The sequence below is a fragment of the Argopecten irradians genome, chromosome 2, assembly GCF_041381155.1.
Source record: "Argopecten irradians isolate NY chromosome 2, Ai_NY, whole genome shotgun sequence".
NCBI lineage: Eukaryota > Metazoa > Mollusca > Bivalvia > Pectinida > Pectinidae > Argopecten > Argopecten irradians.
Window position 1 is genome coordinate 34,688,955 of NC_091135.1, and position 58,615 is coordinate 34,747,569.

Consider the following 58,615-nt stretch of genomic DNA (forward strand, 5'->3'; position numbering starts at 1 on the left):
AGATGGTTGTCACCCCACGAGCAAACGTTGGTTCATGGAATAGCGGAAATAGATTTTAACTATTTCGATACAGTAATCATATGTCTACAGTGTGTTTTAAAGCCATCAGATGCCCGAAATTAAAGCATCAGTTGAAGCAAAGATGATAGTTAGGAATGTTTTCACTTTTTTTCGATAAATCGAGAACAAATGCTCTTTCTAATCATGAAAAGTTTGTGGTTTTAGTTGAAGTTTCTTCTGTACGATTTAGACATTCTCCTGACAACTCTCATGTCGACCCAACATGATGGATAGCAGATTATGAGGGGTTTTGGGGCGTGAGGGTAAAACTTTAAGTGAGGGATAAGGTATACGTACCACCTACATGTATTTCAGAGAGGGAACGCTTATTGGGAGGAAGCCAGTGTAAAATATTTAAGTAGTTTTTAAATTTTAAACGTTCCACATATCTTTATTCTATAAGACATTGTTTGGTAACTTTAATGGAATAGCGACATAGAATGAATAAATGACACATATTTAATGTAAGATAGTAAGCAAAGTCCGTATTTTATAGAATCTGAAATGAACTATATATGGTTTGTGCCTTTTTTGTCTCCAATTAAGATTAAACTTTTGCTCGTGAATTTCAAACATCGAATGCATCATTGATTCAATTTGCATTATAGTTTTGTATCATTGCAGCTATACATTTTAGTTGTTTAATGAAAACCGTCCTAAACCAGCATGATTAAGCAAATGTGATCATCTTTTCATATTGGTAATTTTCGCTACACCTCCTTGAACAAACTTTGTATTTTTCTAAAGTTTGTTCAATATTGCGCGCAATTGCTTTTGAACAAAATTAATTACAAAGAATAGGTTAATTAAGACCGAAGTTTTTGGTCGGTTACCATAGCCGCTGAGGCTGCAAAACTAGGAAAATACTGTTAAAATTTGTACTAAAATGTACTAAATATTTCAAATACAACAACTTACTTTCTTTACACTTCATTAAAAACGGTGGATTTGAGAAGGAAAAAGGCCCAAAACAATACATAGTCATTTAAGAAACTTCTTTAGTCAATATCTAGCGGACATTAGACCAATTAACGTCGTTGTCGATTATGATATGGCATCCAATATGCAACTTTTGCTAATCAACTGGATAACACACGGGTGATGTGATACCAATAAGATGCTGAATTGTCACAATAAAAAAAATTGTCTTTCTAACATCTTGTCTCCGTTTTTTTTGTTTTTGTTTTTTCTATCTTTACTTTTTTTTTTACTCATGCTTTCATTTGTTTATTCATTATTTTTCATATAAGAATATATCTACATTTAATTCTTATTCTTCACAAACTCTCCTTTCTAGTTCATCCTATTATCCCTTCTTTCCTTCCCAATTCTTTGTTCTTTATTTTATCTTTTCTCTCCCTCCTCCCTCTTTATCAAAAAACCCAAACAATTTAATCATACTGATAAATGAAAGAATGGCAGAGTGAAAGATGTGCATGGAAGATAACTATATTCATATTTCATGATTATTTGATTATTGTAAAATTGATATATTGTTTGGCAAAAAAAAATAAAAATTATTTAAAAAAAAGATGCTGAATTAGCGGACAACTAAAACAAAAACCATAATTCCAAAACAAAATCGTACAGTTATGGCAAAATGTGACACGAATGTTCATTTGCACGTGGATTTCTAAGGATAAGCGTCTGTTGCTTTGGTTGGTGACATTTTAAATCTGATTTTGGGTAAGAATTAAAGTTAAACAATAAATGAATCTTGATATATATATATATCTCCTGCTTAGTTTGGAAGAGTTTACCCGTGTTTCGCAGTACTACAGAATGTAGTTCAATACTGTATTATTATTATGTTTAACCCCGAAACAAAGCATGATGAAAAGCCGACCTCGATTAGACAACAGAGACAATGACAAACATACTGTATACTCATACTATGGTTCGTGAAGGGTTGGGTACAATAATAAGGAGGGTTTCATCAGCGATACTCGCCACGAAAGTCGATTGATAGAGGGTCACATAGCCGACCCCATATCACAAAGGAAAGGAGGATATGTTCTATTGCATGGAATCATGGATTCGACCGTAGTACTTCTCCGTAGTATTCAGCGAAATCCACTTAGCAACAAAATTATATCAAATGATACAATTTTATCATTGACTATGATAAAATGAAAGCCTTTTTGGTTAATTGATATATAAAAGCAAATTCTTTAGGATAGGAATCTTGATTGTACATTAGACCATTTCTTTTTAACAAGTACCTGATAAGCTTCCATAAAAATACCTGATTGAATTTTCACTCTTCCAGTATATCCCTTCCATATCAGCCTTATCAAAATTTATATTGAGAATGGGAGTACTATGAACGACGCTTTCCCGATTGACTTCCCTGAAAATGACAACAGTATTCATCTTTTTAAAAAGCTCGTCGTAATTATCAAGTTTGTGACGTAATACATGATGAACGCGCTGTTCTCGTTGCGAAATGAAACTTTGCTCTGGCTGTTAGCTCGTCTGTTTATCAAGGGTAACGTAAAATAGGAATTACGTCGCTGTATTGTACAATAAATATATCATCCGCACTCCTCAAGAGATAGAAAATGGTTTTATTGATAAGGGTTAGTATTTCAGTTACACACATATAAGTCAAAGCATATGGATTAGAGGAGCATGGACATTTTGTTCTAAACGTGGGGAAACGACTAATTGATATGCATGGCCGCGGCAGAGTGTCATAAATAGCACTTTCAAAATATCACAATTATGAATTAAAGACATATACATGTACGTACGCAAAAACGGATTGCTGTCTAAAAAGCTGTTTGGGGCGATATCGGTGGAATAACTTCGGTGGGCAAATCGCTGAAATAAGCTACCGCTAAAATCTCTAGTTTAACAGTTCACTAATCTAAGCGTTGTCTTTATATTGGTAGTGAGTGTAATACAACGTAAAAGGTAAACGACATTTTATGTTAATGAGAAAGAATTTTAATTAGCAAGCTCACACACAGTGACAAAGTATAGCTAAGTATAATATTTTGAATTTCTTTTACTTTTTATAACAATTAAGGGACAATTCACTCAGGCTAATTCTTTTACATAACCACGAAGTGAGATATGGCATAAATGAATTGTTCTATATTTTCTTAAGAAACAAATAACGTTAAACATTGACAAATTCCACGTCATTGTTACGTATTTTAATTAATATCGTTGAAATATCAAATCGTTGATCAATACGATTAAGCAGGTAGAATATGGACGCTGTACCTATACCCGAGCCAAAGTCACGCACGTTAAACAAATGAACTACATAACCACTGCGAAGGTGGTAAAATGATTTTGAGGCAAGATAATTCACCTAATAAGGTAAACAAACTATTGTCATAGCGATTTGAGCAGTTATAGACAAAAGTTGCATTACTCTACGAGCAAGGGACAGGGTTCGGCATACAAGAAGTTTGACCACAATGTGTAATGGCGGACAGCGAGCGAGTTTGAAAATTTCACACACATGTCACCACCATGGGTTTTTGAGGTACATCACAGTAAAACCGACTGATCTAAATTCCATTAGAACTGGGTTTTTTCCGATATATGTACAAATTTTAATGTTCTCTTAGAATGAATTGTCCCTTTAATGTAAGATGGATGCAGTAATTTCTGTAATCGTCAAAAGATGGGATTAACACACTTTGTTGCAATATTTTATATACCATGGGATTGGACACAAGTTTTACATCATATATGAAGCCTTCTTTCTAAAAGATAGAGGGAAAGTTAAACACGTGTGTTGGCACTTCAAATAATAGAAAGAAAAGAATACTTGTACTCAATTCGCTTTTTTTTTGTTTTTTTTGCTGAATAGTCTAGTTTGTAGTTGACATCATGATTTTGATGTGGAGTGTGTTCGTGTTGGTAGATGTTAACTAGGTACTCTGTTCTACGGATAACGTTTTACCTCATTTTCACCACAAACGTGTTAAAACATGGATGGTGTCAAGAAGCATTAATAATGGCAATCTTAAAATATTTAATTTTCATAACTTTCATGATGCAGACAATATGGCCGAATATTTCACAAAAGTGTCATTGTAATAGGTTGTCCAATTTAAATGGGGAATTATTTAACTTTAATTTATTATTCATGGCTAATTCTGTGAGCTCATTTATTTTATTTCATTCGTTTTTTTACCGAAGTACGAAAAAAATACGAATATTTCGTTTTGCATAAATCAACCGAAAATAGTTAAATAATATTATCAAGCAAGACGTGAAGTTATGCAAAGGTAATGTTTTATTGGTCGATAAAAACAGATAACAAACAGTGCATTATTCACTCTTTATGGCGACTGTCCAGTATCAATTTAATGATGAAAATCTATCGCCCCCATTTTACATCGACCTGTCCAGTTTGGGTAAATATCTTCATCATCTAGTTATTTATTCAATTGTTGTATATAATTTACATGCATAATTTTTTGCTATCTTTACACATTTGAAGGCCTATATTATCCACTTAATGATAAATTAAATTCATTGCCGTTTTTTAATTTTCCTCTAGCGTTTAAAAAAAGTTGACATGGTGTTATCATGAAATTATGGTTGTCTTCTGCTAATCAAATCCATATGTTACCACGGTGTAAGCCCCATGATGCACATAGCCTAATTATTAAGTTAATCTTATTTTCAACAATATCAAAATACAATAAAACATAATTTTAAAGTAGGAATAAAAACATATCAAGCAAATTTTACGTGTTTCAAAACAGCCCAAACATTTTTAGTTCATTAATCGAAAAGTTTAGCCTAGATCCATTCCAATCTGCTTTTTGTATTCAGTTTAGTTTATCAGAGCAACTACGGTAGGCACCCGTTGTTAGAGTGGCGTCCCTTGTTTCGAGTCTGTGCGCATGTCCATCAGACTGTTTACAAATGAAAGGTGCTGCATGCCGGCGAATGATTGAATAGGAACCCCACTGGGATCTGTTCATCGACGATCAGCATGGAACAACTCCCACAGGAAGTCGATTTATACAGATGTGTTATCGAGAAACACACCCTGATTTTGCAGCTAAAAATACCTGCAAATATTGCTTTGTCTCGCGAAAGAGGAGACTGTCACAGTCTCAAAGGCATACATAACCCCCAAGTTTTGACCAAAACATTTCTAACACAGCAAAGGTTGGGTCCCATGGGAGGGGTTCCCTGGGGATGGCTTTGTTACAAAGCAATTCAATATTCATTTCCGTGACGTAGCTGAATCCCACATGCTGTGCCTTCAGCTTTCAGAGAAATATTATCACGACTGGTTCGCTGTGTAGTGCCGGAGAGTCGAGGGAGACCCTGGGAAGTGGGTTTGCTCGACACGCCGCTGTGTGCCCGCCAGCCCGCCAGTTCAGCTTGAGGATACCGGGCCTAGGTTCACATATAAAATGTACAGTAGATTATCCGGCAAGTGTCACAACTTATACGGCGCTAAGCGCAGTTGTAAAACATATCAGACGATGTCTCTCGAGCGCACACAGGTGAACAACGAAATATCACAATCTTAAAACTTTCACGTGATAACATTAATTAAGTTAAAATTAATGAGTAACAACTCTGAACTCTGACATTGTCATTCACACTCTAAACTATCCTTAGTATGGATTTGTTTTTGCCGGCTGATTAGCGACACGGCACGACCCCCGGAGTGGCCGGACCAGGTAACAAGACAGCTTTAGCCAGGTGCGACATCCCGGGGTTTGACACATTTGTGTAACAGAGCGATCAAGTTCATGTCCAGTTTACATTGACCAGCCTCATGTCTAGGAGAAAGCAGGCCAGACCTCGCTCTTGTAAACGTGAGTAGATAATGTTTACACAAAATATTTATACTGTTTGATTAAATATGCACCTGTATTAAATGTTTCCGGTCACTTTTGTATTGATTTTTTTGTTTGACATGGAATTAATTTAAAAACAAACTTATTTATTAACAATGAAAATTCCTTGACTGAATATTTCAACCAAATTAATGTTGCTTTTACTTACATTTTAAATTGTGTATTACTTTTGTCAACAAATAAAGTTAAATGCATGTTTGTTTTTGTATTTAGTAGAGAAATTCCACAATTAGTCTGCTTGCCCATTTCTTTTCAATGATTTACGCAAAACAAGTATTTAAGTCAAACGTAGAATATCCAAAAGCCTTGTTAGGTTATGACATTGAATGGTAGGCAACATACATGTGCTTTATAGTACATGTATATTAGCTAGTTGCACATACAGGTGAGATCTTCTAATTAAATAGTTTGTATGGAAATATATGTTACATTTATCTACCTGTTCCTTATCATTTTATTAAGATGTAATTTGGAAGAAGAAAAAAAAACATTTGCAGGCTAATATAACCAGAGAATGTCACCACTGGCCACACAATTCAAAAAGTTTTTGTTTTATTTTAATTAATGCTAGATAATCTCCCTTTAGTTTAGATGATGAGACAGTACTGGATTATCTCCCCTTTGTTAAGATTGTAAAACTAGATTAGATTGTCTCCCCCTAGTATGTAACTTTATGTTGGGTTTTTTTAAAAAAAAATCTCCGCTGAATGATGATATGATAATATCTTTAAAATTTATACATGTGTACATCAGCTATTGCAAATTCATTGTGCTATTTGATTCCCCCAGCCCTCTTAATTTGTTACTGAACTTTTTCAGAAGAATATATCTTTATAAAATTTTGCTAAGTACTAATTAGCCTGGCAAATACACTGTAGAAGTTATCCATCATGTCTGTTCCCATGTCCTGTCTGTCTGATCATGTCCTGTCCGATTGGATGATGCTGTTTATTGTATAGAGGTAGGGGTATTTTTATCTTACAGACATTTACACTTCACAATGATTTTTTGTTTAAATAGTTGCCCTCAAGAGCTTATTTATATGTTGTCTACATATATACAGAAATAGAAAATTAACTAAGATATTGAAATAAGGGGCTGCGGTGGCTGAGTGGCTAAGATATCCCGACATTACCACAATCCCTCTTTCTCTGGGATGCAAGTTTAAATTCCATGTGGGGCAGTTGCCAGGTACTCAACGCTGGTCTGTAGTTTTTCTCCAGGAACTCTGGCTTTCCTCCACAAACAAGCTTGGCACATCCTTACATGACCCTGACTGTTAATAGGAATTTAACTAAGAGAATCCAAACATGTATTGAAATAAATGAGTCATTTTAAAAGTTTATGAATGTATGACCTAATGTATGTATGATCAAAACCCTTAGATTCATTGTTATGCATAAGAAAAGACATTTTAACTTTTAAGTCATTTTTGAAGTTGTTTCCCAACTCATATGATAATATACCTTTAAGTTTTCCCATTGTTGTTTTAAGTTCTTGATGTAAGTTTTCTACACTGTTGTCACAGTGTTGTGAGAGACCTTGACATTGTCCATGTTGTTTCCCATTTCATTGTTGTCCTTCAAGGAATCCTTCAAGGTCAGGCCAAAGAAAGGTAACCTTTAGTGTCAAAGCACAGAAAAAGGGGGTACCTTTCATGTCAGACCATGAAAAGGGAGGAGTCCTTCAAGGTCTAGACCACAAAAAGGGAAGTAACATTCCAAATCAGATTTCAGAAGGATTTAAGGTTAAGCCACAGAAACGGAAGCAGTCTTCAAGGCAAGACCATGCAAATTGAGGTTATATTTTGAAGGTCAAACATGAACAGGAGAACAGGAAGTAAACTTCAAGGTCAGACAAAAAAGAGAGGTAATTTTCAATGTCGGACCACACAAAGGGAGAAATCCTTAAAAGGTGACTGACAACCTGGACCACCAAAAGGAAAATAGCTTTCAAGGTCAGACCACAGAAAGGGAAGTAATCTTCAACTTCATACCACAAAAAGAACAAGGTAACTTTCAATGTCAAACTTGGAGAAAGGGATAAACACTTCAAGGTCATACTAATGAAATGGAAGTAAACTTCAAGGTCAGATCACAGAAAGGGAGATAACCATCAATATAGAACTACAGAAAGGGATGAATACTTCAAACTGACTAATAACTTAGACTACTAAAATTGAGGTAACCTTCAAAGTCAGACCACCAAAAATAGAAATGCCCTTTAGGGCCAGGACACAGTAAGAAAGGGAGATAATCTTTAGGGTTTGACCACAGAAATTGAAGTAATCTTCAAGGTGAGACCACTGAAAGGGAAGTAACTTTCATTATCATAGCACAGAAAGGAAGGTAATCTTCAAAGTCAGACCACAGAAAGGGAAGTCACCATCAAGGTCACACCACAGAAAGGGTAGTAACCATCAAGGTCACACCACAGAAAAGGAAGTAACCATCAAGGTCACACCACAGAAAGGGAAGTAACCATCAAGGTCACACCACAAAAAGGGAAGTAACCACCAAGGTCACTCCACAGAAAGGGAAGTAAGCATCAAGGTCACTCCACAGAAAGGGAAGTAACCATCAAGGTCACACCACAGAAAGGGAAGTAACCATCAAGGTCATTTCACAGAAAGGGAAGTAACTATCAAGGTAACTCCACAGAAAGGAAAGTAACCATCAAGGTCACACCACAGAAAGGGAAGTAACCATCAAGGTAACTCCACAGAAAGGGAAGTAACCAACAAAGTAACACCACAGAAAGGGAAGTAACCATCAAGGTCACTCCACAGAAAGGGGAGTAACTATCAAGGTAACTCCACAGAAAGGGAAGTAACCATCAAGGTCACACCACAGAAAGGGAAGTAACCATCAAGGTAACTCCACAGAAAGGGAAGTAACCAACAAGGTCTCTCCACAGAAAAGGAAGTAACTATCACAGTCACACCACAGAAAGGAAAGTAACCATCAAGGTAACTCCACAGAAAGGGAAGTAACCATCAAGGTCACACCACAGAAAGGGAAGTAACCATCAAGGTAACTCCACAGAAAGGGAAGTAACCATCAAGGTCACACCACAGAAAGGGAAGTAACCATCAAGGTAACTCCATAGAAAGGGAAGACCAACAAGGTCTCTCCACAGAAAGGGAAGTAACTATCACAGTCACACCACAGAAAGGAAAGTAACCATCAAGGTCACTCCACAGAAAGGGAAGTAACTGTCATGGTCACACCACAAAAGGGAAGTAACCATCAAGGTCATTCCACAGAAAGGGAAGTAACCATCAAGGTTTCTGCACCGAAAGGTAAGTAACCATCAAGGTCACTCTACAGAAAAGGAAGTAATCTTCAAGGTCACTCCACAGAAAAGGAAGTAAACATCATGGTGACACTACAGAAAGGGAAGTAACCATTGGGGATTAACTTTCAAGTAAACCTAAATAATGAAAGATTTAAATTTAAGTCCAATAACCATGTCAGAATAAAGTCGCCAAGCTGATTAAAAATCCACTTTTCATGTTAATTAAGTATTGCTGTAACATGGATATGTTTATAATTCTAAACAAAAGCAATAATTTGTTGGTTTAAATTGAAATAATTAAAAACCGGATTATAAAGAAACAAGACAGAACTGTACATGTAAGAACTTTTACATTGTAATGTGCACAACAATTAAAACAGACGTCTTAACATCACATTGAAGTATTCTAAAAGAAACTCTAATCTAATTGATATTTCTTGAGGAGGATTTTGCCAGATTAATAATAGTGCAATGAACTTTTGTGACAGGTTGAAATTGTTTTGAAAAGATAGGCTACAATAAAACTTCATTTTAAAGAAATTTACCGAGAAGAGCATCCTTTTTGTAGCTATAAAATGAGAATGCTTAGGTGATTGAGCAGAAGAAACAAACACCCTTTAGGTTTTCTCTAGAGGTGAACGCGATATCAATTTGCTAACTTTTACTCATTTGCGACATAAATGTATGTGTCGTAAGGCAACTTTATGTGGGCCATTCTGTTGATAAATTAGGCTAGCAAGTTTTTCATTTGAAAATTCAGCTAGAAAACGCTCCCTTAGTTCTGAAAATGGTATAGTACCCAGGGGAGTCAAGTACATTTGCAGACGGCACAATTTCCATATTGAGAAGTCTTCATCTTGGTGAGATCACCTCGGAAAGATTGTGTGTATTCCCTTGGTAACAATGATATTTACTTGTTGTCTACTTGTGCATGTTTCGTGCCCGAGGGGATCGTTTTCTCTGGCTGCAGTAGTAGATTAGAAATGATTGTTTGCAGTATCGTGTCCCCACGGTATAGCTTGTGTATCTTTTGATTACGCTCGGATACTAGAATTACTCTTTACGTTGTTTTTTTTCTTTTCTTCCGTTTTTCCATTTTGGGACATTGAGGATTCATATTGATGTTTTTGTTAGTTTCCTAGCTATTTGCAATGCAAATTGATACCCGTAGAAGGGTAATGTGCTGTCCTTTCAAATATACAAGTTTTGTAAAAACAGGTGCATGCGAGGAAACAAAACTGAAATATTTTTAGACAACTTGGTAGTTTTGGTATGAAACAGAATTGACAAGATAAACAAGACAGTGTATTACATCAATGAGGAAATTATCTCCACTTCAAAGGATTGCAAGTCTCGTTAGGGAAAATAGAGTACCGATTTATTTGATCTAGAGGAATATGTAATTGTTTCAGTTCATTATTGATTCTGTATAAGAAATTAAGAGTATAGTTGACATCACAGATTGATCAACACCAAAATACTGTAAATATTGGACCAATCAACACCTCTTTAATTAATTTGATTACTCTCAGAGGATGCAAGCTAAGTCCTTTGAGACCATGCAGGCATGCAGCTAGGCTATTTTAACTAATACCAATTTTTGGATAAATAGCTGCAGTATATAAAGATTCTAATGCAGATAATGAATCGGTCTTATAACAAAAAAAAAAAAATAAAAAAAGTAAAAGAGAATGCTTTTGTGGATCTTGTTGTCATTCCTATACATGTATAGACAACTTTTAAATGATCACACAATATAAAACTGACCATATTCTTATGAACTTAATTCCCCTAATTACACGGAAGAAAGTGGTCAATGTGACATATTTTAAGTAGTTGACTTGTCGTGGTAACATTATTGGTGACAACTGCTGTCAGATTAAAATAGTTGTCATAATGTATAGCTGGGCTTTATGATGAAAAGAGAAACACATGTAGTTGACATGGCAACATGTTGATTGAGTTTGATTAACCTGATTATAATTAACTCTAATTGGTGCATCATGATGCAAGATTTTTAGTTCTTTGTTGAACTTACACAAATAATTGTCATAGTGATAAATATGTATTTCTTGTAGTTATAGCCAAAAAAAAATTATGGCAACATACTTGCAGTTCTTAGTCATACTTATACAATTGGTTGTCTTAACGATATATTCATAGTTCTAAGTCATAATAATAAATCTACATACTTAAAAAAAATGGGGCTGCGGTGTCTAAGTGGTTATATGATATCCCGACATATACCAAAAGCCCTCCACATCTGAGTCACGAGTTCAAATCTCATGTTGGACTGTATAGCCAGGTATTGACTGGTGGTTTTTCTCTGGTTACTCTGGTTTTTCTTCACCCACAAACTTGGCACGTCCATACATGAGCTTAGCTGTTAATAGGACGTAAAACTAACCAAACCAACATAAATGGTAGTCATGGCATTAAATTGGTATTCCTTTTTCATTAAATTGGTATTCCTTTGTCATTAAATTGGTATTCCTTTGTCATTAAATTGGTATTCCTTTGTCATTAAATTGGTATTCCTTTGTCATTAAATTGGTATTCCTTTGTCATTAAATTGGTATTCCTTTGTCATAGTTTCACAAATGATTGCTCTGGTGACATAGATACCGTAGTCATGATGCAAAATCATAGTTATAGTAACAGAAATGGTTGCCATGGTACCATATTCATTAATCTTCTTGTTAATATTTATAGTCCTGAGTATCGATGTTCTATTTAACATAATCATTAATGCATGTTTGAAATACCACGACAACTCTTGACTGTCAGATATATGCATCTTTGAAAATTGTTGAGTAGATGATCAGTGTTAAAAACTATCAAAATGACTTTCCCAGTAGCGAGTCAGTAATTATTATGTTTTCAATAACACAATATTCAGTTAATGCCCTGAGCTTTTTGTATCAGAAATTTACTAAAATCATCTCGTATCAAAGATACATTCAGCACTGGAGGTGTTTGGAGCATCCCCATGGGTGCTGCCTAATTTTTATTGAAACGAAAAGCCCTTATCTCACAAACCAAATTCTAGAATATTTCAATCTGCATGGGAAAGGCATATTGCAGCACTTATCAAATGACAATTCTATGGAGACTTTTAGCTGTACAAAGGCACGGGTACTGGTGGCTTGTGTACAGTTTTCTGTCATACTCAAATACATTATGATTTCCATGGTGGCTTTGTTAGATTTGTGAAAAGCAATTTTCTTGAAAATGATAAAACGATAAAAGTATTTCTTAAAAAAGAGTTAATTCTGAAATGTTTACACATTTTCAAGGGCGAAGTAACATTTAAATAATTGCTCTTTGATTACGCTTCAATCTTTGATGGGAAAGTTTGTAAAAATGAATATTTTAATAGCAGATTTATTTGTCAAAAGGATTCATATAAAATTTTCTTTTTCCTCTTGTAGTACATGTAGTTCTGTTGAAACTGAATATTGTTGCAAGGATGACAGCATTCTGTGATATTTGGTTAAAGCTCAGAAGCAGTCAAAATATTTTGCCTCATTTGATGAATCAAGGTATAATATTGAATATCTGTTTCTGTTTAAGATGTAGTGGTTAAGGTTTTCTTATATGCTACCATACACTAATCCTCTAGTGGTTGGTTGTGAGTTTGAAACCTGCATGCTGCAGTCCATGGTCATTTAGCTTTATAGAGGACCGGTCATTAAGCTTTGTTATAGAGAACTGGTCAGTAAGTTAAAGTGATATTGACCAATATTGATACCGAAGCTGACCTTTTGGTGTTAAGGTGAATTTCATCACTTAGTGATGTTTGTTGGTAAGTGGTTTAGCTATAGGGGCTGTCATTTGAACTATGGATGTATCGGTACAGTTTGGGTGTGGGGAAGAGCATGGAGCTTGAAGAAACTCAAGTCACTAAACCAAACTACAGTAGCTGCATGATCAATGGTATGATGTTGTCACTGACCTGATTAGGACATGGTATCCACTTGACCCCTAGAGGTCACAGTGTCCTAAAATATTACCATAGATCTTCCACTTCTTGATCTGAAATCCCATTGCAACAATTGTTAGGTACTAACTGTAGCTCAATGGTTTTTCTCCTGGTATTCAGACTTTCATCCATTTCTAAATCCGGAATTAATCTTAAAGAGCACTGACTGGTAAATCAAGCAAACAAATGCCCTTTATAACCTAGAGATAAAAGGCACTGGTAGTAGAAAGCGTAATTACCACCTGTACTCATACCAAAGTTGGTAAAATTGAATTACTGGTAACTGTTGTTGTAGCTTGTGGACAGGTAAACAGGTTTCTGATGAGGATACAAGGTGCTTTAGATAGAAGGCAGACTGCGGTATATTCATGTTGTGTATATCTTCTTGTGTAGTGGAACTCTTGCCCTTTTTATAGTGCTATATCACTGAAGCATGCCGCCGAAGACACCAAGCAACACATTCCATCTACAGGACGTTGGAAACCTCCGCCTGCTATTTAATTTTATTCGGAACAAAGATGGTGAAATTTTATTTTAAAAAAAAGTTGTGATTTTTCTCCAGTAATTAGTCATTCTCTGAGAAGGGTATGCTGTCTGTACCGATACATTCCATTGCTTGTTCTGAAAATGGATTATCCATACCACAGATCACACCTGCAAGTGTCTTGACATCTAATAAGTAGAAAAGCTGATAATGTGTTGTCTTGTCGTCGGAGTTTTTATCTTCAGTTTTTAAATTGATATACATGTTCCTATGATTCAGCTACTGCCTTTCCCTTAAGGTAATGCTAATTACTACTAGGTATTTCTAATGAGCCTGATAGATGAATAAAGCATATAATTGCCTTTGTTATGTCTTCACACTAAATTTTCTTGTCTAAGATTTTCTTCGTTGAAAGATGCTACCAAAGACCCATTATACTGCAAATGGGGAAACCAGTCGTCCCATTCACTTAATGCTGTGTGCTAAGCAAGAGCAGAAATATCGTTTATATTGACTATGGTTGAATCTCCAATGACACCAATATGTCGCATGAATAAAGAACAATCAGTAAATAGTGTAATCTTAAGAAATGATGCAACATAAATTTGAAAGTTTGATTCCCAAAGTGATCAAGGAAAATAATCATCACATGCTCTTATGATATGAAAAGTTGCATTGCTTATCTACACAATAGGTAGTGTAAGCTTTTTTTTTTATTTCAGTTAGGAAAGCAATGCACAGAGAATAACTTTTTGGTAATGAGTATGCCTTCAAAGCAGGAACAACTATTGCCTGAACAATGACCTATTTTAATAAAACAATGTATTAAAAATTAAAAGCTAATTTGAATTATAGTAAAAATTAAAAGCTTATATGAATTAGCTTAATTATTAACATATCATCAATGAATTCTGATACTCCTGTAATTAGCAAACTGAGGGTGGCGGCCATATTGGAAAATGGCCGCCATGACGTCATAGGTTATTTTTGGAAATTTCCCAGGTCCTAAAAAGTTTTCTTTGTTTGTATTCTTGATGTCAAATCATTTTAATTATTATTAAATCTTTAAATAAATTTTGTTAACTATAACTTGATGCTGTTGGAATGTACAGTAATAAGTAATAAGTGTGGCGGCAATATTAGATAAGCAAAATGAGTGTTGCGGCCATATTGGAAAATGGCCGATATGACGTCATATGCTATTTTTGGAAATGGCTTAGATTCTAAGAAGTTTTGTTTGATTGTATTCTTGATGTCAAATCAAAATAAAATAATTAAATCTTAAATGAATTTTGATAACTATGATTTGATGCTGTTGGAATGTGCAGAAATAAGTTATATGTGTGGCGGCCATATTGGAAAATGGCCGCCATGACGTCAAAAGTTTCCTTTGGTTGTGTTCTTGATGTCAAATCAAATTAATTATTTTTCAATCTGAAATAAATTTTGATAACTATGACATGATGTTTTTGGAATATAATAAGTAATATGTGTGGTGGCCATATTGGAAAATAGCCGCCATGACGTCATAGGCTATTTTTGGAAATGGCTCGGGTCCTAAAAAGTTTCCTTTGATTGTGTTCTTGATATGTGCCAAGTTTCATGCTTTTATCAAAAAGTACACAATTTGACCAAATTTCTGCACGAGTCCGCTGGACTAAATAGGACTGTTATGTCACTCGGTAAACACTAATCAAACTTAAGATGACGCAAATGGTAATATGTTTATGTTGTGTATGTAAAAAATAGAATGTGTTAGACACTGTTAATGAGGATTATAAGAGCAACATTTTGTTGACAGGATCAGGAGAGGAGGATGAAGATGTGGAAGGAGAAATGGAACCAGTTTTGGAGGAGGAGAAATTGGAGGAAGAACCTGGTAAGTTATAATTATACATGCCGTATTAGACAATATCACTGCCACATATCTTGACAATACTGTAGTACATTGTTATCCTCTTTCAACAGTTTGATTAAGGGCTGTTCCAGCAAAACATATATGGTAGGGGGGGAAGGCACTTTGAAATTGGGAGACCCACCGATAGAAGCAAATTTCAATTTTGTTGACCCCTCCACGTATCTATTTTTTTGTGAATGACACCATGGCATAGAAGCAATTTAATTTCATATTTTGCTCCAACATCTTTAAGGGTTTACATAATTTGATTTCTAGCATCACTGAAGAGTCCTAAGACAAAATTGTACTGTATGTGGTGCAGTGAACTATTGTTTGATGTACAGCATCTATTACTTAATTTGTACAAATGTACAATCTTCCTAGAACCAGCGGAAAATCTACTAAAGATACTGAAGTGTTGCACAAGCATAATACAAACGTAGACATCTGGACATTCACACTAAAGCTTATGAACTGCCACTCTTTCCTCGACTTAATACCCGTGAATTTAAGTAAAGATCTGTTGATCATTATGACAACATTATTTTGCTAAAACTAATCCATTGTTTCTCTGTACCATTGCCAAGTTTGATTGAATATTATATGTTTTAGAAAAATATTTTGTCATTATTACATCAAAACACCCAGAAATTAGAATAATATTTTTTTTTATTGAAGATGAACAACACATTGATATTGTCATTTATTTTTGTAGTCAGGATGACTGACAGCAACATTATAAAACACAAATTTTGCATTTTATTTCAAAACGTTACAAATGCTTCCGATAGACCCATCCACAGAAGTGATTTTATTGAAACGCCACCCTGGCACAGCAGTGATTTTATTTTGAACCCACTATGGCACATACTATTTTTTAAAGTGCCTTCCCTGGGTGCCATATATGTTTTGCTGGAACAGCCCTAATTATACATTCAAAAAAGGTACAATTTGTTTCTTTAATGCCAATGGAGTTTGTTTCAGTATACATGTTCAATCATGGTTACAACTAGGGATCAACACATAAATTAGGCAGTGGTAAAAGCAAGTTGCATTTCCAAATGCCAAATAATGTGTGAGATTAAACTTTGCAGGTTTTACAAGGTAAATAAAATGTGTCTATATGACACTAACTGTTACTGCTCCTGCTTTACTCAGTATACCACATAGAATATTCAACCATCAGCCAATGTAACTTGCATACCAAATATACCAGAAGCAAAATGGCAGAAACATTCTGGAGGAAAAAACTAAGTGTTGAAGAGTTTTTATTGTTTCTTTCAAACAGCGTGCCTATCTTTCTTTTGTAGTGTCCAAAAGATTGTGTGTGGCAGAAAACGGGGAGCAAGATGACATCGACATCAAATTGAGCCACAACTCTGATGTGGAGGGCGTTGTCAATGGTAACCGTTCCGATTCCGGAGACACGGGAGAGTTCCACTGTGACACATGCGGGAGTCTATTTAGAAACCTTGAGCAGTTTATGGACCATAGGAACTTTGAGTGTGTACCAGGTAGGTCCTAAGTGACTGAAAATAAAATTTTTCATTTCTGTTATGTCACCCAATTGAGACACAAAATGTCGCAACATAAAAAAAAATTTCAATTAATTTTTTTTAACAGCAAGTATGTACTAAATCAAGGATACAATCCCAAATGGTTCTCTGTAGGGCAGTTCGACTTACCTATTCTGGGCCTTAGGTGGCCCTAACTTGTTAAGATTGACACTAGCTCGGAACAAAATTGAGACAACTGCTCACTTAAACAAGTCTTGATCTGGACGATGTGACATTTTTATTGGCTTATATTCCTTTCTGCCTACAATCACTTCAGTCAGTGAGGATAATAAGGAATGGCAAGGAAAATATCACCACAAAAGTAATTAAATATTTTGATATTAATTTTTGCCAATACTTTTGTGATATGTATATATGAGAGAGAAAAGAAGAGAATTGAATATGAAATAATTCATGTAATCATTATTTTATATTTTTGTTGTATGTCTGCTACAAGTTATATTTGTAATTTCTATTTTCATAAAAAAAACTGTGTTTATTTTTATTTCCATTATGACATTTACGGGGTGGACGAGTTCAGTTGAATCAAGCCTTGGTCACAGAGGTCACAAATTGATATAAGTTTTGTCTTGGATCTATATATAGGATATTTTACTTATTCAATAACATTTATTCTTGATTTAATCAGTTATTGAAAGAATATTGTTTAAAGAAATCAAGTACATGTATATCAATAAGTTAAAACCCAGAAAATTATGAAACTTTATATGCAAACTTTAATTACCATATTCAACCCAATATGCGGTCTGTCCTTCTCCTTGTTTTAGGCCTAAATTTCAATTAAGTTGACATAAATACAGACGGATACTAATATATTTATAATTAAACCAGTGAATATTAATTAATGGCCTTCTCGGTGCAATAACTGTGAAACCCAGTAGCCCAAATGTGGTACTATTAAGCTCCCCTTCTGTTTTCATTTTTTTACTGCCCTTGGCGCTTATGGGGACAAATACAGTATAATAGAAATAAAGTTGATATGTATGAATGCCAATCAAGTGCTAGAAAATTTAATATATGATGTCCTGTGTTCTGTTATATTTTTGATTGAAAAAAAAAGTTTCTTGTAAAGCAAGGAATGTATGTGAGGAAGAATCAAATTGCACAGAAATAACAATACAGTTGAACACATGAGCTGAAATCCTTAAAATTTAAGGCCCATTCACAGTGTCTCATTGGTCATGGCCAAATTTGTATTATACATTGTACTAAGTTGATATTGATGCAAGCTCACATAATTATAACTTGGGAATCTCATTGTCTAATAGTAATTAAGGATTTGTAAAGAGAATTCACTAATTAAGCATCATGCTAATGTATTCCCAGCAAAAAGTGGTGTGACACAGGGAGAAGTAGACAACATACATTAAGTCAACAAACTAATTGGGAAAGTAGAAGTAGAAATGTAGTTTTGGAAAAGATGAGCAAACTCTCAAGAGTATGTGTGAACACCTTCGGCTTTATGGATGTCAGTTTGTGTCTACTGGCACCTCACGTCAAGCTCATCATCGGTAATTCACCTCAGAAGTGTGAAAATTCTCAGAGCAAAGCAGTGGAAAATCATGTTTAAATGTGGAGAGACTTTTGAAGGATCTCTTTTGACGGCACTCCTGAACCTGGTCTCTGGGGGCAATCTTCATTTGAGGGTTGTGTGTTTCGGGGAACAGCACCCCCGAGGACCTGACACCAGCACCATTTGGAAAGGGTTTATTTGGAGTTTGACAACCTTCAGTAAAAATTTGCAAGCTGTGTTCTACCTTGGGACTCAGCTTTCTGCTATAAAATGGAGTCGGAAGGAAATAAAATCTGAAGTGAGCGGCGACAGATTTTTGAGTTGGTAATGACAAGTAAAGTTTAATATGCATTTTGTTTCTAGAATTTGATCTTTGTGCGATATACTGTTAAAATGGAAACGGGAGAAGGGGAATTATCAAATGGATTATGGAATGTTTTCAGTCTAGGTTGTGGCAATGGGTCACTGATATTGAATTAAAGCTCAATTTGGGGCCAGATTTGAAATCCTAGTACTCACACAGCGATACAGATTGACATTCTGAATTTGATTGCTTATATTGTTTGATGGCTTGTGAGGGGAATCAGTACCATTTTAATTGGCTCAAAAGGGCTGATTGTCCTGATATATTTATGTGCTAAGTACCACTTGGCATAAGTATCTTCTGCCTTCGAAGTTAAAATTTAAGCCCATATCTACCTGGTGGTGATAGAATTGTTTGAAGCAAATTTTACTTGATTATCTTAAGTTGGCCTACAAGTCCATTTACCATTATATTGTTAAAAACTCTTCTGACATCCAAGGTCATTTTAGGACAATCTGTCTTTATGCATCTTGTATGTGTGATGAGTACATGATGTATTTTGGGAGACTGCAGTATATTTGTGTTGTGTCTTATTGTGACAGCAGGTTTCTTTTTTACATTTTACATGCCATGAACTAAAATGTAGATGACAAAGATACTGAGCAGGACACCTGATAGAGAAATCAGTCATCATCTAAGTCCTATTATGCTAATCACTTGTAGCAGTAGAAACTACCATTGTTGACTTAGCTTTCTGTGATCTTGTGATCTTGGACAGAGTCTGTAGCCTTTTCCACTGGAGCAAATGCTCAACTTTAAAAGCTGAAAGTGAGATGGTGGTAATGAAGACTGTAAGAAAGACAGGAAGAGATATATGATGTACGAAAAAAATTTAATCACATCTTGAAACCATGCAATGGGGAGGACAGCAGGCTAGTTTAAACAACCAATTCTGTCTTAAAGTTATGTACAATCATTTCTGTTTGACTTAAACTTATTAAAGTTGTTGCTAGGTAACCAATCTCTATAGGTATCTTATCCACTCTCCATAGTTACCTTAACTATTTCTGTTTGATTGTGTATGTTGTTGCTTGGCAGCTACTTTCTATAATTACCTTTAGCATTTCTATTTGACTGTGTATTGTTGTTGCTAGGCAACCAGTTCTGTCTATATTTGCCTTATAAATTTCTATTTGACTGTGTATGTTGTTGCTTGGCAACAACATTCAATGTTGTTGCTTGGCAACAACAGTCACCTTACCTAATACTTTTTGAACATGCTTCCAGTTCTACAGTTTGTGTATATTCTTGCAAAACTGCAGAGATGATTTCTCAGTGGACGGTTTAATGTCTACCCAGGATTGAAAGCTTCAATTAAGGGACGTCTTGTAGCTAGTAGGGATGTAGCAAGAGAAAAATAACCTGAGCTCATCTTCAATCAAAATATTTTATAACTGCAAGTACATTAGACTGCATGAAACATGCTTATCAGTCTTGATGTGCATGGAGCTGGTCATCGGGGAGTCGGGAATATGTAGGACTGGGTTAGCGAGGATTCATGATTACATTATTACACTATGACAGCTATAAACATACAATGATACCATGTGAGTTCACCCAATACTTATAGGTCAAAGTATAATATCTAATACTACTGTGTAATACCGATATATTACTGTGTAATACCTATAATAATATTTCAATGGTGTGTGAAATTTTTCTCTTCTGTTTGTCTTCCATCTATTGGTTATGAATTCAAGGCGTGTATCCAACAGTTGTCGGGTACTGGTGGTTGGTTGTTGTTTTCTGGATCCCTTTGGGCATTAATATATTAATTATGTTGTGTTGCCTGAAGAAAGCTAAAAATACATATAGATATGATCTGTGTAGGTGTGGCCAGTGTTGGTGTCTTCAGCAACCACAGTGGCATCAGTGGCATCCAGTTTGAACTTCCTTTAGCTTGTTTAATATGTACTTCATTTTAATCTTCTTTCCCTATAGAATTTGCACATTGGGTTTGCTTTTCATGTTCGAAGATCAAAGGTCAAGGTGACTGTTGTTTAAAATTTAATGGTGTTTGACAATTAAAACTTTTTTGCCAGAGTACTTGTTTGAGTTGCACTTCAGGTGTGAAGATAAAAGGTCAGGGCCACTGTTAATAAAATTCCAAGTTCAACTGTACCATTTAAGTTCTAATTATAACTTATTATGAATTATTCACACAAAAAGTGCTTGCTTGTTTTTAAGTTGGAAGGTCAAAGACCAAGGCCACTGTTGCTCAGAAGATCAAATGCCAAGGTCACTATCACTAAAAATAGAAAGTTTGCTTCCATCCAAAGTTGAAGGGAATACCTCCACTATAGAATTAAGTACACTACAGTTTTATAACAGTCTGGGCTCAATTTCAGGAACATTCCTTAAATTTAGGAATCCCTTAACATAAAATTTTCCATAGGAAAGCATTATAGATTTTAGGGAAGGCTCCTTAACTTAAGATTTTTCCTTAATTTTTGTAATGATTTTCTATGGGGAAATTTAAGTTAAGAAATTCCTTAAAGTTAAGGAATGTTCATGAAACTGGGCCCGAAACTGGGCCCAGACTGTATAGATATACAATGAATAGCCTGGATGTATATTGGTGCAATAATCATATAGTGATAGTTTATTAAGTATGTTATATTAAGTCATTACATTATATGTGTACATTTAACGTCTTGAGTATATTGTGATAGTTTATTAAGTATGTTATATTAAGTCATTACATTATATGTGTACATTTAACGTCTTGAGTATATTACACACTCCACAATCTACATAATTATTGAACACATTATCATATTCATATTTCAGAGTTAAATATATCAATGTTAATACACCACAAAGCAATCACAGTTCAGCTTATAACATATAGATCTCTGATAATTGAATTTTGACAAGAATTTATTTTTCCCTTTGATTAAAATTTTAAAGGTGTTTACTTGTGCTGGTTTTTGATTGAACCAACTGACATTGACCAGGTATTATCTAGTTTCTGTACAGACAGCACACTCCCTCAGAACACTAGCGTTTTGAAGGTCTCCCCAGGGGATTCATTTCATATCTGGCTTTGGTGATAGACAGCCAGGGAGGCCCCGCTGTGCCAAGGCAAGTTAATAATTACAGACTGCCAGAGGAGCCGCCAGCCAGGGGTCCCTGCTATAGCTGGTGTTTAGAGATGGCTTTGAGTGGCTCTGTGGCAGTCCCTAGTTGCTAGGCGGCCATCGACTAACAATAGGTAAAGGTGGGGTAAATGCTGGCAGGGGGTCCACATAACCATATCTATAGAGGCAGCTCAGCCTGTTAACGGGAGAGAGACTATATTGGGGAAGGTAGAGTTGTTTACTTTTGAAATGTTGAAGCATAAAAGAAATTTCACAATTGAATTTCTGTCAATTTCTAAGCGTTATCTTTGCAATTGTTAATATATTATTGATCTCATGAATCAACCATTTTTTATTGATTTTTTTCTTTTTCTAATTTCATTTGACACTTTTCATAATATATTTGCCTATAGCACTATACGATATGGATGGTTGTGTGTTTATATATATTTTACATGATATCTTTGCTAAGGATAATCATTAAAAAGCCATAAAAATATGAAAATAAATAGCTTTGTTGTTTTGTCCAATGTCTGGTACAGGTATGTTCCCAATGTCTGGTACAGTTGTGTGTCCAATGTCGGGTACAGTTGTGTGTCCAATGTCGGGTACAGGTATGTGTCCAATGTCTGGTACAGGTATGTTCCCAATGTCTGGTACAGTTGTGTGTCCAATGTCTGGTACAGTTGTGTGTCCAATGTCTGGTACAGTTGTGTGTCCAATGTCTGGTACAGTTGTGTGTCCAATGTCTGGTACAGGTATGTGTGCAATGTCTGGTACAGTTGAGTGTACAATGTCTTGTACAACTATGTGTCCAATGTCTGGTACAGTTATGTGCCAAATATCTGGTACAGTTGTGTGTCCAATGTCTGGTACAGGTACGTGCCCAATGTCTGGTACAGTTGTGTGTACAATGTCTGGTATAGCTGTGTGTCCAATGTCTGGTACAGGTATGTGTCCAATGTCTGGTACAGTTGTGTGTACAATGTCTGGTACAGCTGTGTGTCCAATGCCTGGTACAGTTGTGTGTCCAATGTCTGGTACAGGTATGTGTCCAATGTCTGATACAGGTATGTGTCCAATATCTGATACAGTTGTGTGCCCAATGTCTGATACAGGTTTGTGTCCAATGTCTGGTACAGCTGTGTGTCCAATGTCTGGTACAGTGTGCCCAATGTCTGGTACAGTTTTGTGTCCAATGTCTGGTACAGGTATGTGTCCAATGTCTGGTACAGGTATGTGTGCAATGTCTAGTACAGTTGTGTGTCAAATGTCTGGTACAGGTATGTGTCCAATGTCTTGTACAGTTGTGTGTCAAATGTATGGTACAGGTATGTGTGCCCAATGTTATTTTGTATGGCACAGTTGTGTGGCCAATATCAAGTTGTTTTAGTTCAATTGTATAGATTGTCATCAATTACCTTATGCCTTTGAAAATCAATCTACTGGTATATCAGATATTTAGAGAATTGATTCACTGAAAAAAGAATTTCCAGCATTCACATTTAGAGAACATATTGGGATTTAGCCTGTGTTGGAGCTGTATGATTTTGTAGTCAACAATTGACATTGCTGCAGGAACACATTTCTGTAAGTTGAGGAAGTCTCTGTAGATTAAATCTAGACACAGTCTGCCTTAGTGGAAATAGGACCTGTCAAATTTCACTTTCACAATTCACCATGGGCCTACAGGCTTCCTACATAAGCCCGGGCTGAAGTCCCTGTATAATTTCTAGCAAGATTAATTTTACAATAGAAGATGGCGTTGGTATAATAAAGCTCCCCTGGGGTTCAGCCGACTCATCGTGAGTGAACACTACATAAACCCCATCAGGGACACCAAATAGCTGGAGATAGAATTTTTCAAATTAGACTGTATTATACTGATGGATTAGACAAGGGGACTGAATACAGGTCCCATATCCCTGCAGTGTAAAAACTGTTGTAAGGCAAATCTCAGCGGACGACTAGGTTTTCCTGAACATTATTGGCAAAACTGAAATTAAACCTCCTCCCTGGCTCATCATTACAAGAACAGCAGGTAGCACGCAATTACTGTGGAACATGGCAGACCAGGTCTCTGGTAGACAATTCTGCCAACTTCCTCCACATTTTTAAAAATTTCTATGCAACATTTCATGCTTTTAAAAAAATATAAAAGATTTTTAATTTTCTTTTTTTTTTCAAATTTAATAATCAATTTTGGTAAAATTGTAGTAATTTAATATACAGAGCAAGACATGCTGAACACTTAAGTGTGCCGAGGTGATTTAAATAATTTCAAGATCACTTTAAAATATTTTACTTTAATACCTGTGACCTGCTAGTGTTGCCATGGTAATTCAGCGATCCTGTGGGAATCACAGCAGGCCATGTGTGTAGAGCTGTGGGGCTTGACCAAGAGTGTGTAGTGGCTAAATTCTGGACAAGTATAGGAAATACACAGTTGATAGTAGGGATAAAGACCAAACAGAGGGAAATATGGATAATACAAGTAGGTGGGCAGAGTATGTGTGTATGGGGGGGATAAAGACAGGTGGGAAGGACAATGGGGGAAATATACACAGAGAGGGAGAGAGAGAACATTGACAGGTAGGGAAAGTAAGGTGTTGGCGAAGGAGGATTGGGGGAAAATATGGTCTAGTTTTAATGGTTTGTGAGGGAGGGGAAATATAGACTGGTTTTAATGGTTTGTAAGGGAGGGGAAATATAGACTGGTTTTAATAGTTTGTAAGGGAGGGGAAATATAGACTGGTTTTAATGGTTTGTGAGGGAGGGGAAATATAGACTGGTTTTAATGGTTTGTAAGGGAGGGGAAATATAGACTGGTTTTAATGGTTTGTAAGGGAGGGGAAATATAAACTGGTTTTAATAGTTTGTAAGGGAGGGGAAATATAGACTGGTTTTAATGGTTTGTGAGGGAGGGGAAATATAGACTGGTTTTAATGGTTTGTAAGGGAGGGGAAATATAGACTGGTTTTAATGGTTTGTAAGGGAGGGGAAATATAAACTGGTTTTAATGGTTTGTGAGGGAAGGGAAATATAAACTGGTTAACAATGGTTTGGAAGGGAGGGGAAATTTAGACTGGTTTTAATGGTTTGTGAGGGAGGGGAAGTATAGACTAGTTTTAATAGTTTGTGAGGGAGGGGAAATATAAACTTTAGTCTAGTTTTAATAGTTTGTGACGGTGAGGAAATATGGGCTAGTTTTAATGGTTTGTAAGGAGGGGAAATATGGACTGGTTTTAATGGTTTTTGAGATAGACTGGTTTTTAATAGTTTATGAGGGAGAGGAAATATATACTGGTTTTAATGGTTTGTAAGGGAGGCGAAATATGAACTGGTTTTAATGGTTTGTGAGGGAGGGGAAATATATACTGGTTTTAATGGTTTGTGAGGGAGGGGAAATATGGACCTGTTTTAATGGTTTGTGAGGGAGGGGAAATATGGACTGGTTTTAATGGTTTGTGAGGGAGGCGAAATATAAACTGGTTTTAATGGTTAGTGAGGGAGGGGAAATATGGTCTAGTTTTAATGGTTTGTGAGGGAGCGGAAATATATACTGGTTTTAATGGTTTGTGAGGGAGGGGAAATATGGACTGGTTTTAATGATTTGTGAGGGAGGGGAAATATATACTGGTTTTAATGGTTTGTGAGGAAGGGGAAATATGGACTGGTTTTAACGGTTTGTGAGGGAGGGGAAATGTTTGTGAGGTAGGAAATATGAACAGGTTTTAATGGTTGGTGATGATTGATAAATATGAACAGGTTTTAATGATTTGTGAGGGGGGATGGGACTGGTTTTAATGATTTGTGAGGGGGTATGGGACTGGTTTTAATGATTTGTGAGGGGGTATGGGACTGGTTTTAATGATTTGTGAGGGAGTATGGGACTGGTTTTAATGTGTTGTTAGAGAGAGGAGATAAGGAAACAAAGAGGAAGGTATTGATAGATGTGAGAAGAGATTTGTTTATTGATGTGGAAAGAGCGAAAATAGTGATCAGATGGGAAGAGAGGAAATATTTCAGCTTGAAATTTAATTTAATGAGGGGTTATAATAGAAAATATTGAAAGGAAAAAAAAGAGGGCAAAAATATTGTGATGTTGGTTTTGCACGAGGTAATATATTGAGGTGTGTATTACTACATACATGTATAATTGAGACTACTAAAACAAATAAGACTACTGAACTGACAATAAGGCAAACATAATCTTAATTTAAAAGACAACAATGGCATATGGAAGAAACTTAATGGAATTATTTCCTGCTTGATGCAGTTGGATATTATAAGTAACTTATGAGAGAGGAAAGGTCACCTTAGAATAGTTATAAAAAGATATTTCTACATTTGTATTTCCAATATGGGAATACATAGCCAGGAAGGTAGAAGGCTAGAAGGTTTGTGACCACATGCTAATTGTCACATAACAATGGTGCTAATGACGTTATGTATGGTGTAGAGGGAGCCGTTATCAGCTTCCTGCAGGTCTAGACAGTGAAGGCTGGGTTTGTTTTCTGTAACAGTAGTACCAGTACATTACATTGGTCCCAGTCTCACAAACACTGCTACAGTGAGTGCTCCACCACCCCAGGGAATCCCTGTAATTTAAGTGCCCCATCCCTAGGGGACACTGAACTGGCTGGATCAATACTGCGCCTTGTCAGGGCTCCTGAGGGACCTAGCCTGTATGCAGGCAGCTTAAGGTCCCACGGGGAGCCATTAACAGGAAAGGGGAGACTTGGGCCGTGGATGATGACGATGATGCTGGGAAAAAACCTACAGCCTGGGTTGTATCCATTATGAAATTGTTAAGTTGTGGCAGTGACAATTTGAATAGAGGTAGAAAAGGAGTGTGACTGTTATCTAAACAAACTGCCTCTCCATTGCTTTATTTTCTCTGCAACCTTTAATGCAATGATTGCAGAAAAAAACGGCTTTAATTAGGGTCGTAAATCTGTCTCTTTAACCAGATAGCAGTTCTAACCAAGGTATTACGTGGTCCTGTTGTGTCTGAAAGAATGTTCTAAACATTTGGGCCTGATGGTAAAATTTTATGTAAAATAATTACATGTACAGTTAAACCTGCCTATAAAGATCAGCCAATGGACCAACAAAAATGTTATTTATAGACAGGTGGTATTTATACATATCTCAAATTGTTCTGATACTGACCATTTAGGATCCTGAGAAATTAATGTAATCATACCCTCAATAATTTAGGATCTTGGTGGATTAACTAATTGATTTGTGATACTGCTGACTATATCCTATCACAACATCAAGTTTTAACCACGGTTTTACTGTAATGGTCAAGGGACCTTGGAGATCAAGCAGTTGATGTAATCTACATAGCCCACAACTAAGGTGTCTAGGGTTCGAGTCCAAAAGATTGAGGCAGCGACCGGACGCTTTACGTCAAACATCTACCAATATTAAATTATTTTTCTATGACTATTTTGATGTAAAATGCAATTGAACACATTTGTAGTGTTATAAACTTATCAAAGTAAAAAAAAAAAAAATGAAGAAGAAAAATAAGCAAACTTATATTTCACAAATGAATATACGGTGATCAATTGAAACCTGTCTATGAACACCACCCATGGACTAAATAAAAAATACTATTCTTTTAGCTAAGTGGTCTCTTTATAAAATACAGGCCAAATTGAATTGAAGTTGGTCGTTTTGGAACCCAAGAAACAGATCTTATTAAGCTAGTTTTTATACATTGTATAGAGGTGGCCACTCAGGCAGGTTTTACTATTCTGAGTGATTTAAAAGCAAAACATATGTTACTAAAAGTTAAAGTGAATGCAGAGAAAGGATGAAGCTATATTTGTAAGGTGTTTAAGTCCCGGGAGAAATAAGCACCTGACAGCAAGTGGATCAGCGGCAGAATATCACTGTTTGAAGGAAACATCAAATACAGTATAACTTGTGGGAAGGTTCTACATGAAATACTGTGTACATCCCCAGGCATAAACAGTACATGGCTTTCAGTTCAATACACACGGGCGATGTGGATATCTCTGGTCACATTGGCGAAGGGATTTTAATTACTGGGGGCAGGAAGTGTGTCCCGCTGTGTGGAAATGGCTGACAGAGGGGAGGTAGTCAGAGCCGGGACATTAATGGACCAAACTGTGTGTCACCATCAGACTCCTGCTGGGCTACCTGAATTGTACTGTGATTGCACACGAACCTACCACAAAGGACCAGTCTATCGACATAGCCCCAGTCTACACAGGCTTTGAGTCACACCAGGGCGATCAAAAACAGCTGAGAAGGAACATAATTCAATCTTTATATTGTAAAACAGAATTTTGTCTCCTGTACTGTTGGAATCATTTCTGATTGATACAATTTGTTTGCAATAAAGTTAAAATCCTGTTATAAGCAGTTTCTTTTTTAACTTTATTTACTTTTTTTTTTACTTTTGATGTTGCATAGGTGTGTGATGTAAATTAATTCCCAAGATAATTATTTTACCACCTGCTAAGAAGATTGAGTGTCATTCTTTGTGTTACTACCTTTAGATGATTAGCCTTTCGACCAACAGTGCTATTCTGCCATAAAATTATTGTCATGTCTGTTCGGCTTGGATATAGTAAGTCATCTATTAAATTAATTAAAAGTTTAATTAAAAGTAATGACATCCCTTCATCTACATGCTATATAAGTATCTGGTAGTTTGTGTTATACTTAATGTACAACTGCAGTTTGTCTATGTTGTGTAAATTTTAGCAGATTTTGGATAAAATTTTATGAAAAAGTTTATTGCCATTTATTTTAAATAATTTTATAAGGAAAACGATGACATTGAATAGTTATCAGGAAATTCCATCAAAATATTTTTTTGACAATTGTATCATGTCCAAAAAGTCTAATTTGGCGTTGAATCTAATAGATACCCAAGTAACTTTTGATTATTTACAATAATCGGCGTTGACTCTTTGACCAATTTTTATGTGCTAGTTCAGTGACTCTGGCAGCATGCTTCAGCTGGATAGCACTATAACAAGGACAACAGGTCAACTATTACAAAGTCACAACACCGCTATACAACTTATAACATGCATGCAACTCACACTCGCAACATTTCACGAAAGTGAAGGCTGTTCTTAAATGACCTTGGCTTTTAATAGGACAATCTAATCAACCAACCAACGCTTTAAATTTGTGGGGTCAATATTCCATGGTTTCCTATATGGGACACATTTGTGAAGTTTGTTGAGCCTGAAAATTCCTTGAACTATTGTTCATAGGTACTGGATTTGACCCAATACGCGGCCATATCCCTATAAGCGCCCCTCGCCTTTTTGAGGCCTCATTTCAATTGCCCGGGTATAAGACCCAAACTATCAAATAAGTTTGCAATAATTTCATCTTATTAGCACCTTTTTTTATTTTTTCAAATTTTGAAATGCCCTTGGCGCTTATTGTGTTGAATACGGTATGTCAATGGACTTTTAAATATTAGGCTGCTGTTTAGAATTCGCCAATTTCAGTGAAAATGTGAATATAGCAAACAAATAATCAACAAGGAATTGGTGTATTTTTGAAATATTTTGATAAACACACTGTTAGGGAATCTCATTTGACCTTGAAATTAATAGCCCACAAAAATAGCAATATATGCAGTAAAGGGGCTCTGTGAAAAGGGTGTTAGATGTATTGTAGTGTAAAATGCCTTTGTTACATGTATTGTTAATGGTCTTTGATATTCCGAAATTATGTATATTAACGGCTGCCTGTATAGTATGGAAAAGGACTTATGTATGAGAAAGGGTCTTAAATTTTTGGTCAAGGGCTATATATTTAAGATGTATGGAAATTAAAGGACTCAGAAATATGGAAAATGGTTTGAAATTTATGAAAAATGACGATATATTTTGAATTTTGGAAAAGTACTTGGATATATTATCTAATATATATATATAGTTAAGGGCTATATAGGAAAGAGGTATGGAAAAAGGCTTCAGAAATATGGAAAATCGTCTTAAATGTATAAGGGCTATACAATGAAGCTGTATGGTAAAAGACTAGAGATGTATGGAATAACGATTTTAAATGTATGATCGAAAGTCTTATAGACATAAGGTAATAAGTGCAAGGGAAAGTGTGTAGAACTATGTGTATATATGATATTTCCAGGTTGTTACAATATATAATCACTGGAATGAACTGAAACATACAACATAATTAAAGCATCATAAAATACAAGCTGGGATTCCCTGTGGACACGGGCTTGCAGGATGCTATAATTTCAGCCAACTATTTCATATTTCCCTGAGGATTCTGGCAAATGATGTGGGCACAGAGCTTTATATTTCCCTGAGAAATCAATCATACAGCGATATCCCTGGAAGCCAAGCAAGACTGCCTCTGTCAGGGAGGGCCATGGGTTGATATCTCGTGGTGGTATTGTGCTCTTCCCAGGGGGCCCCAACACTAATCAATACACATCACTATATCAAAATGTTTACTGGGGTTTTTAACTAGGAAGATTAAAGCTTCTAAACAGTGTATAAAATCCGAAGCAAATTTATCTGAAACATATTTCACACTATATCTAAATTCAGAGTTCACATTCAAATATTGTGTCATCTAAAATTATTGTAATAGATTTAAATTTAATTGTTGCCTTTAAAACTATGTAAATGGTATTCTTTTCAATAACATGCAGAGAAAAGTTTGTGGAAATATGCTGTCCTGCTGTGGTCTACAGCCCTGCTGTGGTCTACAGCCCATTCGACGCAGTTACATCACTGACAACATATTTTAGTTACATCATCTGTGGCTAATAGTGCTTAAACAGCTGCTTGATGTGTATCAGGACTCCGAAACAATGTAAGGGAAATAACTCTATTTGTTTGTTGTTATAGTTATAGAAACTGGTAGTGAATAAGAGATGAGTTTTCTCCCTGGGGAATGCTACCAGTTTGCTTCTTTCCTTTCACAAATATACATTAAATCTTAGACAAGATTAGATAAAAAAAGACAGCACATGAATCTTATTTTTTTTGTCAAGGTTAAACCGGTTTATGTCGTAAACTGCACTACCAACAAACACCAAATTTAGCCCTTATATGTCTAGAACTCCCAAAGTTGAGAAGAACCACATTTATATGTATGATGGAGAGATGTGAAAATGAATTGCCTTGAAAGTGATTCTCGATCAGAATATATCTCTACTCCTGCATTGGTAAAAGGTATTTTTTCGATTCATTGAAGATTCTGATTAACATTATGAATCTTGGTTATGAGGTACCTTGTGTATTATTTCACACACAAAACTGTATTACATTGTTGTTTGAGATTGCATGGTGGAGGACATATATAACCTGTATATATATATCTAACTCCCCAACCGGTACCCCTCATTACAAAACTACACGCACACTCTGACGATCTATAGCAGGCTGGAACAAAATACATCCTGGCTGTCCGTTGGGAGCTAGGCTTTCAGGATACCATAATTTCAGCTAGCTATTTCATATTTCTCCGGGGAACAGGGGAAATAATTATGGGCACTGGGCTTTGCTTGGCAGTGAAATCAATCAAAGAGTGATATTCTCCCTGAGACAGTAGTACTTGATCAGACCTCTCTGTCTTGGTATTGCATTTGGCCCCAGAGGACGGCCATGATGCACAGTTCTGTTTTATTATTGATAAAGTCCTAGGGTGCATTGTACAGGGTCACCATGGCACAGATTCCACAGCAACTCGGTTGCCGACTTGTCGACTTGCGGGAAGCAGTTTTATAAAGACCTGCATCACTTATTATCTTTGCTTGCTTATGTAATATTAAATTTTCAAGTTTTATGAGACTGTGTTGTGCGTTTACTTGAGCTGGTGGCTGTGACATGAGTTTATTATTTTGTTGTCGCTCAAAGTTTGCTGTAAGCTTGCGACCTTGGGGATACCTGGTTCTTTATGTTGTTTAGCAAGGTAAGGCAGTCCAAGTACACCCTTGTGTATCTGCCCCGCTGTCTGTCAGATATTTCTGATGAAATCAAGAAATCTTCTGTTTTTAATTAATTTGTTTTGTGTTTAATCATCTCGTCTGCCATTGAGTCATGCCTTACAAGGAAAACCTACGGATATGTTTGATCTATTCTTTGGTTTTTATTTCATTTACTAAGTCTATCTTTATATATATATATACAGGTTTTCTCTTTGTATCAATTTTGGGATTTGGCTTCACTTGATTTGTTCATGTATGAATGTATCAGTTTTTGGTGGCAGGAAAAAGTCACCTGGAGAAAAATCACCAACCTATGTCTAATACTGTACATTAATGACCCCAATGGATATCAAACCAGTATCTTGATCTATAGGGCTAATTGTAGAATTTCTACACCCTCATCAAAATTTCAATAGAAAATTCAATATTTCTATATTCATAATTCATGGAACAATTATTTTCCCCTAAACTGATAAACCATTTATACTTAACACAAGCCATTTAAGGCAATTACATGGGACTAAAGAGTTGTAAATCTCAAGAGTTAGGTAAGGCACAATTTCTTAAATAACCTGATGGTGATATCAATAACCAAAGTCATGATACATGTATAGAGACTGAATCAATAACATATAAAACTACTGATATGTGATGCTTATTGACCTTCAGTCAACTTTGACTTGTTCTCAAGGTCACAAAGCTTCAGTGCTGGAGATTATCACTGATGTTGAAATGAATGGCATTATTTTTGGCATTAAGTTGTCTTTAAAAAGGTGAATTGTTGTTATTTTTTTTTAAAATCAATATTCATAACACGAATGAAGATAAAATGGGATGATCTGTTCCTTAGTGACCTTCACCTTCTCTTACTGCCATCATTATATTGCTTTAAATATCATTATATGTTGTAATTTCTTTTGAAGTGTTTTAATGTGAGGTATTAATAAAATCTGTTATCTGTATGTGATCCAGATCGGGTTATAGCAGTCGAGGGCTAAGATTTAGTAATGTAATCCCAACAAAGGTGTTAGCCGAGGTTGGGATGTTCCAAAATTTTAGTCCGAGACTGAGATAACCTGATCTCGATCACTAACAGGTAATCTGGGGCAGGAGGGGCGGGGCCAAATAGGGGTAATAGATGTAAATCCTATAAATTGCTACTTGTCCTAGAGTTCTGCATGGATTGCAACCAAATTTGGCCAGAAACTTCCTTAGGGGAAGTTGATCAGATTTTGCATAAATGGTGACCCTGACCCCCCCTGGGGCAGGAGGGGCGGGGCCCAATAGGGGTAATAGAGGTAAATCCTATAAATCGCTATTTGTCCTAGAGTTCTGGATGGATTGTAACCAAATTTGGCCAGAAACATCCTTGGGGGAAAGGGGAACAGAACTTGTATAAATTTTGGCTCTGACCCCCCGGGGGCAGGAGGGGCAGGCCCAATAGGGAAAATAGAGGTAAATCCTATAAATCGCTACTTGTCCTAGAGTTCTGCATTGTTGTTACCAAATTTGGCCACAAACATCCTTTGGGGAAGGGAAACAAAACTTGTATAAATTTTGGCTCTGACCCCTCTGGGGGCAGGAGGGGCGGGGCCCAATAGGGGAAATAGAGGTAAATCCTCAAAAATCGCTACTTGTCCTAGAGTTCTGCAGGGATTGTAATCAAACATCCTTGGGGTTAACAGAATTTGTATAAATTTTGGCTTTGACCCCTGGAGCAGAAAGAGTGGGGCCCAATAGGGGAATTAGAGGTAAATATTCAAATTCCTTCAGAAAAGAAACAATGAACTTGTATTCAGAACATTACTTGGCATTACAAACCAGGTGAGCGATACAGGCCCTCTGGGCCTCTTGTTTTTCTCATGCTTGTAAGATATAATAAAACCATCTATAAATGCGTTCAGTGTAAAATTATCCCGTCTTGGACCTCCTGGTTTAAAGCCGATTGACCATTTCATCTGCGCTTCGAATTTAGTCATTCCGCATAAAACTATAGTTCGGTTATATCAAAGAAAAATGGTGATCAATCGGTTCATACTCTTTTAATAAGTAAAAACAACAACCAAACACTGCATGACTAATGACTGAATGTACATATTTCTAATAATGTTGATTGTCTGAGGCGTGTGACGTCACTGATTCGATAGTATGACGTCACATGCGCAGACTGTTACAAGAATGGCGTATAATTCTGCCAAAAATGGCGTAAAGGCACCAGACAGATCGGACGAGATAGAAAAATCTAGCACTGGGTATCATGTGAGATTTAAACTTAACTAGATCTTAGATAACATGACCACTGGATCATACATAATTATAACTGATCACTTGATCCTAGATAACTGACAACTTGATCGTAAATAATTCACCACTGTATCCTACAAAACTGACCATTGAATTATAGATAACTGACCACTGGATCATTGAAAACTGACCACTGGATCATAAATAACTGACCACTGGATCAAAAGTATATATATATATAAAATAAAAAAAAAATGTCCATGTGATGGTTTCCATATATATATAAAAAAACACAACTATAAAACAGTTTTTTTCTCCCTAGCGCTTTCTTGGCTCATGCCGGTCTTCAGGGTTTGAATTCTTTTATTTGTAAAACATGACGTCATAGTACAATATATATACGAGCTACTAAGAGTAACAAAATAACTTATATTGGCGTGTAATGTGCGGTAGTCTTACAAAGACTTGCTAAAGTCCGATGCTCTTGACGTTATCGTTCTTATAAATTCAAAAGAAATTTGAGTGTTATACGTAACCAAATAATGTACCTTTTATTTGGCAAAAATATCTGGTCATGATTTATTATTTTTCAAAAGTCGGCAAAGCAAAAATCACGATAATATGTTCTTCACGATAACAGAAATTTGAATAGTATATTTAAATCTCTGACGATAATATGTCGCCAACAAGTACTAAGCCATGGGCTAGGAGGGTCCCACATGCACCCCCCCCCCCCAAACCTCCGAACCAATATTTTTCTGAACCCTTATGACCCACTGATCACAAATCAAAATGTTAACATTGCATAAGTTGGGATGAACTTCCGGTTATGACGTCATCAAGATGGCCGCCATCTCGAATTTGACTAAAAATTGAAAAATAGTCATAACATTGACATTTTTCAACCGAAGTGTACAAATGAGGTATCAAAATGACCACAATAGAACAACAAATACATATCAGGACCAAAACATCCAATATATGTAGTGATTTCTACGCAAGAAATGAAAAAAAATTGATATTAAGCTCAAAAATGGTGTTTTTTCGGCAAATTTTTCATTTTTGGCTTGACGCAGCAAAAATGTTTCCCAACAGCAAACTATTATTTATAATAAGATTTTTGACCACCTATCAATCAGTTTAAGCAACAAAAACAACAAAAACCAATGTTAACATCGTATAAGTTCCGGTTATTACGTCATCAAGATGGCCACCACTTCGAATTTCACTGAAAAATGCAAAATAGTCATAACACTGATATTTTTCAACTGAAGTAGACAAATGAGGTATCAAAATGACCAGAATAGAACTTTAACCGTCACCGCCATGTTAATTTATTTTTCGGAACGCTTCTCGAGTTTACCCACAAGCACAACACTACATAATTTGCATAATGTAGTCACGATATGTAAAGTCATGGAGCGTTCCGAGAGAAAAATGAACATGGTGGTGACGGTTAAAGTAAGTGAGCTACACGATGTTTAAATTGAGTTTCTACAAAGTATGGGTCATGACACCTCCAAAGGAGATTGTGGATGAACATAGTTATGGGTACTGTTTACCACCACAAGCGTAGATTTTGTGATTTTGGCTTGGTTTTTGAGGTACCCATTAGAGCCGAGACGACATTTCGACTGGACAGGGAAATGTCTACCTAGCATATTTGACGTAAATTTCCCGATTCATCAAGCCATAACTTCGTCAATACTTTGCCAATTTTGTTCATCAAGCACTCAATTGAAATATAAATTATTTCTCTTTAAGGTAAGATATCCGTCAATGTTGTATAGAACCCATTTATTGAAATAATCACGGTTTTAAAAAAATAGGTCAGTTTTTCTAGACCGCCGAGTTCATACCCGTGATACTATAATATTATATATGTATACTATTGGTTAAAAATTTTCGTGCCAGGTCCCTGTGGTCTAGTAGTGCCTTTTGCTATTTTTAGGTTTTCACTTTTTGTGATTTTTTCTGTAACCATAGAAACATTGCTGAAAATATCATATTTTTTTGTAGCAGGTTCATTTCCGGAGCATAACTCTAAAACCAGCAGAGATATTTCCACGAAACTTCATAGACACATTCTTTTTATGGTCTAGTAGTATCTTTTGCTATTTTAAGGTTTTCATTTTCTACACTTTTTCTGTTACCATGGAAACATTGCTGAAAATATTATGGTAAATGTTACTTTGCATAACTCCACCCATCTTTGTGTATATAGTCTAATATAAATGTCAAGGTTGTATACCTGATTCAACAATTGCAGCCCCGCTCTACTTGAATTATACTCCATCTTTCTTTAGCTAAACTTCCTTTTTCCTGGGTTTTTTTCCATACACATAAGTCTCCACAATCAAACTTACTTCAGCTTTGATATCTCCATTGGCGGGGGATCTGAATGACTATATCCTTGTTTGATTTAAAATCTGATATTTTGCTACCAGCATTTGAATTGTAGATCAGCATGATAAATTCCCCACACAAAACTGTTCATTCTATCAGGAGAATTAAACAGTCCAAAGAAACTGCTTTAGGCTTCCTATCCTTGAAATTTGTCATTCTCTGAACTTTATTTCTCCTGAGTTTTTTTATCTAAAATGGAAATTTTAGTATTTCAGAAAATATCTACAGTACTTCTCAACTCTAGAACAGCTAGTGGTGATATGAAGTTGAGCAGGCCCCTGGTAACCATAACCCCAATGTTACACCATTTGTTTGGTTATTAGAAACCTTAACTGACTGCTAGGTAAACCTTATGGGGCATTTTCGTTCATAAGAACACCTTGGGTTTTAAATGTTGGAAATGGCTCGAAATTCTGCATGCCATAATTTTACTTTATGGTATGAGGTTACTCCAAAATGGCAGGTTGGAGAATTATAGCGCGCAAAATTATCCAAGGACACCATAGGCACCACAAGTTTTAAAACTTAACGGCTGTTTTAATTGTTCTCAAATCTCATGAAACACATTCAAATTCTTGATTTCCTATTCCTCTGGTGAGAAATATTGTTAGGTTTTTTTCTAAACTGTGAAAAATACTAATTTCTTTGCACTGCGGTATAGAAGTTATGTGTCCTTTTCCTATAATTGCAGTTCTTGAAAGTCTTTTGTTAAATGGCATCAATATCATTGTTTCCAAATGTTAACTTTAGTATTGCAATTTGCATTTTTTCTCATTTTACAAAGCAATTCGTCTTCTATAAATGTCAAACTATGTTGAAGATAAGTTTTTAATTCTTCGACTCCAGCCAAATTGTTTAATTTGCGACATCTAATTATGAGTCTTTAATGTCTTGGCTCTTTACCTGAGAGGTGAGCTTGAGATTAACTTATTATACTCCGCAATGAAGTTAAGGGAGAGTATACTGGAATTTGGTTGCTTGTCTGTCTGTCTTTCCATCAGTCTGTCTGTAGACACAACTTTGTGCGACGAACTCCTCCTTAACTACTTGACAGATTTTGATAAAATTTGGTATACAGAACCAGACATCGCGAAAGTTGGGAAAAAATGGCTGGTCATTTGGACGGGCAAGGACTGTGAGTAAGCCAGACCGAACAAGATTTTGCCGGACCAAACATTAATGTGAATTTTTAAAGTAAACATAACTTCCTGCTATTAGTTTCCAGGCAGCTGTTTTCATGATTATCTTATGCAGTTTACGTTTTTGCAAGGTTCAACACCTGTGTAATACTTCAGAGATGCTATTTCTAACAACTTCCGGTACTGAATCATTGCAGGACCGTCGGTCCTGACCAGATTTTAAAATAGGCGGTCCGAGTCATATTTTGCCAGACATGTCCATCGGACTGGCAAATTTTGCAATGTCTGCAGAACCCTGACATAAAGATCAGAAATTGAGTAAACTAGATAGGTTTCTGCAATGTCTCCTATTATTGGAGTTATTACTAGATTATGTGCAGCGAGCGTGTGTCCACAGTGGGGAGAGTTCTTTGATCCTCAGAGTTTATATCTTCTGTCTTACCCTGAAAGACAGTGAATTATTCTTTAACTCTGTGCACCACATTGTTTCTCCAATAACAAGTCAGCAATGCAAGTAAAGACTAGGGATGTCACGGTTCATGTTTTTTCAACTCAGTTCGGTTTCAACTTTTTTTGATCGGTTTTCGGTTTTTTCGGTTCGGTTCAGACAAATCTTAATTGAACACTTTTTAAGTCTATTTTCAATCAAAAACAAGTTTTGCTTTAGATTTAAAGATGGTATATCACTTCAACACATGATTTTTTTTTTCTTTATCAAAATTTTACATCTAATTAAAAACATATAATTAATTGTGTCCAGAAAAATAATCCACAGCACTTTATCCTATATAGATTGAAGTTCTAAAAGTTCATGCAGCAAAGAAATTCATTAAGTATTTTATATCATTTTGTGTCTTAATTAGACATATAACACGATTAAATACCAATTTTTGTTCAAATATTGAGTATCATTTATGATCTGGCAGCAGTGGAACATCTTTAAAAAACATAATTGAACATTTTCTTATCTTTTGAACTCTTTCAGTACTATTGACACATTAATCAATCACAGAGAGATATATGTCCTTGTATCCTTTATGATACATTATTTTGTCACTAAAACTTTTCTCGTATCCTTCATGATGCATTATTATGTGATGATTGACATGTGAAAATTTTACCGCAAATCAATACATCGGCATTATCTCAGAAAAAGTGTTTAAAAAGTAGTATGCATTGAAATTATAATAAAGATAAACATTATTACGTACCAGGTGCATGATCAATCGTAAAATGGTTTAATTCACGGAATATTGGCGGACGGAAATGGGATTGTTTACAATCAGCAACAAAATGGCGGCTTGATTTAGCTGCCGATATTCTGCGGGATTGTTATCGAAGAAAATATAATAAAAAAATCATCAATTATAAAATATCAAACAATAAGTGAAATATATCATTAAGATATTATGTATGTGCAAAAAAATGTCCGCAGACAGCAAAAAACGATCTTCTGAATGACTGAACTTGCACATGTGTTACACATTATATGTCGGTCAACAGGTGTGCTGGTTTCTCAGGATTCTGACAAACAACTTCGCCGTATTTTCAATGAAATAATCTGCAATACAGTTTATACACGTAAATTACAGGTATTATAGCCATTTATAGGACAGTTATTTTTTTTTTTTAATGAACTGAACCGAAACTAAGGATTATCGTACCGAACCGAACCGTATGGTTGAATTTTTCGGTTAACCGTATTTTCGGTTAACCATGACACTCCTAGTAAAGACAATGTGACCTGAATGAATTGCTGTCGTCGCAGTCATTATATAGGCATTCATTTAAAATATTGTTGTTGTGACGTCATTGTTGCCATGACATCATACAATATAAACATGCAAGGATATTGTCTAACTTAAAATTGACCTTTTCCCTAGGGTGAACAGTGGACACCCTGTCCAGGGTAGGAGAAAATTTGATCTCACATGGTGAAGACAAAAAAGCAAAATAGTGTTGTCATAAAAGCAAGATCAGATAACTCTGTAATATGCATGGCAGAGAGGATATATAAGCCAATTAAAAACTTTAAGACTATGCATGATCCTATGATAGACTGATTTGTTTTGGTGACCATTATCTCACATCTGGTTATTGTGCAGAGTTCAGATAAAATGTCAGCCATTGCAACATTAGCCCAATGTGGCCCATCTGATCAGAAGAAGAATTTGTAACATTTTGGTGGTCATTAACTCGCATCTAGATGTGGTGCAGAATTTGGGTAAAATGTCAGTCATCAGCAATACTAGGCAAATGTGACCCATTTGATCTGAAGAATTTTTTGCAACAATCTCCAAGTCGTGAAAATGTTTTCTTTTTTATATGAAAACTTGTACGTAAGGGTCATTTAGTTGAACACTTTTCGATACCTCTTTAAGTTTTTGAAAAGTTTGAAATATCAAACCATTAAGGTGCACTGAGTGTTTATTTGCCAAAAAAAAACTAAAATGCAATAAGATTTTCTTTTATTTTTCATTTGTGTCGATTCTATTTTACAATTGAAATTTTTTTATTTGTACAAGTTAAATCAGCTGTCAGTCATGAAAGCAGATCACCTAACTTTGTGACTGATGATGACAACAAAAATAGATAAATCATCGCCAAAGTGTTACTTTAACTATTAGCCATAACATTTTTCCTCACAATCTAAATGACAGACTGTACACATATTTTTTAAATGGGTTGACTAATTACTACTCAAGTTTGTTTTATATTGTCCTATCTGTGTAGATCATGTATCCCTAGGTCATTTACCCACAGTACTTGGAGTTAACCATTTTCAATTAAACATGCATTTTAAAAGTCAAATAGGTTTTTCATTCCACCTGGTATAGAGAGGTTGACTAATTCAGAAAGCTTAAGTGTCTCTTTAAGGATTTAATATTACGATGAGTTTGACTGACTTTGTCGTGTTTAAATACAAGTAACTTCCCTATTAGTTTTAATTGGTTTCTCCTTCAAATTAATGTTAACACACAATTACTACAGGCTTTGGTTTTTTTGGCTCTGGTTCTTCTTGTCATGTTTGTTGGAAAACTGTAATTTACAAAAGTGATCTAGACATAAAGTACTTGCATTATGCTGAGATTACATAAAGCCAAAGTGTACTGCCTAATTTTCAACTTTCAAAACATTTGCTGTACTAGAATCACATACACATCATGCATGGTATAATGTAAAAAGGTAATATTTGACATTGTTTATGTACAAATTTAAATAAAATGCTGCGGCAAAGAATTTTTTCTTTGTAGATGTTGGTCATTCATATACATCTTGAATCGTCTGTTTTGTCATTTTACAAGGGAATCGTTAGAAGACACTCCCGAAATTTCACAATTGTTAGAGCAAAAAATACATTAATGGGGAAAAATGATGTACATACATAGGACCTTTTATCAGTGTTCATTTCATATGAGATCTTATGAAACGGGTCTTAAAAGGTTTTTTATTTTTGCAAGCCTTGGCAAGCAAAAATTAGATATTTGAGACGAGTTTCATAAAATCTGAAAGAGAATGAACACAAATTTATGATAATAATTTTTATCAAACCTACATTTTAGCTCTGACGTCATTGTTGCCATGACATCATACAATATAAACATGCAAGGATATTGTCTAACTTAAAATTGACCTTTTCCCTAGGGTGAACAGTGGACACCCTGTCCAGGGTAGGAGAAAATTTGATCTCACATGGTGAAGACAAAAAAGCAAAATAGTGTTGTCATAAAAGCAAGATCAGATAACTCTGTAATATGCATGGCAGAGAGGATATATAAGCCAATTAAAAACTTTAAGACTATGCATGATCCTATGATAGACTGATTTGTTTTGGTGACCATTATCTCACATCTGGTTATTGTGCAGAGTTCAGATAAAATGTCAGCCATTGCAACATTAGCCCAATGTGGCCCATCTGATCAGAAGAAGAATTTGTAACATTTTGGTGGTCATTAACTCGCATCTAGATGTGGTGCAGAATTTGGGTAAAATGTCAGTCATCAGCAATACTAGGCAAATGTGACCCATTTGATCTGAAGAATTTTTTGCAACAATCTCCAAGTCGTGAAAATGTTTTCTTTTTATATGAAAACTTGTACGTAAGGGTCATTTAGTTGAACACTTTTCGATACCTCTTTAAGTTTTTGAAAAGTTTGAAATATCAAACCATTAAGGTGCACTGAGTGTTTATTTGCCAAAAAAAAACTAAAATGCAATAAGATTTTCTTTTATTTTTCATTTGTGTCGATTCTATTTTACAATTGAAATTTTTTTATTTGTACAAGTTAAATCAGCTGTCAGTCATGAAAGCAGATCACCTAACTTTGTGACTGATGATGACAACAAAAATAGATAAATCATCGCCAAAGTGTTACTTTAACTATTAGCCATAACATTTTTCCTCACAATCTAAATGACAGACTGTACACATATTTTTTAAATGGGTTGACTAATTACTACTCAAGTTTGTTTTATATTGTCCTATCTGTGTAGATCATGTATCCCTAGGTCATTTACCCACAGTACTTGGAGTTAACCATTTTCAATTAAACATGCATTTTAAAAGTCAAATAGGTTTTTCATTCCACCTGGTATAGAGAGGTTGACTAATTCAGAAAGCTTAAGTGTCTCTTTAAGGATTTAATATTACGATGAGTTTGACTGACTTTGTCGTGTTTAAATACAAGTAACTTCCCTATTAGTTTTAATTGGTTTCTCCTTCAAATTAATGTTAACACACAATTACTACAGGCTTTGGTTTTTTTGGCTCTGGTTCTTCTTGTCATGTTTGTTGGAAAACTGTAATTTACAAAAGTGATCTAGACATAAAGTACTTGCATTATGCTGAGATTACATAAAGCCAAAGTGTACTGCCTAATTTTCAACTTTCAAAACATTTGCTGTACTAGAATCACATACACATCATGCATGGTATAATGTAAAAAGGTAATATTTGACATTGTTTATGTACAAATTTAAATAAAATGCTGCGGCAAAGAATTTTTTCTTTGTAGATGTTGGTCATTCATATACATCTTGAATCGTCTGTTTTGTCATTTTACAAGGGAATCGTTAGAAGACACTCCCGAAATTTCACAATTGTTAGAGCAAAAAATACATTAATGGGGAAAAATGATGTACATACATAGGACCTTTTATCAGTGTTCATTTCATATGAGATCTTATGAAACGGGTCTTAAAAGGTTTTTATTTTTGCAAGCCTTGGCAAGCAAAAATTAGATATTTGAGACGAGTTTCATAAAATCTGAAAGAGAATGAACACAAATTTATGATAATTTTTATCAAACCTACATTTTTTCCCACTCTCCTCAAAATGTTGATGTCATTTCATTGTTTTTGTCTTGACATCACAATGAATTTCCACCCAATGGAAATCGCTTCAGGTAATATTACACTAATGACATATGCACCGGTGAAATCACAGGATATCAGGCAGATTATGTGATAAAGGATCCTTTCTTTATGTCCCATGGGGGAAAAAAGAAATAATCTGATGATTTTTTCTTTATTAAATGTTCATGCTTTGATTCAATTTTGTACTCTTTTAATTTCAGAATATGAGGGAGAGAACCATCCATGGACGATAGACAACTTGGCCGTTAATATGGGCCCACCAGAGTCCCCGCTGTCATCTGAGTTCCTAGGGGACAGTCCACTGTCTGCTCTCGACTGCCCCTTGTCACCTGCTTCAGAGAACATGACCCCAGACCAGGTCCCCTCAGGAGTCGGGGTATCTGACATCAACCCTTATGGCTGTCAGTTCTGTGAGAAGGCCTTTCCGAAGCTCAGCTACCTGAAAATACATGAACAGGTAGACTTGCAACTCAAACAAAAACATGAGGTCTTTATAACTAATGAATTTTACTTATTATTTTGTTAAGTTTACTTTTGTTATATGATCTGACAGCCTTGATCACAATATGGTTTTGTTTGGAAGGGGCGGGGAGATGGAGAAAAGCTGGAGTTCTTGAAGAAAACCATAGTCCTAAGTCAAAACAGATATTATATACTAGTGAAACAAATGTGCAAAAAGGTTTAATGCATCTCAATGATTAAAATAAAAATTCTTGCTTCTGTGCAGATTTGATCACATTAGATAAAAAGACACCACCCAATGGACTAAACACAGGTCAATTAGTTTTGAAATTTGCCAATGGAGGACCAAAGAATGAGGCTTTTCTTATTAAGTAGATGGGGCCACAGCGGCCTCGTGTTTAATATGTCCAAATTACCACCTGGATGGTGAGTTCATAATTCATGTGGGACAGTTTCCAACTACTGACTGCTTAATTGGTGGACTTTGGACTGCTTTCTTTCAACACCAACAAACCCTGGCATACCTTAAATATATACTATGTATATATATATATATATATATATATATATAAGAAATAAAAACAATAACGACTGACTCACTAGTCAGTCGTTATTGTTTTTATTTCTTATAGATTTCGTTCGTAAGGATTTTTCTTTAAATTTATCATATATATATAAGTAAAAAAGAACCATGTCCATGTGATGGTTTCCATATACATAAAAAGAAAACACAACTATAAAACAGTTTTTTCCTCCCTAGCGCTTTCTCGGCTCATGCCGGTCTTCAGGGGTTTGAATTCTTTTATTTGTAAAACATGACGTCATAGTACAATTACGTCATAGTTAGATTACGTCATGACATGGTACATAAAGATATTGTGAATGGTTTCTAAGCCGAGAAAGCGCTAGGGAGGAAAAAACTGTTTTATAGTTGTGTTTTCTTTTTATGTATATATATATATATATATATATATAAAACAAAACAAAACCAAATATTAAACAGATGGTCCTAATATAGTTGATCACTAAGGCATAACATATTTATACAGGTTTTCAAAAACAGACTTTGAGGCACTTGATTATACCTAAATCAGATTCTCCGTGACTGGTTCAATGTTGTTTTACATCCTGAATTACCAAAGTGATTCTCAGCAACAATAACTACATAGTATTTTAGATGTGACCTTCGTTAAATTCCGTGGATGTGTAGTGTTTTATGTAGAGTCAGTGATCACAGGTGCCATGTATATCAGCTGGATGATACAGTTGTTATTAGGACAAGAGGAGCTATAACATTCGACACACCTCCTCAACTTTTGTCCCCAGCCCCCAAGTACTCCCCAGTTCAGAGTGATGGAGCTAAAAACAGGCTGTAACTGATAATGTTATTACTGACAAAGTGTTGCTCAGCATCGGGTCAGTCATGTCACAGAATTAAAGCTTTCCAGAGACTACAAATTTATTTGTCTGTCAACTAAAATTCAGTGTGCACAAAGAAGTCAAAATTTTATTTTTTCTCGGTACACCTGTCTGAGTTTAATATACTAAAAGAGAACTACGATCGTTGATATCTCGTAGGAATTGACACTAACTTTCAGGGACTTCTGCTGTGTAGCTATTTTACCTACATTTAAACATTCCTTCAGGAGATCTAAAACAATGCTTTTTGTCATTGGTGATATATATCTGTTATATATTATCAGTAGGAAAATATAAGAAAAGTTAACTGGAAAATTACTCTTTCCTCATAGCAATTATGTACAATAATGTTAAATAATTGTGGTTTTATTGTCTTGTAGCAGAATGTGTGTTGTCTACTCCAACAAATGGTGTCTAGAAATACTTCATGTGTTGAAATAGACGACAAAATTACATCCTTGTAGGAAGTCATTTTTTATTGGGTTTCAGCTTTCTTTAGAACATGAAATGTTTGTAAGTACTCTCTTTCATGGTTTATAATTTCAAAATCATTTCCTAGGTTGAAATATTCGTGGCTTGCTGATGACCGAGTGCATTGAATAATATATAAAACAAATGTTGTTATTTTAATATTCATGGTTCAGTAGCAACCACGAAAACAACAAAGATGTCTACACCACAAATATTTTATGTTATACAGTATACAAAGAGTTTTGTTACTTTTTAGATGACTGTTACAATTTGTTTCCACAGGTTCACAGTGACCAGTTGCCATTCAAGTGTGCATTTTGTAGTCGCCTTTTCCGTCACAAGAGGAGCCGTGACCGTCATGTCAAGTTACACACCGGGGACAAGAAGTACAAGTGTTCACAGTGTGACTCTGCTTTTGCAAGGTAATCTAAGATTGCACATGCTTCACAAAGTAAATTGATCAGATGTTTTAAAGTCCTGTTCTTAAGATCGTACAAAGAGGTGATAACTGTTATGCTGTAAGTTGATCAAATGAGAGATAATTTTTAGCTTATGTCATGGCGCGACGTCCGTCCGTCCGTCCGTCAACATTTAATTTAAATCGCTACTAGTCATAGAGTTCACTATGGATTGTAACCAAATTTGGCCACAAATATCCTTGGGGAAAGGGGAACAGAAATTGTATAAATTTTTGCTCTGACCCCCCAGGGGCAGGGAGGGGCGGGGCCCAATAGGGGAAATAGAGGTAAATCTTATAAATCGCTACTTGTCCTAGAGTTCTGCATGGATTGTTACCAAAGTTGGCCACAAACATCCTTGGGGGAAGGGGAACAGAACTTGTATAAATTTTGGCTCTGACCCCCGAGGGCAGGAGTGGCGGGGCCCAATAGGGGTAATAGAGGTAAATCCTATAAATCGCTACTTGTCCTAGAGTTCTACATGGATTGTAACCAAATTTGGCTACAAACATCCTTGGGGGAAGGGGACAGAACTTGTATAAATTTTGGCTCTGACCCCTGAGGGCAGGTGTGGCGGTGCCCAATAGGGGAAATAGAGGTAAATCCTATAAATCGCTACTTGTCCTAAAGTTCTGCATGGATTGTAACAAAATTTGGCCACAAATATCCTTGGGGGAAGGGGAACAGAACTTGTATAAATATTGGATCTTTCTCAATAATTCGTGAATACTCGAGTACTCGGATACTCGTTACAGCCCTAGCGATACAGGCCCTCTGGGTCTCTTGTTTAGCTAGTCAGTGTTTGATTTGAGTACAAGCCAATCATGCGATGTGAGATCATTGTTTATCCAATAAGTTAATCAAAGGGGAGACAATTTTTGAACTATTCAATGTCTGTTTGGGAATAAGCCAATTGTATAAGGGGAGATAATCACTATTCAGTGAGATAATAAAAGGGGAGATAAATTTGTAGCAAGTACCCACTTGGAATATCGAGAGAGAAAAAGAAAAATCACTTCATATTTTGATTTTCACTCCTTAAAAGTCCTTCCCCTCTCACTTCTTGTAAGTCCTTCCCCTCTCACCCCTTATAAGTCCTTCCCCTCTCACCCCTAATAATTAAGTCCTTCCCCTCTCACTTCTTGTAAGTCCTTCCCCTCTCACCCCTGATAAGTCCATTCCCTCTCACTCCTTGTAAGTCCTTCCCCTCTCACTTCTTGTAAGTCCTTCCCCTCTCACCCCTGATAAGTCCATTCCCTCTCACTCCTTGTAAGTCCTTTCCCCCTCACTCCTTAAAAGTCCTTCCCCCCTCACTCCTTATAAGTCCTTCCCTTTCACTTCTTGTAAGTTCTTCCCCCCTCACTCCTTATAAGTCCTTTCCTCTCACTCCTTGTAAGTCCTTCCCCCTCACTCCTTATAAGTCCTTCCCTCTCACTCCTTGTAAGTCCTTTCCCCCTCACTCTTTAAAAGTCCTTCCCCCCTCACTCCTTGTAAGTCCTTTCCCCTCTCACTCCTTATAAGTCCTTCCCTCTCACTTCTTGTAAGTCCTTCCCCCCTCACTCCTTGTAAGTCCTTCCCTCTCACTTCTTGTAAGTCCTTCCTCCCTCACTCCTTATAAGTCCTTCCCCCCTCACTCCTTGTAAGTCCTTCCCCCCTCACTCCTTATAAGTCCTTCCCTCTCACTTCTTGTAAGTCCTTCCCCCTCACTCCTTATAAGTCCTTTCCCTCTCACTTCTTGTAAGTCCTTCCCCCTCACTCCTTATAAGTCCTTCCCCCCTCACTCCTTGTAAGTCCTTCCTCCCTCACTCCTTATAAGTCCTTCCCCCCTCACTCCTTATAAGTCCTTCCCCCCTCACTCCTTATAAGTCCTTTCCCTCTCACTTCTTGTAAGTCCTTCCCCCTCACTCCTTATAAGTCCTTTCCCTCTCACTTCTTGTAAGTCCTTCCCCCCTCACTCCTTATAAGTCCTTCCCCCCTCACTCCTTATAAGTCCTTCCCCCCTCACTCCTTATAAGTCCTTTCCGTCTCACTTCTTGTAAGTCCTTCCCCCTCACTCCTTATAAGTCCTTTCCCTCTCACTTCTTGTAAGTCCTTCCCCCTCACTCCTTATAAGTCCTTCCCCTCTTACTTCTTGTAAGCTCTTCACTCCTCATTCCTTATAAGTCCTTCCCCTCTGACTCCTTATAAGTCCTTCCCGTCTCACTCCTTATAAATCCTTCCCCTCTCAACCCTTATAAGTCTTTCTCCCCTCTCACCCCTTTTAAGTCCTACCCCACTCACCCCTTATAAGACCTTCCCCTGTCATCCCTTATAAGTGTCCCATGCTATTTCTATATTGATCTAAATAAATTGTCACTGTAACACTCCACAGTTGTGTGTTGATGTATCATCAGACTCAAAATCTGGTAGAGATGATGAATTAAAACCTGATTAGCGGCAATTTGATGTATGATTCAGTTTCTGTTTTGTTGCCATGTAATCATTATCAGGGATAAACAGTTCTTTTGATTTTGTAGAGGAATTTATTTGTCAAGGAAACAGAAATATTTCAATTGCGTGGATTTATGTGCCCTTTGTTCATTACAATTTTCCTAAAAAAGATTTATTTGTTATTTTCGCATTTTTATTAGGATGTTGCCTTGCAAATGATTCTGAGTGCTTGTGTAACAAAGGAATGTTGTAATTATATAGAAAATATTATTATTATCAATATGAAGTTCACATAACCATGGTAAAACTTAATGTGATTTGAGTATGCAGTCGGTACCCGTCTGTAAAAATCCCCAAGGTTATACAAACAAAAAATAGTCTTAAAGAGCCAAGTTGCTTTTATACACAGGTCAAAAGTGTTATAACTGACCTGTAGAAAGTCTTCTTTTTAATATTTGATAAACATCTATTTCTAAAATCTGTAAAAAATATTAGAACTGAAATTTTTGTCCAGTTAATTAACAGAATTGTTTGAACTGTTTGATTATATTGATAAAATTGATGGTTGTTTTGTAGGAGTGACCACCTGAAGAGTCATCTCAAAACGCACGAGAATGGAAAGCCTTTCCAGTGTACCATCTGTAACCGTGGTTACCAGACAGCCGCAGGGCTTACCTCTCATGTAATGACCCATAAGAAGGGTAGCGAGCTAAACATCTCGGATGTACAATGCCATATCTGTAAGGAAGTGTTTAGCTCCCTAGCTGAGGTCCAGTCCCACATGTCAGTCCACCGAGAGGAAAACGTAACAGGAAAGTCCACAGTCCAGTGTCCTTATTGTGGTGACATAAGTCCCAGCCAGGATGCCCTCAAACTCCATGTGGAACAGATGCATATGGCTGACCAACTGACCAGCTGCCCTATCTGTCAGAAGTCATGTCTGAGTACCGACGACCTTGTGCATCACATGACTACCCACGACCTATTGGCTGTTGACCGAATCCCGACAGATGACCATGACCTGTCGACCTCCACCACTGGGGTAACGTCTAATCACACCTTAAGTAGCCAGCCCCTGGTCAGTGAGATGCTTGTGTGTCCGTACTGCTTCAGTAGTGATTATGATTCCCTGGAGATCCTCGAGATACACATGCAGAGTGTGCACTCAGTAAAGCCCACAGAAGTATATACATGTAACTACTGTAATGCCCCCTACCAGAATCTCTATAGTCTGCATGAACACATGCGGGCAGTCCACCAGAACCAACCCTGCATGGACATCAAGTACCCATGCACCCACTGCTCACGCCAGTTCTCCAGTATAGAGAACCTACAACAACACAAGAAGCTCATCCATTACTATGAGCGGCGGGAGAGGAGGGAGTCTAGTGACTCGCTCTACTGCATCATGTGTTCTATGTCATTCCAGTCAGCAGGTGCACTTCAGGAGCATATGTCAATGATGCATCACTCCTCACCAAAGTCTGAACCTAAGTATTCCAACACAAAGTCTCACTCAAGTTCCACTGGCAGCAAGCGGCGTTCTTCGCTGATGAACCATGGATCTGATACTGGATATCACAAGCAGTCAGAGAATGACAAATCCTTTAACAGACGAGGTATCAACATGCCAATCCGCTTCAGCTCATCACCAGATCCTCATAAAGACCGGATGCCAACATCGTCCCCTTTCCAGGAACAAATAACATGTGACCACTGTAATGCTACATTCCATGACAGGAAGAATTTCCAGGCACACATCAAACTGCACCTGGAGAGCATTACTGGAGGACAGTACTGCTGTAAACTGTGTAAGCAGCAGTTCCCCACTGAGGACCAGCTGGAGAAGCATAGCTCCACTCACTATCTCAGTATGACAACAGAGTACGGCTGCACCAGCTGCGTCAAGTTCTTCTCCAAGCCGGACGAACTGCAGAAACACCTGATGGATATACATGCCCATCATCTGTACAGGTAATTGTCACTAGGGAAAGTCTGAAGTTCCTTTCTGAAAAAAGCATGCGTCTTCAATTTGAAATAATTTATTGGCAATGTTTAAGTGATTAGACATCAACGATTGTTTATACAGGTCTTTACCCTGTAAGTTTTGGTCCCTCTTTTAGGATACCTAAAATATTCTTATACAAGTAGCTAAAGTTTACAATTTATACATGATTTATATAATGCATAATATGTTGTACATACCTGGTATTATCTGTGTAATTGACCTTGACCTTGATCTGTTGTAGCTCTGTGTAATTGACCTTGACCTTGATTTGTTGTAGCTCTGTGAAATTGACTTTGATCTGTTGTAGCTCTGTGTAATTGACCTTGACCTTGATCTGTTGTAGCTCTGTGTAATTGACCTTGACCTTCATCTATTGTAGCTCTGTGAAATAGACCATGACCGTGATCTATTGTAGCTCTTTGTAATCAACCTTGACCTTGATCTGTTGTATCTCTGTGTAGTTGACCTTGAACTTGATTTGTTGTAGCTCTGTGAAATTGATCTTGATCTGTGGTAGCTCTGTGTAATTGACCTTGACCTTGATCTGTTGTAGCTCTGTGTTATTGACCTTGACCTTGATCTGATGTAGCTCTGTGAAATAGACCATGACCATGATCTATTGTAGCTCTTAGTAATCAACCTTGACCTTGATCTGTTGTAGCCCTGTGAAATTGACCTTGACATTGATCTGTTGTAGCTCTGTAATTAACCTTGACCTTGATCTGTTATAGCTCTGTGTAATTGACTTTGACCTTCATCTTTTGTAGATGTTCTCTGTGTAAGGAGATCTTTGACTCCAAAGTCAATGTACAGGTTCACTTTGCCATTAAACACAGTAATGAGTGTAAGCTGTATAAATGTACCAAGTGTGACTCAGTGTTCAGGTCGGAGATGGAGTGGCAGGTTCATGTCCGAGTGAACCATCTACATGTGGCTAAACCTTACAGGTAAGTGTATGATCTATACTCTATTAATTAATATAAACATCCTCTTCTCCTGTAGAGTCTACTTCATCAACATCCTTATTCTTGCATGTTCTATAAGCTTTTTATTCAACCACCATTTCATGATAGGGCATTCATTCTTATTGTTGTGTGTCCGGTCCAGACCTATCCTGTCCTGTCCAGACATCTGGAGACAGGAAAATTGATATAATTGGACATTTCTAGTTGTAATTGTACATAGTGTAACAGTTGTTTTTCTTTCTTTTAAGAAACCAAAATTTATGACTGCTTATGACCCTTTACTGACCTTTGTTAACCTTTCGCTGACCTTTTGTTACAGGTGTCTCTTCTGTAAAGAGAGCTTCTCCTCAGAGATGGACCTGCAATGTCACCTGACTACACACAACAAGCCGTTTAGGTGCCCCATGTGTGATGAATCCTTCCATGTGGAGTACCTTCTAGACAAACACATGCAGAATATCCACGGCAATCCCACAGATAAAGGGATCCCCCCACCTCCCCCTCAGATGTCTCCAGTCAAGATCAAGGTGGAGCGTGATGTGGATACTCCAGGGTTTAATGACCGCACACCTCCCCACCCTAGTCCGAGGTTCTCCCCAAAGAACCTTAATGGTCCTGGGATTTGGAAGAGCTCGGAGCTGCTACACACCTGTAATATCTGTGACATGAAATTTGAGCAACAGGCCTTGTTACAAGCTCACAAAGCTGTGGACCACGGCCTCTCCGCTAAAAAGTCAAGTACATCCAGTGCGTCTGTCAGTCCTGATCAAACCTCTGTGATGAAATCTGAGCCAGAACACCAACCAATCAGAAAGCCAGTCTTTCCGGCAGCTCCTGTACCATCTCTGGCATCTGTGGCTCCTACTGTTCCTGCTGTTTCCATGGCATCAGTGGCATCCATCACCTCGACAGCCATGTCGTTACAGGAGCGCCTACAGGCAGATGCTCCTGTACCACCTCCCACTAATAGTCACTCCCCAGTAGCCTCCAAATCCATGTCACTTCCTGTTGTCGTCATCAGCGAGAAGCTCAGCTTGGCCTGTATGTATTGCAGCCAGACCTTCAAGAGTAGAGGTGACCTGGACAAACACATGAAGATCCACCAGAATAATGGCAGCCAGAAGTGCAACATCTGTGATCAGGTATTCCCCACCTCCAGCATACTGGCAGAGCACAAGCTCACCCACTGCAAGATCGTACAAGGAAATAGTTGTGTGCTTTGTAAAATCCCTCTGAAAAACGAAGACCAGTTTTATGTGCACACGCAGGAGCATGGATTCCAGGGTACGTTCATGCAATGTCTCATATGTCGTCAGACACTGGCGTCTATGGTGGAACTGCAGATGCATGGTAAACATCATTTCCAGGTGAAGTCCAGCTTCTATACATGCTGCGTCTGCCTAAAGACATTCAACTCCAAAGAGAATCTGGTGTCTAAAATGAATAGCAGTGGTAGGACTTATTATGTGTGTAAACCTTGTTACCATGGCGAACATTCTGAGTATGTATGTTCTGAGTGTGGAGCAAGTTTCCCGACAAATGGGGAGCTTGACACCCACATCGGCACACACAAGAAAAGTTACCAGTGTATAAAATGTCAGGAGTCATTCAACAGTGAATATGAGATTCAATTACATGTAGCTACGCACATGATGACAGAGGGTAATGTTCACGATTGTAAGCTTTGCTCACGAACTTTTGAGTCTCCAGCCAAGCTACAATGTCACCTTATAGACCACACCTACAGAAATTCAGAATTCAGGTGCAGCGTTTGTTGTAAGATATTCGCTAGTGCAGTCGAGATACAAAGTCACGCTGTAGAGCATGGACCAGGTGCTAGGAGATACGGATGTAGCCAGTGCAACCAGAAGTTCTTCTTTAGTGCCGAACTGGAGAACCATGCATTCATGCACACCGCCAGGGAAAACTCTACATCACTGAACTCAGATCTTACCTGTACTGAATGCAACAAGACATTCTCTAACAGTGTTAATCTGAACAACCATAAAAAGATCCATGAACATAATGAAAACAGCTTCAAGTGTACATTGTGTTCAGAGGCTTTCCATAGTATGGGAGCTCTACAGGGGCACTTCTATTCCCGCCACTCAGAACTCGACAAACAGACGTACAGGTGCCAAGAGTGTGACAAGGAATTTCCCTCGCTTAGTAACCTACAGAGTCACCTGAGAATTCACAGACTAGGTGAGTTACGTAGTCAAAGTAACATAACGTGTGTGATTAGAATTGTCCAGTATTAAAAAAAAAAGAAGAAGATGATGAAAACAAAACTTCAGATGCATAGACAGGTAATCTTAACATTGAATTATAAATACATAAATTCATGAATAAATGAAGGGGAGACAATCTCCATCTTTTGAAATTGCTCTATCTGGCAATATATCTTGTGGCACAATGTATATCTTCTAATTCAATTGAAAGTTTGAATCTACATCATGATGAAGTCAGTCAAAATGATAGATTCTTCTACATGAGTTAATTATATATCCTTTGAATGTCTTATCAGGTAAGGAAAATCGCAAGACCCACTTGCGTCCCCATCCTGGGGGAAAGCCGTTCCTGTGCCCAGTATGTGGGAAGTCGTTTGCCAGAAAAATTCAGATCAAGGAACACATGAGGGTGCATTTTGCACAGGTAATCAATACATTTAGGGATAATCGATTTTTGAATTCATTGTTGAATGATCTTCTGAATCTTGCATATAATGTCAGATATGATCTGTCGAATCCAATATTGATCTAATTCACCCCTGAAGACACATTTAGGCTCTTCTAAATCAAGGATTTGACCAGTCCATTATAAAATTTCAGGGGTGATTAAGTTAATGTACAAATTTTAATTGATCCCTGTGTAATGTATTTAAGGTTTCATTTAAAATAATGTGGGGGAAGTCGTTTGATATCTAATCTTCTCTACTAATGATTTACCTTCTGTCTTCAGGATTCTAGCCAGCTGGCGGACATGCACAGCTTCCTTGACATGGACATGAACAGTGACTCTGCCAGTATCACCAGCGAGGACAACGGTCATGACCCAGCCTCGGACGTGTCATTTACAGAACAAGATGGTGGACTACCGGGAGACAACAACAACACATCTCTCACATCTAACGATGTAAACAACCATGTCGACGGAGGGAGGCAAAAGGAACAGTCGGCTGTTTACTAATGAAATTATATTTGTTTTGAAAAGTGAGCTATTGTTTCAAGTCTGAGAGATGTAGGAGAGATTAATTCAAATCATTAAATGAATATCTTGTTATTGTATCTAGACTTATTTTCAAAGTATTTTAAGACTAATTAGTGATGTTGGTATCTGCTATCTACAGTTGAACTGTAGATTGTTGTAGCATTTTAATGTCAAATGTGTGTTATCTGGAAATACTCACACACAGACCATGTTGATAATGTTGTTGTGGTTCAGGATTTGTAAAATGTTTGTTCAAGAATTGTAAAGAACAATTACTATACGTTATCTTTTATTATTTGATTGCTTATTTTTGACAAATCTTTAGCTGTTACATGCTATTTATAGGTTTTATGATTTTCTACTCTTTTTATATTTTAGAAATATTGAGATTTCACTGCATACACATGATAGCTGACCTTGTATTTTATATAAAACCTTATAGATCATCTAAAGAAAAAAATAAGTGCTCATAACGTACATACATTCCACATACAGGTATTAGAGTGTGATTTTAATATACACATTATACACCTGTAGATAATTTACAACATTACAAGAAGTATCATTACAAGTTACACCTTTATACCCATGTCTGGTGTTACATATTACAGTGTTACCTCCCTTGGGAGTAGGTATCGATTGTGACATCATTATTTTATAAGCAAATTTGTGTGATTCTTTCTGAAAATTATAACATTAAAAAGACATGACATCACAATGAATACCTACTCACAAGAGCAGATAATTTTGTAATATGCAAATACAGATGTTTTTATTTTTACTTGTTAGTCCCAAAGATCCTCTTTAATGTAAGTGTTTGTAAGTTCAGACTTCGCTTAAAGTGCAAAAAAACCCTGAAATAAAGAACTACTTCTGGAATGAGAATACTAGAACAGATCTAAGAATATGTACTTTTATGCTACCTATGATTTTAGTGATATCTTAATTAAATGTTTTAAAATTAATTTCTATTTAAATGTCTGGTAAGCTTGCAAGTCAATTTAGATCTAGTTTTGTCCTTCTTTGCTGCCAATATTTTAAATGAGAATTATTTCTCTTTCTTGTTTAGTCTCTACAGAGTTGTCTTCTCTTGTAATGCGGTATTGATTGTGATATTATCCTTTTAAAATCAGCCATTACTTGCTGACAAGAACAGATAACTCTGTATAAAGAATACAGTTAAGAATATGAACCATATTCAAAACAATAAGCAGCCCATGGTACTTCAAATTTTGTGGAAAAAATGAAGGAGGGTTTTAATGGGGCAACAAAGATGTAGACCTTTCACCAAATTATGGCACATAGTAGTCCAAAAATCAAACCGGAAAAAAAAGAGAACAGAAATTATTATGGTATTCATGTTTTTAGTCTGTTCTTCAAAGTATTTCAATTCAACTCCAAAATATAGACAGTAGTGCTTATAGGCTCAAATAGGATTTGTGCTCACTGGCTAGTTAATAGAGGATCTTTAAATTTTCTTTATCTTATTATACCAAATAATATAAACGTTCTGGCTCATAAAATCATTTTGAATCACCATAATTCTTATGTTTTTTAATCAGTGATACTTTAGTCTTGTAGTTTTTGGCAATCCTGTTAAGTGCTTTACCTGTTACATAGTATATGCTGATAGAGCATTTTGATTTTTTTTAACCTTACAAGTTGTTTTTGTATGGTGTTATTGCTGAAGTATTGTTTCAAAACAATTTATTTATAATAAAATATCAATAAAGATGCACATTCTGTTTTATTTGTTTATTTTCTCTATTGTAGCTATCAAAAGTAATCTAAGGGGAATAACTCTAACTGAGCGGACACATCAACATTTCAACTGAACATCATCAGAAGCATGGGCAATATGCTACACTTTTTCAGACTTTAGACAAACTTTAAGCTAACTTGTTCATGTTTTGCCAATCATCATATCAAAACTAGTTTTCCCATATACCTAATCCACCGCGAATAAGACCCGTTCCCCACCTATTTTGACACATTTCCTGACTTAAGGAGGGATGTATGAAAATAAGACCCCCACCTTTTTGCGGATTTGAGCAATGGAGTAAAGTGAATAGTCGGGCAAAGAAAACCAGTCTAAATGCGTTGATAGGCCTTCCAAAAGTTCTCACATATTAATACGTCGGTCAAGTTCTGCTTGCTTTTTTCAGTTCTGACCATTGAAATAAAGAAAAGTTGAAAGCGAGGCTGCGTGGAAATGTGACCACGGACATAGTCAGCCGGGAGGACGTTTGAGGATTCCTATTCTTTAAACTAATTTCTTTGTACGCAGACAGATTTTCACGAGAGATTTTATTTTTCTATTTCATAAGAAATTATACTGGATACATTAACACCATTTTTACCGACTTAAGCCATCCTTGTCCGACTGTTCACTTTAAAATGTGACCAAAATAATTATGCACGCATCCGGGACTGTTTTTCGTTTGTTTTATCGGCAAAGCAAAAATAACATTACGGTAGTATTTATCATTTAATTATCCCCCGTCCAACAAAGTTGGCGGGGGATATACAAATGGGTTCCGTCCGTCCGTCCGTCCGTCCGTACGAATGGTTTCCGGAGCATAACTCTAAAACCAGTAGAGATATTTCCACGAAACTTCATACACACATTGGTCTTATGGTCTAGTAGTGCCTTTTGCTATTTTAAGGTTTTCACTTTTTGTACTTTTTTCTGTAACCATGGAAACATTGCTGAAAATGGCAGATTTTTGTGTAAGAATCGTTTCCGGAGCACAACTCTGAAACCAGCAGAGATATTTCCATGAAACTTCATAGACACATTGTTCTTATGGTCTAGTAGTGCCTTTTGCTATTTTTAGGTTTTCATTTTTTGCACTTTTTCCGTAACCATGGAAACATTGCTGAAAATATCATATTTTTGTACCAGGTTCGTTTCCGCAGCATAACTGGAAAACCGGTTGACATATATGCACGGAACTCCATAGGCACATTTGTCTTATGGTCTAGTAGTGCCTTTTGCTATTTTAAGGTTTTCACTTTTTGTACTTTTTTCTGTAACCATGGAAACATTGCTGAAAATGGCAGATTTTTGTGTAAGAATCGTTTCCGGAGCACAACTCTAAAACCAGCAGAGATATTTCCATGAAACTACATAGACACATTGTTCTTATGGTCTAGTAGTGCCTTTTGCTATTTTTAGGTTTTCATTTTTTGCACTTTTTCCGTAACCATGGAAACATTGCTGAAAATATCATATTTTTGTACCAGGTTCGTTTCCGCAGCATAACTGGAAAACCGGTTGAGATATATGCACGGAACTCCATAGGCACATTTGTCTTATGGTCTAGTAGTGCCTTTTGCTATTTTAAGGTTTTCACTTTTTGTACTTTTTTCTGTAACCATGGAAACATTGCTGAAAATGGCAGATTTTTGTGTAAGAATCGTTTCCGGATCACAACTCTAAAACCAGCAGAGATATTTCCATGAAACTTCATAGACACATTGTTCTTATGGTCTAGTAGTGCCTTTTGCTATTTTTAGGTTTTCACTTTTTGTGATTTTTTCTGTAACCATAGAAACATTGCTGAAAATATCATATTTTTGTATCAGGTTCATTTCCAGAGCATAACTCTAAAACCAGCAGAGATATTTCCACGAAACTTCATAGACACATTCTTTTTATGGTCTATAGTCTAATATAAATGTCAAGGCTGTATACCTGATTCAACAATTGCAGCCCCGCTCTACTTGAATTATACTCCATCTTTCTTTAGCTTAACTTCCTTTTTCCTGTTTTTTTTTTTCATACATATAAGTCTCCACAATCAAACTTACTTCAGCTTTGATATCTCCATTGGCGGGGGATCTGAATAACTATGTCCTTGTTTAAAGTGTACACGGAATGGTTTGGTATATAAGGCTTGATACATGCGTCATTGGATGAAATTTAGAGTGGCGAAAGTACGAGTTTCAGAG

General features: G+C 36.4%; 1 protein-coding gene across 1 annotated transcript; it reads left to right on the plus strand.

Annotated features, from left to right (window-relative positions):
• Positions 1–4,947: 4,947 nt before the first annotated feature.
• On the plus strand, positions 4,948–56,399 carry LOC138315270 (zinc finger protein 423-like). Its single transcript, XM_069256159.1, has 10 exons — positions 4,948–5,867; positions 15,474–15,551; positions 16,880–17,083; positions 43,439–43,695; positions 45,873–46,012; positions 49,055–50,452; positions 51,254–51,433; positions 51,771–53,656; positions 53,979–54,106; positions 54,413–56,399. Exons 1-10 carry the CDS (start codon positions 5,828–5,830, stop codon positions 54,638–54,640), a joined length of 4,539 nt encoding a protein of 1,512 aa, XP_069112260.1. The 5' UTR covers positions 4,948–5,827; the 3' UTR covers positions 54,641–56,399.
• Positions 56,400–58,615: the final 2,216 nt, after the last annotated feature.

Excerpts from the sequence above, each read along its gene's own strand:
- LOC138315270 (XM_069256159.1), top strand. The coding sequence starts at position 5,828 with ATGTCTAGGAGAAAGCAGGCCAGACCTCGCTCTTGTAAAC. Across the intron at positions 43,696-45,872 it reads ACCTGAAAATACATGAACAG|GTTCACAGTGACCAGTTGCC; the intron begins GTAGACTTGCAA and ends TTGTTTCCACAG. Across the intron at positions 51,434-51,770 it reads CATGTGGCTAAACCTTACAG|GTGTCTCTTCTGTAAAGAGA; the intron begins GTAAGTGTATGA and ends CTTTTGTTACAG.